The sequence below is a fragment of the Ziziphus jujuba genome, chromosome 7, assembly GCF_031755915.1.
Source record: "Ziziphus jujuba cultivar Dongzao chromosome 7, ASM3175591v1".
Lineage (NCBI taxonomy): Eukaryota > Viridiplantae > Streptophyta > Magnoliopsida > Rosales > Rhamnaceae > Ziziphus > Ziziphus jujuba.
In genome coordinates this window covers 6255347-6327435 of record NC_083385.1, presented here as the reverse complement: position 1 = coordinate 6327435, position 72089 = coordinate 6255347, and the positions used below count along the sequence as shown (strand labels likewise).

Genomic DNA, 72089 nt, shown 5'->3' with positions numbered 1-72089 from the left:
GAAACGGAATTTAGAAATATGAGATGCTAATTATCTCAGTGAGTGACCCTATCTACTGTTCAATTATAAAGCAACGTTAATTATAGTATAGTTGTTTAATTAAGAATAAATAAGTAAGTAAATAACAATTAATTGAAAATAATATTTTCTCTCAAAACCCTTACAATTCACTCAGTTGGAAAAGTTCCCCTTTTAAAACATTTTCGCAAAACCCGTTATTTGTATTCCCCGAAAACTAAGGAAACAATTAGTTAACTAAATATCAAATAAAATACAATAAATCAAGCATCCAAAATTTATAATGAAAATAAAATAGAAATAGAAATAAAAATAATTTCGTAACAATTACTAACTGATTAATAAATGTCATAAACAAATAATATACAAGAATTTAAAAATCCAAAATTTATAATGGAAATATAGAATAATACATCATTGGATACAATAAATAAAATCATAAATAAACTTATATTAAAGAAATTTGGCATAAGAACAAAATAAACCCAATATATAAATTATAAAATTTATTAAGTAAATCAATGAAATAATCAAAGAAACATTTTAAATCAATTTAAACATCGATATAAAACAAATGATAAAAACATAAAAGAATTTATTTTAAAATACCAATCCATTTAAATGATAAAATCAAGGCAAATAACTTTTAAACATTAATGAGAATAGGTAATAAAATCACGATATCAATTTCATAAAATTTATGTAAAGCTTTAAATTTAAAAAAATAATAAAAACAACATTAAATACATTCTAATTTAAATACTGCTTTAAAACTTTAGGATTTGAAATTTATAACAGAAAAATAATACTTGACGCACCACACTATATACCAGTGATGTCCCACGATACCCAGCGTCCCGAGCACCGTGTAACGGGAGGTTAAAGAGAGAAACTTGCGTACGGTCGCTTCGGCATCCCGACAGCGCCACTGCTTAAACCGTCATCCCGGCCACAAAGGGGGGCGGCTTATGGCCAATATCAAACTTGCCTACCCTCGGTCCAATGGCAATTCACGGGAGACATTATAACTTGTGCGCTCATCCACATATACAGTACAGAACACCAGTACTGTATGAGTGCGTCTAAAACAAATAAACAAATTTATTATTAAAATACCAAATTTTCCAAAATTCATCGTGGGAATCATACCACTTTTCAAATTCACATCCCACATTTTTCTTTAACATTTACAGCATAAATCCACCGATAATAATATACAAATAATTCTTCCCAAATCATAAAATCAATCAAATAATATTCCAAGGTATAATTATACAATTTGAAACCACCAAACTTAAACCAATATTTCCTTGAAATATTTAAAATCAAATCATGCCCAAAAATAATATTAAAACCACATGAGTTTCATATATAATTTAATTCCACAAATCCTCAATACCATAAAATAATTTCCACAATGCATAAATTTATATAAATGCATTTTTTCTTTAATCAAAATAAATTCACAAATAAATTCCACAATAAATCAATTAATATCAAAATCACAATGCCTTTAAATATCAAATTTCCATAAAATCCAAATTTCCATAATATGTCAAAAATCAAAATATGATTTAACGAACATATACATTTCAATTTATTCAAATTGTGCCATCAAAATTTCAAATATAAGTTTGCTAAATATTTAACACATATATATTAAATCCAACATTTAATTATCACAAAATAAATATAATTTAACACCCGAAAATAATTTTGAAGGTGGGTCACTCACCTCGAGCACGCAATTAACCCAAGATCCTCCATAAGATCAATTCCACGATGTACACGTGCTCCTAGAACAATAATATTACACATCTCAAATAAATTAATATTTTATTCGGATAATAATACCCGGTACCCGGGGGGTTTAACACAAACGTTAACCAAAATTAACGAGTAATATACCGAATCGAAGCTTGTGGAACGAGGATCGCATTGTAACACCCCGTCCCAAATCACACCGGAATCCGTGCACGTTGACCGAGGTTGACCGTTGACCGAGCGGGTTAAAAGTTGACTTTTTGTCCCAGTTGGAAATTCTAGTTGACCAGGGTACCGTGGCGAAGTGCATGATGCCCCGAGTTCGTAGACTAGTAGCATGTCGAAAACGGAGCTACGGTTTGAAAGTTATGGGCAAAACAAGTTGAGGTGCAAACAGTCCAAAAGGTGCCGGGAGTTGACTTTTTCTTATTGTGTAATTTTGTTTTGACTCTTGTATGGTTGTAAAGTACTCGTCGATACGAGTTCATAGACTAGCGGCACGCTTAAATCGGACATTTGGTTAAAAAGTTATGGACGTTTGAAGTTCGTCGGATACCGTAATATTTTATTATATTTGGCTTAAGTGCACAGTATCACCACATGTCATCACCTGATTGGTCCATGTGGATGAAAAAACAAGTTGAGGTGCAAACAATCCAAAAGGTGCCAGGAGTTGACTTTTTTTATTGTGTAATTTTGTTTTAACTCTTGTATGGTTGTAAAGTACTCGTCGATACGAGTTCATAGACTAGCGGCACGCTTAAATCGGACATTTGGTTAAAACGTTATGGACGTTTAAAGTTCACCGGATACCGTAATATTTTATTATATCTCGCTTAAGTGCACAGTAACACCACGTCATCACCTGATTGGTCCATGTGGATGAACAGTGTCACCATGGTGGCTTTTATTTGTCAAAAATCTCGGGGAAGAGAGAGAAAGAGAGAGAGGAGAGAGAGAGAGAGAGAAACCGACCGGCCGTCGGAATCTTCAAATTTTCCGGCCGATTCTCGTTACATGCCCCGGCCAGATGGAAGCCTCTCCCCATTTCCGGCCAAACCCTGAAATTTCACGGCCGTTGGTGGCCGGACGCGCCCGGATCGAGGCGACGAAGCTCGGCGGTGATTTTTCCCTCCACCACCGGCCACCGCTGTTTGCCCTGTTTCCGGCCATTTTTAGGCCACACGCGCCAGCCACCCCTCACCACCTCCTCAAGTCCGGCCTACTCACCAAATTTCACGGCCACCGGACCTCCGACGCGCCGGGATCGGAGCGTTTTCCGGGGAGGGGCTGAAAATCTTCAAACCTCGATTTCTCCGCCTTCCGGCCTCCGTTTGCCTCACTGCTGGTCCCGTTGGAATCCTCTCCCCTCGATCTACAAAACCGCCAAAAATCTCAACCAACAGCCACCGCACGCTCCGCCGCCGGCGACGGTTGCTGGTGACCTCGGCGGCTCGCCGGAAGTTACTGTTCCAACGAGTACCCAGTTGCACCGCCGGTCCTTGTCCACTGTGTTCGACCTCCTGAATCCAAATTCGGCATCCTTTTTCGCCAATTCACAACGGTTTGGGAGAATTGAGGAGTCGAATCCCGAAAGCTTTTCGGCGAGATTCCGACCCCTTCGGGTCCGATCACCGAAAAGTAAGACCGAATCTGTGATCCTCATTACTCAAGCTTCGATTCGGTATATAACTAGTAACTTTTAGTTGTCGTTGTGTTCGCTCCCCGGGTACCCATTTGGGAATTACCCGATTAAAATATTAATATATTTGGTTGGTGTACTGTGGATGTTTTAGGTACGCGTACGAGTAGTGGAGTTGATCCTGCGGAGGATTTTAGCTGATTTACGCATTTAAGGTGAGTGACCCACCTTTAAAAATATTTTGGGCAATTAATTATGTTTAATTGGTATTTAAATTATGCTCATGTGGTACAATTTAGTTATGGTTTTATTGTGATTTAATTTATTTATTATGCATGAGCAAAGTATATTTCGGTAATAGTCGTACGTGGTTTTAAGTATTATTTTGGGCATAATTGGTTTAAATATTTTATGAAAATATTTGTTAAATTGGTGGTTTAATTTTATCTGTTGAACCTCGTGTTACGAGAAAATTATGGTTTATTTGTTATCGATGTTTTCGTACCGGTTTCTTAAATAAAAATATGTGGGATGGTAAGTGTGAAAATTTAATATATTTCCCACGGTAATTTTGGAAAACGGTACGGTTGGTTTAATAATTATTTTAGACGCACTCATACAGTATTGGTGTTCTGGTGTATGTACACGTGGTTTAGCGCGCAAGTATTATGTGGTTTAGCGCGCAAGTATTATGTCTCCCGTGGTTGCCATTGGACCGTGGGCAGGCAAGTTTGTTATTGGCCACAGCAAGCCCCCCTCCTTGGCCGGGATGACGGTTTCAACAGCGGTACTGTCGAGACGCCGAAGTGCCATTTGCAAGTTTCTCTCTTTAACCCCCCGCCAGTCGGTGCTCGGGATGCTGGGTATCGGAGGGCATCACTGGTATTTGGTGTGGTGCGTCAAGTGTAATTTTCAGATAAAGTTTCAAACCCCAAAGGAGTTCAAAAATTATTTATTATAATTTATTACATTTTAATTATATATATTGGGGTATTTATTTATTTATTGTTTATCAAATGTTTGATCCCTTGGTTTTCGGGAAGTACGAATATCGGGTTTTGTGAAATCGTTTTAAAAAGGGAACATTTCCAACTGAGTGATTAGTAAGAGTTTTGAGGGAAAATTATTATTTCCAACTGTTATTATTATTTATTTACCTATTAATTGTTGGTATTAATTCAATTCCCTATTTGTTACTATTATTATTAAAGTGTTCAGTAGTTAGGGTCACTCATTGAGATGATTAGCATTTCACGTTTTTAAGTTCTGTTCCCTTAGGTGCAAGGGGTGGTAGACGTTCTTCCGGAGCGAACCAATTCTCCGCTGCTATCGTGTTTCGAGAAGTACTTTTGTACTCATTCCTTTCAGTTGTATTATTTCTTTCATCTTTGTTGTATTTCTGTTGAATAGCACTTCATAAAGCTCTGTATACTATTTGGACACTTATGTTTTATTTATGCACTGGTTTACCGTTATTGTTGTGAAGTGCTGTAAATTTGTGGATTCAAATTGTAGTTTTGCGGGAGGAATAAGGGGATGAGTATAGAAGTGTGTTTTCAGTGCAGGTAATTTTTGGTAAGTCCCACCCTTAGGGGAGGTGCTGCCGGATTTTCCGTTGGAAGGTTCGGTGGTATTTCCTTGGGATCAGGGCTTATCTAGGGTTCCGGGAAGGAGTTCTGGACGGGTCCTGACAGCATTACAGGCCTCCATTGACCTCAATTCCGCCGGTGGTGGTCGTAATTTGCCCGGGAAGTATCGGCCGAACTTCACCTCCTCATAACTCACAAACCACTTCGAATTTAAACAATTGGAGACCATATTTGAACTCAGAGGACCCAAAATAGGGGGAAAAGGGTGGAAAACCGGATTGGGTTGGCCGAAAACGGCGAGAATCGCCGGGAAACTCAACCTGCCACCGCCGACTTCACCAGCCCGATCTGGGCGCGTCCGGCGGCATTTGGCCGGGAAATTTGGAGGGTGGTGTCACCGGGGACTGGGCTCCCTCCCTGGCCGGCGCGTGTGGCTGTCCGGTGGCCGGAATTTAAGAAACGGCAAGGACCCAAGAGAAAGAAAAGGAAAGGAAAGGAAGAAGAAGGAGGAAGAAGAAGAAGAAAGAATTCGAGGGGGGGGGCTGGGCTGTTTTTTCCCACGTGGGGGAAGGAAAAAAGAAAAAAAGAAAATAAAAAGAAAATAAAAGAAATAATTAAATAATAATAAAATAATATTATTGTATAAAATAATAATAAAATAATATGGTATTTAATCATGGTTGACATGTGGCATCTCACCATTGTGACACATGGCATACTGTTGTCACACCCCGTCCCAAACCACATCGGAATTCGTGCACGTTGACCGAGATTAACCGTTGACCGAGTGGGTCAAAAGTTGACTTTTTGTTCCAGTTGAAATTTCTAGTTGGCCATGGTACCGTGGCGAAGTGCATGATGCCCCGAGTTCGTAGACTAGTAGCACGTTGAAAACGGAGCTACGGTTTCAAATTTATGGGCAAAACAAGTAGAGGTGCAAACTGTCCAAAAGGTGCCGGGAGTTGACTTTTTATCGTTGTATAATTTTGTTTTGACTTTAGTATGGTTGTAAAGTACTCGTCGATAAGAGTTCATAGACTAGCGGCGCGCTTAAATTGGACATCTAGTTAAAAAGTTATAGACATGTGAAGTTTGCCGGATACTGTAATATTTTATTATATCTGGCTTAAGTGCATAGTGACACCATGTGTCGATACCTGATTGGTCCAAGTGGGTGAACAGTATCACCCACGGTAGCTTTTATTTGGCAAAAACGACGGGGAGGAGAGAGAAAGAGAGAGAGGAGAGAGAGAGGGAGAGAGAGAAACGACCGGCTGCCGGAATTGTCAAATTTTCCGGCTGATCCTTGCTACACGCGCCGCCCAAACGGGAGCGCCTTCCCATTTCTGGCCAAACCCCAAAATTTCATGACCATCGGTCGCCGGACGCCCCCAGTTTGAGCTGGCGAAGCTCGACGGCTATTTTTCCCCTCCACCACCGGCCACCGCTGTTTGACCCATTTCCGGCCATTTTCAGGCCACACGCGCTAGCCACCCCTCACCACCTCCTCATTTCCGGCCAACCCACCAAATTTCACGGCCACGGGACCTCCGACGCGCTAGGATAGGAGTATTTTCCGGCGAGGCACCGAAAACCTTCAAACCCCAATTTCTTTGCCGTCCGGCCTCTATTTTCCTCATCGCCAGTCCCATTGGAACCCTCTCCCCTTGATCTACAAAACCCCAAAAAATATCAGCCATCGGCCACCGCATGGGTCGCCGCCAGCGACGGTTGTCGGTGACAGCGGTGGCTCACCGGAAATCACTGTTCCGGCAAGTACCCAGTTGCACCGCCGGTCCCTCTCCACTGATTCCGACCCCCTGAATCCAAATCCGAGGTCCTTTTCTGCCAATTCGCGATGGATTGAGAGAATCGAAGAGTTGAATCCCGAAAGTTTTCTAGCGAGATTCCGGCCACCACCGGTCCAACCTCCAAGAAGTAAGACCGGATTTGTAATCCTCGTCGCTCAAGCTTCGATTCGGTATATTACTTGTCAACTTTGGTTGTCGTTTGTATTCGCTTCCCGGGTACCCATTTGGGAGTTACCCGATTAAAATATTAATATATTTGGTTTGGTGTATTGTGGATGTTTTAGGTGCACGTGCGGGTAGTGGAGTCGATCCTGCGGAGGATCTTGATTGATATACGTGCTTAAGGTGAGTGACCCACCTTTAAATGATTTTGGGGTGATTAATTATATTTATTTTGTATTAATTTGATATTCAAAATTATGCTCATGTGGTGGGAATTGAATTTAATTGTGGAAAAAAAATATTATTTTATATGTATACATCTGTTTATTGCTGCTAGATGAAAAGTTGGGTTAGAAATGAATTTTTGATTTTATTGTGAATTAATTGTATTTATCACGCATGAGCAATGTGGTTTCAATTAATTAATTATATTTGGATTTTATATTATTTTTGGGCATGATTTGATTTTCAAATATTTCAAGGAAAATATTTGTTTATGTTGGTGACTTCAATTTTTATAAGTATGCCCATGGAATATTATGTGATTTAATTTATTATATTTCAAAAATATTTATGCCATTGGAAAAATTTGAATATTTAAATTGGTGGATTTGGAAGTTGGTAGATTTGGAAATCATGGAATTTATGGCGACGATTATAAAGAAATTGTGGGAATTTTACGGGTTTAATTGGATGGAATAAACCTGGTATGTTTATGAAAAAATTTGAGATTTTGAGATGTATTAATTTATGATTTTTAGATGCACCATACACGTACTGGTGTTCTGATACATAGATGTGATTAGTGTGCACACGGATGTAATTAGCGGGCAGGTAGTGAGTAGCGCGCAGGTGATTTATGGTGTTGTCCTGTGTTTGCCATCGGATGAGGGTAGGCTGCCCCTCCATGGCCGGGACACCTGTTTGCAACGGCGCGGTGGGACGCCACGCTACCATATGCCGGTTTCTCTCTATAACCTCCTGTCTGGCGATACTTTGGGATGCTGGGTACTGTTGGCGCTATTGGTATATAGTGGGTGCATCAAGTGATTTTCAGAACTGGGATTTTAAAACAAATATTTTGAAATTGTATTGGAATTAAGAATATAATTAATACTGTTTTTATTATTTATTTGAATGGGGATTTTAAATTGATTTAATTTTCCCTTTACATAATTATTCAATAAATTAATTTCTTTTAATTATAAATTTTGGATGCTTGACTTATTATATTTTATTTGATATTTAGTTGAATATGTAACACCCCTATCCCGAACCATGTCGGAATTTTTGCACGTTGACCGAGGTTGACTGTTGACCATTGACCGAAGGGGTCAAAAGTTGACTTTTTGACCCAATTGGAATTCTAGGTTGACTGAGGTACCGTTACGAAGTACACGTTGGCACGAGTTCATAAACTAGTAGCACGTTGAAAACGGAGCTACGGTTTTAAAGTTATGAGCAAAACAAGTTGAGGTCCAAACTGTCCAAGGGGTGCCGGAGTTGACTTTTTATTCATGCAAGGTTGAGCTTTGACTCATGCATGGTTGTGAAGTGCTCGTCGATACGAGTCCGTAGATTAGCGGTACGTTCGATTTGGACATGTGGTTTGAAAGTTATGGACCTGTAGAATTTTTCAAATACTGTATTATTTTAATATTATATTTGAACGTGTAACGATGTGCCACGTGTGACTTAATGAAGGTGACCATGTGTCACCATGTTCAGAAGCCACATGTCAACCATGTGTAATATCATATTATTTTATTATTATTTTAAATAATAATACTATTATTAATATTATTTAATTAATTTTAATTTATTTCTTTTTATTTTCCTTTTTCTTTTTTTTCTTTTTCTTTTTCTTTTTTTCTTTTCCCCACGTGGAAAAAAAGGCCACGGGGCCCAATCCTTCTTCTTCTTCTTCTTCTTCTTTCTTTCTTTCTTTCTTCCTTTTCATCGACCGTCTCTCTCTCTCCCTGCTGCACATTTTTTGGCCACCGGAACCGCTCAAGCGCTGGCCGACGTGAAAGCCCGAAGCTGGGCGACACCGGCGGCCAAATCTCCGACCGAATGGCCAGCGGACGCACCGGGATCGGCCTCCAACGCCGGCGGCCGGTGTGTCGCTGGTTTGCCCATTTTCCGGCAGCCACCGGTCGTGCAACCGATCCTTTCCTACTAATTTGGACCCTCTGATTCCGATTCTGAGCTCCAATTAACTCAACTCCCATCGATTTGCAAGATACGAAGGGATCAAAATCGAACGAAGCTTTCCGGCCAAATTCCGGCCACCTCCGGTGGAATTGGGGTCGATGGAGACCGGATTTGTAATCCTCGTCGCTCAAGCTTCGATTCGGTATATTATTCGACTATTTTGGATAACGTTTGTGTTTGACCCCCCGGTACCGGGTATTATTTACCCGATTAAAATATTAATTTATTTGACTGTGTGTGAATTGTGTTCTAGGAGCACGGGTGAGTCGTGGAATTGATCCCATAGTGGATCGTGGTTTAATTGCGTGCTCCAGGTGAGTGACCCACCTTCAAATTAATTTCGGGAATTAAATTGGTGAATATTATATGTGATTTGAATATTTGGAATTTAAATTCTATGTGCCAAATATTTAATTGATTTATTGTGGAATTATTGGTGAATTTATTTTGACTAAAAAAAATATGCATTATATAAATTTATGCAAATGTGAAAATTATTTTATGGTATTGAGGATTTCGAAATTCTTATGGTTTTAACATTAAATCGGGCATGATTTGATTTTCAAATATTTCAAGGAAAATATTCGTTTATGTTGGTGACTCCAATTTTTATAAAATATGCCCATGGAATATTACGAGATTTAATTATTATATTTCGAGAATTATTTATGCTATTGGGAAAATGTGAATATTTGAATTGGTGGATTTGGGAGTTGGTGGATTTGAAAATCATGGAATTTATGGTGTTGATTATAAAGAAATTGTGGAGAATTTCCGGGTTCAATTGGATGGAATAAACCCGCTATGTTTATGCAAAATTTGAGATATAAAATAAATATGTGGATTTTATGATTTTTAGATGCACCGTGCACGTACTGGTGTTCTGTTTATATGTGATATGGTTAGTGTGCACATGGATGTGATTAGCGCGCAGGTGGGTGTGAGTAGCGCGCAGGTGATTTCATGAGGTTGTCCTGTGGTTGCCATCGGATGAGGGTAGGCCGCCCCTCCATGGCCGGGACACCAGTTAGCAGCGGCGCAGTGGGACGCCACGCGACCGTATGCCGGTTTCTTTCTATAACCCCCTGTCTGGCGGTACCTTAGGACGCTGGGTACTGTTGGCGCCACTGGTATATAGTGGGTGCATCAAGTGATTTTCAGAACTGTGATTTTAAAATAAATATTTTGATATTGTATTGGAATTAAAAATATAATTATTACCGATTCTGGTATTTATTTGATGTCTTGGTTTTCGGGGAGTACGAACAAAGGGTTTTGTGAAAAGGTTTTAAAAGGGGAACTTTTCTAACCGAGAGAATTGTAAGGGTTTTGAGAGAAATTATTATTTCCAATTAATTATTATTTATCTACTTATTACCGTGGTATTATATTGTATAGTAGATAGGGTCACTCACTGAGATGATTAGCATCTCATATTTTCAACTTTCGTTCCTCTAGGTACCAGGTTGTCGGTGTTCATCTAGAGCGGACTTGATCTTCATCGCTGTCTTAGTTCATGAAGTACCCTGTTCTTCTTTTATTGCAGTTGTAATATTTCTTTCACTCTTGCTGTATTCTATACTTAGTAGTACTTCATGAAGCTCTGTATACTGTATGGGACACTTATGTATTCATTATGCACTGGATTATTGTTATTTATTTTTGGAGTGCTGAAAATTGTGGAATCAACTTGTAGTATTGTGGGAGGAATAAGGGGACGTTATAGAAGTGTGTTTTCAGTGCAGGAATTTGTGGTAAGTCCATCCCTTAGGGGAGGTTCTGCCTGATTTTCCATAGGAGGGTCCGGTAGGGTTTCCCTAGGATCAGGGCTTGTCTAGGGTTCCGATGAGGAATTTTGGACGGGTCCTGACAGAATAAATTGATGTCTTGGTTTTCAGGGAATACGAATAAAAGGTTTTGTGAAAATGTTTTAAAAGGGGAACTTTTCCAACTGAGAGAATTATAAGGGTTTTGAGAGAAAATATTATTTCCAATTAATTATTATTTATCTACTTAATTATTATGGTATTATAATTGTACAGTAGATAGGGTCACTCACTGAGATGATTAGCATCTCATATTTTTAAATTCCATTCCTCTAAGTACCAGGTTTTGTTGGTATTCATCCGGAGCGGACTTGATCTTCATCGCTGTCTTAGTTCGAGAAGTACCTTTGTCTTCATTTATTGCAGTTGTAATGTTTCTTTCATCCTTGTTGTATTCTATGTTTAATAGTACTTCATGCAGCTTTGTATACTGTCTTGGATATTTATGTATTAATTATACACTGAGTTACTGTTATTCATTTGGAGTGCTATAAATTTGTGGAATCAAATTGTAGTAATATAGAGGAATAAGGGGACGATATAGAGGAATAAGTGGAAGATATAGAAGTGTGTTTTCAGTGTAGGAAATTTGTGGTAAGTCCAACCCTTAGGGGAGGTTTTGCCGGATTTTCCATTGGAGGGTCCGGTAGGGTTTCCCTGGGATCAGGGCTTGTCTAGGGTTCCAGTGAGGAATTTTGGACGGGTCCTGACACTGTTCACATATTTAAAAATAATATTAAAATAATACTGTATTTGAGAAATTTTACAGGTTCATAACTTTCAAACCACATGTCCAAATTGGACGTGCCACTAGTTTATGGACTCGTATCGATGAGTACTTCACAACCATGCAAGAGCTAAAGCTCAATTTTGCATGAACAAAAAGTCAACTCTGGCACCCTTTGGACAGTTTGGACCTCAACTTATTTTGCTCATAACTTTCAAACCGTAGGTCCGTTTTTGACGTGCTACTAGTCTATGAACTCGTGACAACGTGTATTTTTTAACGGTACCTCGGTTAATGTGAAATTCCATCAGGAGTAAAAAGTCAACATTTGATCCCTTCTCGATCAACGACAGTCAAACCCGGTCAACCTTGGTCGAATTTGAGAAATTTCTGGTGTACTTCGAGACGGGGTGTTACAGAATATGCCAAAAATTGTCCCTCCAATATATCAAAAGAAAAAATGACATTACAATATACGAGACATAAGTATCATGTGATGCCAAAATGACATTCAAAATTCGATCAAGGCAGATTCTTAATTTTATTTTTAAAAAAAAAAAAAAGAGATAGACTCCAAGTTTCACAATAAAAAAAAAGGAAAAAAAAAAAGGCCTTTCTATGGGATGGTCTAGATAACAATGTCAATTAATGATAATTCAATCTTAAATCCTGAATTCAACACCTTATGCCAAAAATCCTCTCTCCAATTTATCAAAAGGAAAAATGACATTACAATACGTGGGACATGAATGTCATATGATGATGAAAAGACGAATAAAGAGTGTTGTTGAATATCACTTTTAAATTTTACTATTTATTTTAAAAATTGCTCTTTATGATTGAAATTGCATTTTTGATTTTAAAAAGTCTTTTAAAAATGCTTTTATAATTAATAAATGATGATAATTAATCGAGTAAATTTTTTCTTTATGTTAATCAATAACACTAGAATTACTAAAATGTTTACTAAATTTATTTACCAAATAATATGATAAATAATTTAGTAATACTTAATTTTTTTAATTTACTTATCTATTTCATAATTTATTTTTTATATTTAAATTATACAAATGTACTAGCTAATAATATTTTAACACCTATCATTTCATAAATAAACTTAATAAATATTTTGACACATTTAACATTACCGTTTATTAATACTCATGGCAACTATAATTAAACATTAAGAAACAAAGGCATGTAAAGAAGTAAGGGTAAAAATGGAAAATAACAAGGAAGAAGAAAGAGACAATCGGTCATGCAAGGAAAATGAGCTGGCAGCATTAAATGTTAGAATTAAGTTAGACGGCTAACTTTGGATTAATCTATACATACTACAATGCACAATGTGAGTTATTGGAAAACCGAGTCTGTTTTTATGTTATTTCTACCATCCAATTCGCTTTGTTTGGGGGTTTATTTTCTCACAACATGGGTAATTCAAAGAAATTATAGAATGGATTTATGCCTATATCTAGATTTGGAATAAATGGAAAGTTTATTGATAAAACCTTTTCAATTGTAGTTAATATCTTATTCCGAATAATTCCGACAACTTCGGAAGAGAAAGAGGCATTCACTTGTTATCGAGATGGTGCGATTTGGTTCCTTTTTTTATTTATTATTATTTTCTTTCTTATTTAGTTGATATATTAAAGTGTGAATTGAGTTCTAAAGCCAATTTAGAACCTATGTAGATATTTTCAAAAATTTTACAGAAATTTACAAAAAAAAAATTTATAAAAAATTTGAAAATTTTGATGGAAATTATGAATTTTTTAACCAAATTGTAAAAGATTTTATATGAATATTATAAAGAAAATTTCCATCAAAATTATGGAAAAATATAAAACATTTCAGTAGATATTATAAAAATTATATATATTTTTCTTTAAAAACTGTATTTCTTTTTATATGTATAAAAAATAGAAATTTTACGAAAAATTTTGATATTTTAAAATATAATATGATGAATTTGATAATTATATTATTATTTATATGTATGTATTTCTAAACAAGGGAAAGCTGACATAGACAATAATGACTAGGCATCTTGTATATTTCTCTTTCTTTTTTCTTTTTTCTTTTTTTCTTTTAATTATATACGTTTAGAACTAAATTTCATTTTGATGTGTTTGAAAAATAAAAATTTCACAAAAATTTTTAATATTTTAAAAAATGATTATAATGAATTTGATAATCTATGATTATTTATATGTATGTAGGCAGCTATAGCCTCCTAAACAATGGGAAGCTTATATAGGCAATAATGGCTAGGCATCCTGTATTTTTGTCTTCTTCTTCTTCTTCTTCTTTTTTTTTAATAACTTTTTCCATATATATTTTATATTGAAAAAGAGGGTTTCGAGCTGCGCTTGAGGAAGCAGTTCGATTGTTGCCGCAGGAACCATTTATTCCATGTTCAAAAATGTGTTTATAGCCTATTTATGTAACACAAAGGGAAAAAAAATGTGAAAAAAAGTTGAAAATAGGATGTATATTTATAAATCATTTGAAATTTTAAAGGTATAAGAAATTGGTGGTGGTACAAATCAATGCCATGATTTAACTAATAATAACGTTATCTTATTTCACCCACGTTGATGCATGTGATGTTATATTGTTTGTTCCAAGATGATATAAATAATGCAATGGAAACTTCTTTCAAAGATAAAATTGCTATGCGAGAAATAACTCAATAAGACAATCTGCGTGTTTCATTTCCGATGACACCAGAGAGAGAAAAGAAAAAGGAAAAGACTTTTAAACTTGTAGTCCACGCTCCAAAGAGAGTGGAGCATATACATAGTTCAAAACTTAGGCATGGAATTTTTCTATCACAAAAAAATAAAAAAGAAAGTTAGGCGTGGAATATTTCAGCAAAGTTGGCATCATATGGCACAGGGTTTATGCTTGATCATCGCATGCATGTCTCAATTGTTGTACTGTCATTTTTTTTTTTTTTTCACAATTGTGCAGATGCCTCCTAAATTATATAGTATTTGATATTTTAATCTCTGAATTTTTTATTTTTTTGCCCTTAATTCTTAAACTCAGATTTCTTTTGTAGACATAGTCTTTAAACTTTTTTTTTTGGGGGTCCATTTCCTGACCATTTTGAACGATGCATGTCAAGAAAAAAAAAAAAAGGGGTTACGTAGTCTTTTCACTCTTTTAAATAAAATTTAAAGGTTAAAATGTTAAACTTGATGTGATTTAAAAGGTATTTAAAAAAGTTATATTAAACAGAGACAAAAATTTGGATTCTTTTTTTTTTTTTAAACAGCTTAAAACTTATTAGCTGCAGCTAAACACTTTATATTTTTTGCAAAAAGAGCTTTTGGCTCTAAATAGAGCTTTTTGATTAAAAAAAAAAAAAAAAACTATACCAAACATATATAGTATAGTCCACGTGTATGAAGCACTTAACACATATAAAACCGTTCGTAGGACGAGCCAAGAACTTAATTAATGGACCATTAGATGTTTGGTAATAAATTAATAAATGTGAGAAATGTAATAAATGTTTGGTAATAAATGTAATAAATGTAATCAATGTAATAAATGTGCCTTACTTGTGGATCCCATAACTAGACATGAGTAAAATGCACCTTGTATTGGTCCCATCAAAATTGTTTCTAGATTGTTGGGAAGAAAACCATCGAATTTGATTACCAAGAAAAAGGATCTTAGTTTCAAAATTTTATCTATATTTCCATGTGTTTTCAACTTAACTTATGTTGCAAATTTTATTAATATTCAATTAGGCTAATATATATATATAATATTATATATAATATATTATATACACATACGGTGCATTCCTAAACCCTAAACAAATAATAATATGTAATAAAAAAAAATTGTTCACCCATTAAAACCATTTTGACCTTATTTATTTCTGATTTATTGTCAAAGTTTGGGATCTTCCAAAGTTTTAGAACTCCAACTTTGAACGTGTATTGCATTTTTTTAGCATTTGTCTGGTTGATAAAATTGATCTGCCCAGTGATATTTGAAAATTTATTTAAAAATTTTACTGTTAATATATATATTTAAATCTTCTTTTTTTTTTTTTTGTAGACATAGTCTTTAAACTTTTTTTTTTTGGGGTCCATTTCCTAACCATTTTGAACGATGCATGTCAAGAAAAAGAAATTAGGGGGTTACGTAGTCTTTTCACTCTTTTAAATAAAATTTAAAGGTTAAAATGTTAAACTTGATGTGATTTAAAAGGTAAAAAAGTTATATTAAACAGAGACAAAAATTTGGATTCTTTTTTTTTTTTAAACAGCTTAAAACTTATTAGCTGCAGCTAAACACTTTATATTTTTTGCAAAAAGAGCTTTTGGCTCTAAATAGAGCTTTTTGATTAAAAAAAAAAAAAAAAAACTATACCAAACATATATAGTATAGTCCACGTGTATGAAGCACTTAACACATATAAAACCGTTCGTAGGACGAGCCAAGAACTTAATTAATGGACCATTAGATGTTTGGTAATAAATTAATAAATGTGAGAAATGTAATAAATGTTTGGTAATAAATGTAATCAATGTAATAAATGTGCCTTACTTGTGGATCCCATAACTAGACATGAGTAAAATGCACCTTGTATCGGTCCCATCAAAATTGTTTCTAGATTGTTGGGAAGAAAACCATCGAATTTGATTACCAAGAAAAAGGATCTTAGTTTCAAAATTTTATCTATATTTCCATGTGTTTTCAACTTAACTTATGCTGCAAATTTTATTAATATTCAATTAGGCTAATATATATATATAATATTATATATAATATATTATATACACATACGGTGCATTCCTAAACCCTAAACAAATAATAATATGTAATAAAAAAAAATTGTTCACCCATTAAAACCATTTTGACCTTATTTATTTCTGATTTATCGTCAAAGTTTGGGATCTTCCAAAGTTTTAGAACTCCAACTTTGAACGTGTATTGCATTTTTTTAGCATTTGTCTGGTTGATAAAATTGATCTGCCCAGTGATATTTGAAAATTTATTTAAAAATTTTACTGTTAATAAATATATTTAAATCTTCTTTTTTTTTTTTTTTTGTAGACATAGTCTTTAAACTTTTTTTTTTTTTGGGGTCCATTTCCTAACCATTTTGAACGATGCATGTCAAGAAAAAAAAATTAGGGGGTTACGTAGTCTTTTCACTCTTTTAAATAATGTAAAGGCTAAAATGTTAAATTTGATATAATTTAAAAGGTATTTAAAAAAGTTATATTAAACGGACACTAAAACTTGGATTTTTTTTTTTTTTAAAACAGCTTAAAGCTTATTAGCTGCTAAACACTTTGTATTTTTTACAAAAAGAGCTTTTGGCTCTAAATAAAGCTTTTGATAAAAATGAAATAAAACTATACCAAACATATATAGTATAGTCCACGTGTATGAAGCACTTAACACATATAAAACCGTTCGTAGAACGAGCCAACAACTTAATTAATGGACCATTAAATTCAAGAACCAATAAGGAAGAGAAAGTAATAAAGTTAGATGGCAAAGCGATAAGGTTAGATCTAGACTTTGATGGAATAAATGTGCCTTACTTACTTGTGGATCCCATAACTAGACACGAGTAAAATACACCTTGTATCGGTCCCATCAAAATTGTTTCTAGATTGTTGGGAAGAAAACCATCGAATTTAATTACTAAGAAAAAGGATCTTAGTTTCAAAATTGTATCTATATTTCCATGTGTTTTCAACTTAATTTATGTTGCAAATTTTATCAATATTCAATTAGGCTAATATGTATATATAATATTATATATAATATATTATATATACACATACGGTGCATTCCTAAACCCTAAACAAATAATAATAGTAATAATAATAATAATAATAATAGTAAGAATAATAATATGTAATGAAAAAAAAAATTGTTCACCCATTAAAACTATTTTGACATTATTTATTTCTGATTTATCATCAAAGTTTGGGACCTTCCAAAGTTTTAGGACTTGAACTTTGAACGTGTATTGCATTTTATTAGCATTTGTCTGGTTGATAAAATTGATCTGCCCAGTGATATTTGAGAATTTATCTAAAAATTTTACTGGTAATAAATATATTTAAATCGTTTTTTTTTTTTTCAGTCTATATGAGTTGAAATGATATAATTTTATAAGGTACTAAAGAGTAACAGCCCAGACCAATCTCATGTGATATTGTCCTCTTCGAGCCTAGGAAATTCTCTTATAACCTAGCCCTTAAGGTTAAAAGGCATCTTAAGGGAAAGATATCCACGCCCACTTTTAAGGCATGCTTCATTCCCTGGGGCCCAGCGTCCTCCCTTTTTCAACCAATGTGAGACTTTACAATCCTCTTCCCTTGGGACCCAGCGTCCTCGCTGACACACCGATCCGGGTACTGGCTCTGATACCAACTATAACAGCCTACACCATCCACATGCGATATTGTCCTTTTTGTGCCTTGGGGAATCCTCTTACAACCTAGCTTTCAAAGTTTTAAAAGACTTCGCAAGGGAAAGGTATTCATATCCACTTTTAAGGCATACTTCTTTTTCCTTCCAAACTAATGTGGGACTTCACAAAAGTGTAATTTTTTATATACAAAAGATGTTGATGATTTTGTGTTAACAATGGTGTCATATGTTACCAAATGATATTTAACAATTTGAGCATTTTATAATATCATGTTTGTTGAATTCATTATTTAATGGATGTGGATTGTCTTTTTATCTAAGCTTATTTAAGCTTTTAAGGATTTAATAATACATGATCAATATGCAATTTTATAGTTAAGATTATTTTTCTTCCCTAGTTAAATTAAAAGACTTCTTATAACAACTGCATTAATTATCTTTAAAAAAGCATTAGTTATATCCATTTTAATGCAACATTTATTTATTTCTTTAAAAGATTGATGAATCCTTTTATTTTTTTTCATTTTTTTTATTTTTTGCGAGAAATGATGAATCACGTAATATATTAAATATTACAAAATTATTTAAAGAATTATGGAACATGTAATCTTCTTACCCGTACTGGTTGCATCCTAAAGATTTGTTCGAGATTGTTTTTTATTTGCACATATTTTTCGAAAAAGAAAGTTTATTTCGTAATAATTTTCCCCGAGGTGAATGGTTCCAAAAGAGATGGAAACAGCTATTAGTTTTTCTTTGAAAAATACTTTTTTTCCTGATTTTTAAACTACTGCAACAAGATTTAAAAAAAGAAAAAAAAAATTGCAATTCTTCTGGGGTAAAAAATATTTTTAGTAAATTTTAAAATAATTTTACATCTTCCCACAAAGAACTTTTTTCAAAATTTTCAAGGCTATTCAGCTCCTCACTATTTTCTTTAGCTATTTTTATGTTAAAAAAACTTTTAAAAATTCATTTTGAGGTTGAGAAGTGTCAAAGTTTAAAAGAAAACTAATTCTAAGAATTTAGTTTCTCAGAAATTAATTTAATGGAAATCAAATTTTCCCTTGTTATGTTTGATTATTAATGAAAAAGTTAGAATACATAAGTAACTAAATTAATTTTATATAATAAATTAAAGCTAAATTTGTATTTTTATAAAATTTTAAAATTAGTTTTTTGAAAATTTCAAAGTAGCAACTAAATTAATTTTATATAATAAATTAAAGCTAAATTTGTATTTTTATAAAATTTTAAAATTAGTTTTTTGAAAATTTCAAAATAGCACCTACTTTCTCATATACTTTTCCATGGGAATTTGATTTGCTTGACCTATGTTCAAATAAATATTAAAATAAAAAAAATTATTTCTTTTTCAAAAAAATTAAAAAAATCCCCACTGACTTTATTATTCATTAATGAAAGTCAATTTCATAAAACATAACAAGAGCAATAAATGAACATAACAGTCGAAAGATTAAATCATGAAATTAGATTATTTTAATTAAGAAGTGAAAGAAGTTCCATCCTATCGTAAAGGATCCATAAGCCACCTGGGACCTTCCTCTAACAAACGACCTCAAAATTATGAGACACCATATACTATGCTACGGCATGAACCACTTTCTTAGTGTCTCGTGGAGAAAAAACACATTTAAAAGCAGGATAGGTGGAAATCAAACGCCTTATTCGAACTGTAACAAAGCATTCCTCCACCAAATTAAGGATCAGTTGAGTTATAAATCAGATAAATAGCTTGAGAAGTGTCAATTTCCATTACATCAGAAGAGTCTTTTATTCAATCGTAGGCCTTTCATACCAAATACTCTTCCTTTATAGAAAAACATATAATATGGAAAGATTTGTGACAATAAAATATGAAAGATGTGTGACGATCTTGTGTTGATGATAGTCTCATATCCCACCAAAGGATAATTGACAATTCGACCAACCTTTTAACTTTCCATGAATTGGGAGGTGAGACGCATAATGACATTGAGCTTCTATGAGACAGTCTATATAACTGTGATTCAACACCTAATGCCAAATATGCTATCTCCAATTTAAATGACATTACAATGTGTGAGACATGAGTGTCACGCAATGCCAAAATGCAATTAAAATTTGACAGAGACTATAACACCCCGACCCAAACCACATCGGAATGCGTGCACGTTGACCGAGGTTGACCATTGACCGAGTGGGTCAAAAGTTGACTTTTTGTTCCAGTTGAAATTTCTAGTTGACCATGGTACCGTGGCAAAGTGCATGATGCCCCGAGTTCGTAGACTAGTAGCACGTCGAAAACGGAGCTACGGTTTGAAAGTTATAGGCAAAACAAGTCGAGGTGCAAATTGTCCAAAAGGTGCCGGGAGTTGACTTTTTATCGTTGTATAATTTTGTTTTGACTTTTGTATGGTTGTAAAGTACTCGTCGATACGAGTTCATAGACTAGCGGCACGCTTAAATTGGACATCTGGTTAAAAAGTTATGGATGTATGAAGTTTGCCGGATACCGTAATATTTTATTATATCTGGCTTAAGTGTACAGTAACGCCATGTGTCGTCACCTGATTGGTCCATGTGGGTGAACAGTGTCACCCACGGTGGCTTTTATTTGGCAAAAACGTCGAGGAGGAGAGAGAAAGAGAGAGAGGAGAGAGAGAAACGACCGACCGCCGGACTCGACAAATATTTTCGCCGATCCTTGCTACACGCGCCAGCCAGATGGAAGCGCCTCCCCATTTCCGGCCGAACCCCAAAATTTCACGACCGCCGGTCGCCGGATGAGCCCAGACAGAGCCGGCGAAGCTCGGCGGCGATTTTTCCCCTCCACCGCCGGCCACCACCGTTGACCCATTTCCGGCCACTTTCAAGCCACATGCGGCTGATCGGTCTATCACCCGTGGCAATTCCGGCCTACCCACCAAATTTCACGGCCACCGGACCTCCGACACGCCGGGATCGGAGCATTTTCCAGCGAGGCGCTGAAAACTTTCAAACCCCGATCTCTTCGCCGTCTGGCCTCCGTTTGCCTCACCGCTGGTCCCGTTGGAATCCTCTCCCCTCAATCTACAAAACCCCCAAAAATCTCAGGCATCGGCCACCACACGCGCAGCCGCTGGTGACGGTTGCCGGTGACCGTGGCGGCTCCCTGGAAGTCACTGTTCCGGCAAGTACCCAGTTGCACCACCGGTCCCTGTCCACTAATTTCGTCCTCCTGAATCCAAATCCGGCATCCTTTTCCTCCAATTTGCGAGGTTTGGGAGAATTGAGAAGTTGAATCCCGAAAGCTTTCCGATGAGATTCCGGCCACCTCGGGTCCGATCTCCGGGAAGTAAGACCGAATCCGTGATCCTCATCACTCAAGCTTCGATTTGGTATATTATTCGTAATTTTTAGTTGTCGTTTGTGTTCACTCCCCGGGTACCCATTTGGGAGTTACCCGATTAAAATATTAATATATTTGGTTGGTGTATTGTGGATGTTTTAGGTGCACGTGGGGGTAGTGGAGTTGATCCTGCAGAAGATTTTAGCTGATATACGTGCTTAAGGTGAGTGACCCACCTTTAAAAATATTTTGGGACAATTAATTATATTTAATTGGTGTTTAATTGATATTTGGAATTATGCTCATGTGATGCAATTTAATTATTATTTTATTGTGATTTAATTTTATTTATTACGCATGAGTAAGGTATTTTCAGTAATAAATTGTATGTAGTTTTAATATTGTTTTCGGGCATAATTGGTTTAAATATTTTAAGGAAATTATTGTTTAAATTGGTGGTTTAATTTTTATAATTATGCCCGTGGTATATTATCTGTTGAACCTTGTGTTACGAGAAAAATTATTGTTATCGATGTTTCGTACTGGGTATGTTAAAAGAAAATATGTGGGATGGTAAATGTGAAAATTGGTATATTTCCCACGGTAATTTTGGAAAATCGGTACGGTTATGATTAATTTAGTAATTATTTTAGACGCACTCATACAGTATTGGTGTTCCGGTGTATATGTGGTTAGCGCGCAAGTTATTATGTCTCCCGTGAGTTGCCATTGGACCGTGGGCAGGCAAGTTTGATATTGGCCATAGCCGCCCCCCTCCTTGGCCGAGATGACGGTTTCAGCAGTGGTACTGTCGGGACGCCGAAGTGCCGTTTGCAAGTTTCTCTCTTTACCCCCCCCCCCCCCCCAGTCGGTGCTCAGGACGCTGGGTATCGGAGGGCATCACTGGTATATGGTGTGGTGCGTCAAGTATAAATTTTTGGATGGAATTTCAAAACCCCAAAGTGTTCAAAATTATTTATCATATTTTATTATATTTTATTTATATTTGGGATATTTATTTATTGTCTATTAAATTATTTGATCCCTTGGTTTTCGGGAAATACGAATATCGGGTTTTGTGAAAATGTTTTAAAAATGGAACATTTCCAACGGAGTGATTAGTGAGAGCTTTGAGAGAAATTATTATTTTCAACTGTTATTATTTATTTACTTATTTAATTGCCGGTATTAATTAAATTCCCTTTTCGTTATAGTATTATTATTAAAAGTGTTCAGTAGCTAGGGTCGCTCACTGAGATGATTAGCATCTCACGTTTTTAAATTCCATTCCCTTAGGTGCAAGGGGTGGTAGGCGTTCTTCCGGAGCGAACCAAATCTCCGCCGCTATTGTAGTTCGAGAAGTACCTTTGTATTTGTTTATTTCAATTGTAATATTTCTTTCATCTTTGTTGTATTTTCTATTAAATAGCACTTCATGAATTTCTGTATACTATTCTGGACACTTATGTTTTATTTATGCACTGGATTACTGTTATTCCTGTGAAGTACTGTAAAATTGTGGAATCAATTTGTAGTATTGTGGGAGGAATAAGGGGATGAATATAGAAGTGTGTTTTCAGTGCAGGAAATTTGTGGTAAGTCCAACCCTTAGGGGAGGTTCTACCGGATTTTCCGTTGGAGGGTCCAGTAGGGTTTCCCTGAGATCAGGGCTTGTCTAGGGTTCCGGTGAGAAATTTTGAATGGGTCCTGACAGAGACAGATTCCTAATTTTATTTATAAAAAAAAAAAAAAAGAGATAGACTCGAACTTTCCATAAAATATATATATATATATATATATAAAAGAAGGCTTTTTTATGAGAAGTTCTAGATAACAATGACTAATAATGATAATTCAATTTTTGATCTTGAATATGCCAAAAATCCTCCATCCAATTTATCAAAAGAAAAAATGACATTACAATATACGAGACATAAGTATCATGTGATGCCAAAATGACATTCAAAATTCGATCGAGGTAGATTCTTAATTTTATTTTTTTAAAAAAAGAAAAGAGATAGACTCCAACTTTCACAATAAAAAAAAAAAGGCCTTTCCATGGGATGGTCTAGATAACAATGACAATTAATGATAATTCAATCTTAGATCTTAAATTCAACACCTTATGCCAAAAATCCTCTCTCTAATTTATCAAAAGGAAAAATGACATTACAATACGTGGGACATGATGCTGAAAAGACGAATAAAGAGTGTTGTTGAATATCACTTTTAAATTTTACTATTTATTTTAAAAATTGCTCTTTATGATTGAAATTGCATTTTTGATTTTAAAAAGTCTTTTAAAAATGCTTTTATAATTAATAAATGATGATAATTAATCGAGTAAATTTTTTCTTTATGTTAATCAATAACACTAGAATTACTAAAATGTTTACTAAATTTATTTACCAAATAATATGATAAATAATTTAGTAATACTTAATTTTTTTAATTTACTTATCTATTTCATAATTTATTTTTTATATTTAAATTATACAAATGTACTAGCTAATAATATTTTAACACCTATCATTTCATAAATAAACTTAATAAATATTTTGACACATTTAACATTACCGTTTATTAATACTCATGGCAACTATAATTAAACATTAAGAAACAAAGGCATGTAAAGAAGTAAGGGTAAAAATGGAAAATAACAAGGAAGAAGAAAGAGACAATCGGTCATGCAAGGAAAATGAGCTGGCAGCATTAAATGTTAGAATTAAGTTAGATGGCTAATTTTGGATTAATCTATACATACTAAAATGCACAATGTGAGTTATTGGAAAACCGAGTCTGTTTTTATGTTATTTCTACCATCCAATTCGCTTTGGTTGGGGGTTTATTTTCTCACAACATGGGTAATTCAAAGAAATTATAGAATGGATTTATGCCTATATCTAGATTTGGAATAAATGGAAAGTTTATTGATAAAACCTTTTCAATTGTAGTTAATATCTTATTGCGAATAATTTCGACAACTTTAGAAGAGAAAGAGGCATTCACTTGTTATCGAAATGGTGCGATTTGGTTCCTTTTTTTATTTATTATTGTTTTCTTTCTTATTTAGTTGATATATTAAAGTGTGAATTGAGTTCTAAAGCCAATTTAGAACCTATGTAGATATTTTCAAAATTTTTACAGAAATTTACAAAAAAAAAATTTATAAAAATTTTGAAAATTTTGATGGAAATTATGAATTTTTTAATCAAATTGTAAAAGATTTTATATGAATATTATAAAGAAAATTTTCATAAAAATTATGGAAAAATATAAAACATTTCAGTGGATATTATGAAAATTATATTTATTTTTTTTAAAAAACTATATTTCTTTTGATATGTTTAAAAAATAGAAATTTTACGAAAATTTTTGATATTTTAAAATATAATATGATGAATTTGATAATTATATTATTATTTATATGTATGTATTTCTAACCAAGGGGAAGCTGACATAGACAATAATGACTAGGCATCTTCTATATTTCTCTTTCTTTTTTCTTTTTCATTTTTTTTAATTATATACGTTTAGAACTAAATTTCATTTTGATGTGTTGGAAAAATAAAAATATCACGAAAATTTTAATATTTTAAACAATGATTATAATGAATTTGATAATCTATTATTATTTATATGTATGTAGGCAGCTATCGCCTCCTAAACAATGGGAAGCTTATATAGGCAATAATGGCTAGGCATCCGCAGCTCGAGGAAGCAGTTCGATTGTTGCTGCAGGAACCATTTATTCCATATTCAAAAATGTGTTTATAGCCTATTTATGTAACACAAAGGGGAAAAAAATGTGAAAAAAAGTTGAAAATAGGATGTATATTTATAAATCATTTGAAATTTTAAAGGTATAAGAAATTGGTGGTGGTACAAATCAATGCCATGATTTAACTAATAATAACGTTATCTTATTTCACCCACGTTGATGCATGTGATGTTATATTGTTTGTGCCAAGATGATATAAATAATGCAATGGAAACTTCTTTCAAAGATAAAATTGCTATGCGAGAAATAACTCAATAAGACAATCTGCACGTTTCATTTCCGATGACACCAGAGAGAGAAAAGAAAAAGGAAAAGACCTTTAAACTTGTAGTCCACGCTCCAAAGAGAGTGGAGCATATACACAGTTCAAAACTTAGGCATGGAATTTTTCTATCATAAAAAAATAAAAAAGAAAGTTAGGCATGGAATATTTCGGCAAAGTTGGCATCACATGGCACAGGGTTTATGCTGGATCGTCACATGCATGTCTCAATTGTTGTACTGTCATTATTTTTTTTTTTTTTTGGGGACAATTGTACAGATGCCTCCTAAATTATATAGTATTTGATATTTTAATCTCTGAATTTTTTTATTTTTTTGGCCTTAATTCTTAAACTCAGATTTCTTTTGTAGACATAGTCTTTAAACTTTTTTTTTTTTGGGGGTCCATTTCCTGACCATTCTGAACGATGCATGTCAAGAAAAAAAAAAATTAAGGGTTTACGTAGTCTTTTCACTCTTTTAAATAAAATTTAAAGGCTAAAATGTTAAATTTGATATAATTTAAAAAGTATTTAAAAAAGTTATATTAAACGGACACTAAAACTTGGATTTTTTTTTTTTTTTTAAAAAACAGCTTAAAACTTATTAGCTGCAGCTAAACACTTTGTATTTTTTGCAAAAAAGAGCTTTTGGCTCTAAATAGAGCTTTTTGATAAAAAATAAAAAATAAAAAATAAAAACTATACCAAACATATATAGTATAGTCCACGTGTATGAAGCACTTAAGACATATAAAACCGTTCGTAGGACAAGCCAAGAACTTAATTAATGGACCATTAGATGTTTGGTAATAAATATAATAACTGTAATAAATGTAATAAATGTTTGGTAATAAATGTAATAAATGTGCCTTACTTACTTGTGGATCCCATAACTCGACATGAGTAAAATGCACCTTGTATCGGTCCCATCAAAATTGTTTCTAGATTGTTCCGAAGAAAACCATCGAATTTGATTACCAAGAAAAAGGATCTTAGTTTCAAAAAATTTTATCTATATTTCCATGTGTTTTCAACTTAACTTATGTCGCAAATTTTATCAATATTCAATTAGCCTAATATGTATATATAATATTATATATAATATATTATATACACATACGTGCATTCCTAAACCCTAAACAAATAATAATAACAATAATAAGAAGAATAATAATATGTAATGAAAAAAAAAATTGTTCACCCATTAAAACCATTTTGACATTATTTATTTCTGATTTATCATCAAAGTTTGGGACCTTCCAGAGTTTTAGAACTCTAACTTTGAACGTGTATTGTTTTTTTTTAGCATTTGTCTGGTTGATAAAATTGATCTGCCCAGTGATATTTGAAAATTTATTTAAAAATTTTACTGTTAATAAATATATTTAATTTTTTTTTTTTTTTGTAGACATAGTCTTTAAACTTTTTTTTTTTTGGGCCCATTTCCTGACCATTTTGAACGATGCATGTCAAGAAAAAAAAAAAAGGGGTTACGTAGTCTTTTCACTCTTTTAAATAAAATTTAAAAGCTAAAATGTTAAATTTGATATAATTTATAAGGTTTTTTAAAAAGTTATATTAAACGGACACTAAAATTTGAATTTTTTTTTTTAAAAAAAAAGAAAAACAGCTTAAAACTTATTAGCTGCAGCTAAACACTTTCTATTTTTTGGAAAAAGAGCTTTTGGTTGTAAATAGAGCTTTTTGATTAAAAAAAAAAAAAGAAAACTATACCAAACATATATAGTATAGTCCACGTGTATGAAGCACTTAAGACATACAAAACCGTTTGTAGGATGAGCCAAGAACTTAATTAATGGACCATTAGATGTTTGGTAATAAATGTAATAAATGTGAGAAATGTAATAAATGTTTGGTAATAAATGTAATCAATGTAATAAATGTGCCTTACTTACTTGTGGATCCCATAACTAGACATGAGTAAAATGCACCTTGCATCGGTCCCATCAAAATTGTTTCTAGATTGTTCGGAAGAAAACCATCGAATTTGATTACCAAGAAAAAGGATCTTAGTTTCAAAATTTTATCTATATTTCCATGTGTTTTCAACTTAACTTATGTTGCAAATTTTATCAATATTCAATTAGGCTAATATGTATATATAATATTATATATAATATATTATATACACATACGGTGCATTCCTAAACCCTAAACAAATAATAATAATAAGAATAAGAATAATAATATGTAATGAAAAAAAAAATTGTTCACCCATTAAAACCATTTTGACATGATTTATTTCTGATTTATCATCAAAGTTTGGGACCTTCAAGAGTTTTAGAACTCTAACTTTGAACGTGTATTGCATTTTTTTAGCATTTGTCTGGTTGAGAAAATTGATCTGCCCAGTGATATTTGAAAATTTATTTAAAAATTTTACTGTTAATAAATATATTTAAATCTTTTTTTTTTTTTTTTTGTAGACGTAGTCTTTAAACTTTTTTTTTTTGGGGTCCATTTCCTGACCATTTTGAAAGATACATGTCAAGAAAAAAAAAATTAAGGGGTTACATAGTCTTTTCACTCTTTTAAATAAAATTTAAAGGCTAAAATGTTAAATTTGATATAATTTAAAAGGTATTTAAAAAAGTTATATTAAACGGACACTAAAACTTGGAATTTTTTTTTTTTTTAAAAAACAGCTTAAAACTTATTAGCTGCAGCTAAACACTTTGTATTTTTTGCAAAAAGAGCTTTTGGCTCTAAATAGAGCTTTTTGATAAAAAATAAAAAATAAAAAATAAAAACTATACCAAACATATATAGTATAGTCCACGTGTATGAAGCACTTAAGACATAGAAAACCATTCGTAGGACAAGGCAAGAACTTAATTAATGGACCATTAGATGTTTGGTAATAAATGTAATAACTGTGAGAAATGTAATAAATGTTTGGTAATAAATGTAATAAATGTGCCTTACTTACTTGTGGATCCCATAACTAGACATGAGTAAAATGCACCTTGTATCGGTCCCATCAAAATTGTTTCTAGATTGTTGGGAAGAAAACCATCGAATTTGATTACCAAGAACAGTGAAATGCCACGTGTCAGCTTCTGATTGGTCCACGTGGCATGAACAGTGTCACACAGGGGTTTTTATTTGATAAAATTCTCGGGGAAGAGAGAGAAAGAGAGAGAGAGAGTCCGCCGGCCGCCGGAAATTTTCAACTTTTCCCGCCGATCTACTGTACATGCGCCGGCCAGCAAGGTTGCCCTCCCCATTTCTGGAAAAACCTCCAAGTTTCACGGCGAACGGTCGCCGGACGAGCCCGGATCGGACGTCCGAAGATCGGCGGCGACTTTTTTTCCCTCCACCGCCGGCCATCGCAAATCGACCCACTTCCGGCCACACGCGCCGTACACCCTTGATCCTCTCCTCAAGTCCAGCCGACCCACCAAAAATCACGGCCATCGGACCACCGACGCGCCGGGATCGGAGCATTTTCCGGCGAGGGGCCAGAAATCTTCAAACGGTGATTTCTCCGCCGTCCGGCCTCCGTTTTGCTCACCGCCGATCCCGTTGGATTGCTATCCTCATGATCTACAAGTCTGCAAAATTTCATGACCAACGGCCACCGCACGCGCCGCCGCCGGCGATGGTTGCCGGTGACCGCGGCGACTCGCCGGAAAGTACTGTTCCGGCGAGTACCCAGTTTTCCGGCCGGCTCCAGTCAACTGTGTTCGACCTCCTGAACCTGAATCCGGCTTCCGTTTCTGCCAATTCGCGACGGTTTGGGAGAATTGCGGAGCCGAAACTCGAAAAGCTTTGCGGCGAGATTCCGACCCCGTCGAGTCCAATCACCGAAAAGTAAGACCGAATCCGTGATCCTCATCATGCGAGCTTCGATTCGGTATATAACTCGTAACCCTTTAGATATCGCTTGGTGTTCGCTCCCCGGGTACCTATTTGGGAATTACCCGAATAAAATATTAATATTTTTGGTTGGTGCACTGTGGTTGTTTAGGTGTGCGTACGAGTGGCGGAGTTGATCCCGAGGAGGATCTTAGTTGATTTGCGTGCTCAATGTGAGTGACCCACCTTCAAAAATTATTTTGGGCAATTAATTATATTTAATTGGTATTTAATTTGGTATTTAAATTATGCTCATGTGGTGTGATTTATTTATGAATTATATTGTGGTTTAATTTATTATGCATGAGCAAGGTGTATTTTGGTAGTATTTGTACGTGGTTTTAAATTTGATTTTCCGGGCATAATTGGGTTAAATATTTTACGAAAATATTGGTTTGAATTTTATAAATTATGCCCGCTGTATTTTTATGGTTGCATCTCGTACTTCGAGAAAATTGTGGTTTGTTGATTATCGTTGTTTCGTACCGGGTTGTTGAATAAAAATATGTGGGATGGTGTTTTGTGAAAATTTGGTATACTTCCCACGGTGGTTTTTGGAAAAACGGTACGGTTGGTTATTAATGTTTATTTTTAGACGCACTCATACAGTATTGGTGTTCTGGTGTATGGTGTTTGGACATGTGGTAGTGCGCGGTTATTATGTGGTTTAGCACACGGTTATTACTTCACCCGTGAGTTGCCATTGGACCGTGGGCAGGCAAGTTGTTATTGGCCACAGCCGCCCCCCTCCTTGGCCGGGTTGATGATTTTAGCAGCGGTACTGTCGGGACGCCAAAGTGACCGTTGCAGGTTTCTCTCTTTAACCCCCCCCCCCCCGGCCAGTCGGTGCTCGGGACGCTGGGTATCAGAGGGCATCACCGGTATATGGTATGGTGCGTCGGTGTAAATTGCAAATAATGGTTTAAACCCCAAAGGTGTTCAAAATTATTTACTATAATTTATTATAATTTTTATTATATACTGGGGTATGTTTTTATTTATTTATTGTGTATCAAATGGTTTAATCCCTTGGTTTTTGGGAGGTATGTACATTGGGTTTTGCGAAAAGGTTTTAAAAAGGGAACATTTCAAACGGAGCGATTGGTGAGAGTTTTGAGGGAAATTATTATTTTCCAACCGTTATTATTATTTATTTATTAATTGTTGGTATTTGTTCTATTCCTTAATTGCTATTATTATTACTTTATTTATGATAAAGGTGTTCGGCAGTTAGGGTCACTCACGGAGATGATTAGCATCTCACACTCTTAAATTCCGTTCCCTTAGGTGCAAGTGGTGGTAGACGTTCTTCCGGAGCGAACCAAGTTTTTCCGCTGCTGTTGTGTTTCGAGAAGTACTTCTGTACTCTTTTATTTCAGTGTATTATTTCTTTCAGCCTTGTTGTATTTCTGTTGTTTAGCATTTCTTAAAGCCCTGTATACTATTGGGATACTTCTGTTTTATTTATGCACTGGACTGTTGTTGTTTTTTAGAAGTGTTGAAAATTGTGGAACAATTTGTAGTTCTGTGGGAGGAATAAGGGGGTGATTATAGAAGTGTGTTTTCAGTGCAGGTAGTTTGTGGTAAGTAAATCCCTTAGGAGAGGCTCTGCTGGATTTTCCGTTGGAGGGTTCGGTAGGGTTTCCCTAGGATCAGGGCTTGTCTAGGGTTCCGGGGAAGGAATTCTGGACGGGTCCTGACAACTTATGTTGCAAATTTTATCAATATTCAATTAGGCTAATATGTATATATAATATTATATATAATATATTATATACACATACGGTGCATTCCTAAACCCTAAACAAATAATAATAATAATAAGAAGAATAATAATATGTAATGAAAAAATAAATTGTTCACCCATTAAAACCATTTTGACATTATTTATTTCTGATTTATCATCAAAGTTTGGGACCTTCCAGAGTTTTAGAACTCTAACTTTGAACGTGTATTGTATTTTTTTAGCATTTGTCTGGTTGATAAAATTGATCTGCCCACTGATATTTGAAAATTTATTTAAAAATTTTACTGTTAATAAATATATATATATATATATATATATATATATATATATATTTTTGTAGACATAGTCTTTAAACTTTTTTTTTTGGGGGGGGCCCATTTCCTGACCATTTTGAACGATGCATGTCAAGAAAAAAAAATTAAGGGGTTACGTAGTCTTTTCACTCTTTTAAATAAAATTTAAAAGCTAAAATGTTAAATTTGATATAATTTATAAGGTTTTTTAAAAAGTTATATTAAACGGACACTAAAATTTGAATTTTTTTTTTTTTAAAAAAAGAAAAACAGCTTAAAACTTATTAGCTGCAGCTAAACACTTTCTATTTTTTGGAAAAAGAGCTTTTGGTTGTAAATAGAGCTTTTTGATTAAAAAAAAAGAAAAGAAAACTATACCAAACATATATAGTATAGTCCACGTGTATGAAGCACTTAAGACATACAAAACCGTTTGTAGGATGAGCCAAGAACTTAATTAATGGACCATTAGATGTTTGGTAATAAATGTAATAAATGTGAGAAATGTAATAAATGTTTGGTAATAAATGTAATCAATGTAATAAATGTGCCTTACTTACTTGTGGATCCCATAACTAGACATGAGTAAAATGCACCTTGTATCGGTCCCATCAAAATTGTTTCTAGATTGTTCGGAAGAAAACCATCGAATTTGATTACCAAGAAAAAGGATCTTAGTTTCAAAATTTTATCTATATTTCCATGTGTTTTCAACTTAACTTATGTTGCAAATTTTATCAATATTCAATTAGGCTAATATGTATATATAATATTATATATAATATATTATATACACATACGGTGCATTCCTAAACCCTAAACAAATAATAATAATAAGAATAAGAATAATAATATGTAATGAAAAAAAAATTGTTCACCCATTAAAACCATTTTGACATGATTTATTTCTGATTTATCATCAAAGTTTGGGACCTTCAAGAGTTTTAGAACTCTAACTTTGAACGTGTATTGCATTTTTTTAGCATTTGTCTGGTTGAGAAAATTGATCTGCCCAGTGATATTTGAAAATTTATTTAAAAATTTTACTGTTAATAAATATATTTAAATCTTTTTTTTTTTTTGTAGACGTAGTCTTTAAACCTTTTTTTTGGGGGGTCCATTTCCTGACCATTTTGAAAGATGCATGTCAAGAAAAAAAAAATTAAGGGGTTACATAGTCTTTTCACTCTTTTAAATAAAATTTAAAGGCTAAAATGTTAAATTTGATATAATTTAAAAGGTATTTAAAAAATTTATATTAAAAGGACACTAAAATTTGGATTTTGTTTTTTGGTAAAAATAGCTTAAAACTTATTAGCAGCAGCTAAACACTTTGTATTTTTTGCAAAAAGAGCTTTTGGCTCTAAATAAAGCTTTTGATAAAAATGAAATAAAACTATACCAAACATATATAGTATAGTCCACGTGTATGAAGCACTTAACACATATAAAACTGTTCGTAGAACGAGCCAACAATTTAATTAATGGACCATTAAATTCAAGAACCAATAAGGAAGAGAAAGTAATAAAGTTAGATGACGAAGCGATAAGGTTAGATCTAGACTTCAATGAAATAAATGTGCCTTACTTACTTGTGGATCCCATAACTAGACATGAGTAAAATGCACCTTGTATCGATCCCATCAAAATTGTTTCTAGATTGTTGGAGGAAAACCGTCGAATTTGATTACCAAGAAAAAGAATCTTAGTTTCAAAATTTTATCTATATTTCCATGTGTTTTCAACTTAATTTGTGTTGCAAATTTTATCAATATTCAATTAGGCTTGGGGTCACGACCCTAATAATTTGTCTTTTACTAAATTATTTTTCATTTTACAAAAAAAAAAAATGTAATATTTTTTAAAATTGATAAATTTAGAAAAAAATTTTGCTGTGAAATTGATTTTTAGGAATTAATTATTGAAACTAATTTTGAAAATTCAGGTTCCTTGGTATGTGGCAATTCCCAGACAAGATTCTTTTTTGGTAACAAAAGTTATGAGCTCTGAAAAAGAAAAAAAAAATGTCGCATTCACATGAGTCTGACTCGAAATAATCGGAGACTGAGACATGCACCTATGTTAGGAGAAATGAACTGATGGACAATCACTCGTTGACACAGTGTCATGTATTGCTAAAAAGAGGTTTAATGGTCGAACCTGATTCATCTTACGCATGTCGTCCATGTGAACGTGGAGGGGGGACAAATAATTGACGTGTAATAAAGGACATGTCATTTGCATTCTTGCGTCGTATTGCTTTTTTTCTTTGTATTTTCTTTTGTAATTATTATAATGAAAATACTCCAACTTAAAATAATTGTACGAAAGAAAAAAAGAAAAAGTAATTTTGCGGCCTATAGCTTTTTTTTTTGCCTCCATATTACTGAAAATATAATTAACGCAATGAAAGATAAATTAATTAACATTTGGGTCTTTTATTAATTCCATCTAAACGCATGCATTCCAAATCTATCAAAATGTTTATAAAATTTATTTATTAAATAATAATATGATAAATGTCAGGATCCGTTCAAGATCTGTTATTGAACCCTATACAAGCCCTGATCTTTGGGAAATCCTACCGGACCTTCCAATGGAAAATCCGACAGAACCTCCCCTAAAGGTTGGACTTATCACAAATTTCCTTCACTGAAAACACACTTCTATATATAGACCGCCTTATTATTCCACTTTATTACAATTTAATTCCACAATAATCAGCACTTCCATAAATTAAACAGGAAACTAATGCGGTATTTAATAAAATGTATTCAATACAGTATACAGAACATCATAGGATACAATTAAGTATGAAAGTTATACAACAAAGGATGGAACGAAATATTACAATAGAAATAAATGAAAAGAAAGAGAACTCCTCGAAATATGATAGGAACGAAGATCAAGCTCGCTCCGGACGAACGTCTACCAATCTTTGTACCTAGGGGAATGGATTTAAAAACATGAGATGCTAATCATCTCAGTGAGTGACCCTATCTACTATACAATTATAATAGTAACGGTAATCATAGTACATTTGATTAATTAAGAATAAATAAGTAAATAAATAATAATTAATTGAAAATAATATTTTCTCTCAAAACCCTCACCATTTATTCCGTTGGAAAAGTTCTCCTTTTAAAACATTTTCGCAAAATCCAATATTTTATGCCCCAAAAATAAAGGTATAATTAATTTAATAAATAATTAAATAATCCAAATACGAATGAAATACAATAAAATAATTTAAAATACTTGCACTAAAGAAATGTAATATAAAAGTGAAATTTAATATATAATTCATAAAATTTAATTTAATAATTCAATATAAACAGAGTCAATAACAGAATTTAAATAATTACAAACAAACCATGTAAAATAAATGATAAAAATATTATAAAATTCATTTTGAAATATTCAATCAATCTATATAATAAGAATATGGCAAAATGCATTTTAAAAACATTATTTTAAAATAAGTGACATAAAATATGAATAATTATATTTTAGAAAATACTAATTGGAAATAGGTGATAAAACAAATTAAATACATTAAATTTAAAGGCTGCTTTAAAACTTTAGGATTTGAAATTTATATCAGAAAAATAATACTTGACGCATCATAATATATACCAGTGATGCCCTACGATACCCACCGTCCCTAATACCGTCCGGTTGGAGGTTAAAAAGAGAAACTTGCATACCGTCACTTCGGTGTCCCGAGAGCGCCGCTGCTTAAACCGTCATCCTAGCCATGGAGGGGGGCGGCTTATGGCCAATATCAAACTTGCCTACCCTCTATCCAATGGCAACTCATGGGAGACATTATAACTTGCGCGCTCATCCACGTACACAGTACAAAACACCAGTACTGTATGAGTGCGTCTAAAATAAATAACCATATTATTTTAAAAAATAACAATTTTTTTCAAAACTCACCGTGGAAATCATACAATTTTTCAAATTTACAATCTCACATTTTTTCTTTAATATCTCCAGCATAAATCCACTAATAATAATATACAAATAACTTTTCCCAAATCATAAAATCAATCAAATAATATTTCAAGGGCATAATTATAAAATTTAAAAGCACCAAACTTAAATCAATATTTTTCTTGAAATATTTAAAATCGAATCATGCCCAAAAATAATATTAAAATCCAAATACAATTAATTAAATGAAAACACATTGCTCATGCGTAATAAATTCAATTAAATCACAATAATAATAATCAAGAATTTTTAAATAAACCAAACTTTCATTTAGCATCAATAAACACATATATATATATATATATGTATAAAATACAATTTACCACAGTTATAAATAAATTCCACCACATGAGCATATTTTCTAAATATTAAATTAACACAAAATAAATAATATTAATCACTGCAAAATAGTTTTAAAGGTGGGTCACTCATCTCAAGCACGTGTATCAATCGAGATCCTCTGTAGGGTCAACTCCACTACCCACACGTGCACCTAAAATATCCACAATACACAAAACTAATTATTTTAATATTTTAATCGGGTATCTCCCAAATGGGAACCCGAAGAGCGAACACAAACGACAACCAAAATTTACGAGTAATATACCAAATCAAAGCTTGTGAAACGAGGAATACAAATTTGGTCTTACTTTCCGGAGATCAGACCCGAGGTGGCCGGAATCTCATCGGAAAAGTGTTGGGTTTTGGATCCTTGGATCTCACAAACCGCTGCAAGTTGGAGGAAACCGACCTCAGATCTGGATTCAAGGGGTCGAAACTAGTGGGAAAGGATGGACGGTGCAACTGGGAACTCACCGAAAAGTCGATTTCCCAACGAGCCGCCGTGGTCACCGGAACCGGTCACCGCCGGCGGCCCGTCCGGCGGCCATTGGTCGTGATTTTTGGAGGAAATGCAGATCGGAGGATGGGCGAACGGATGGGACCGGGTTGGGGAGAAATCTGGGTTTGAAGCAATCGGCACCGCCGCCTGAAAAAGTCTCGATCAGGGCACGTCGATGGTTAGTTGGCCGTGTACGGAAAGGGTGGGCGTCAAGATGGGGTGGCGCGTGTACAGAAAGGGTGGGCGTCAAGATGGGATGGCGCGTGTACGGAAAGGGTGGCCGGTGGTAGTCCCTCCTCTCTCTCTCTTTCTCTCTCTCTCTCCGGTCGCACGGCTCACACATGGGTTTGAGCCAATAAGAAGCCATCCCATTGGTGCCACTGTGCACTCAAGGGAAAGGCTGAGGGCTTCACACGTGGCGCATATTTTTCACAATAACACTATTTAATTAAAAATAGTATAAAATAATACTGTATCAGAAAAACTTTACGAGTCCATAACTTTTTAACCTGGTATCCAAATTAGGCATGCCGCTAGTCTATAGACTTGTATCGATGAGTACTTTACAACCATACAAGAGTCAAATCGAAATTCTACATAAATAAAAAGTCAAACTTAGCACCATTGGACAGCTTGGACCGCAACTTGCCTTGCTCATAACTTTCAAACGGTAGCTCCGATTTCGACGTGCTACTAGTCTACGAACTTGGGATGATACATACTTTAAAATGGTGCCTCGATCAACGTAAAATTCCATCCAGAACAAAAAATCAAAATTTTAATCCTCTCGATCAACATGCAAAAATTCCGATTTACTTTGAGATGGGGTATTACAATAAATAATATATTAATATTTAATTAATTTATTTTTTATATTAAATTATATAAAAATATAAATCAATAATATTATAATGGATATCATTTTATAAATATGTTTAGCAAGGAAGCATAAATGTTAGAATTAAGTTAGATGGCTTTTTTGGGTTGTTTTCAAATTTTTTCAATTAATTTTTAGAATTTAAGACCATATAAAAGTTAAAAATTAATATATTATATTTGAATAATATTATAAAAATAAAATTATAATTTTTAATTATGAAAATTAACTATTAAAAATTAATAAATGAGATTTAAATAATTTTTTAAAATATAGAATTTAAAAAATTTAAACAAAATTTTTCTTTTCTTTAGTTTTCCAACAAAATAAATAAAAAAGAAAAAAAATCAAATTTACAACTTCTGTCTGATTTTGAGAAAACCTTATCGACCTCTCTCTCTCTCTCTCTTTCTCTCTCTACGTATATGTATATATATATCTTTCTCTCTCTAAATTCAAGAACTGGTATGTTTTCGCATATTTCTTTTCTATAAAAGAAAAGTGTCCTGGAAATTTAGCATAACCAGAAGATTATTATTATTATTACTATTATTTCGACAAGAATTGAATCAAAGAGAGTGGAAGAAGTAAAATAGGAAAGTGGAAGAACGAGTAGCTTGGAAATTTTCTGAATCAAGTTGAAAAACTTCCATTAACCAGGTCAAGATTTTAGGGAGACAAAAAGAGGGATGGAGGGGTAGGGTTCCTGCTTTTGAATTTGATTTTGAAGAAATTTTTTTATTTTTAAGACTTTTTGTTGATGAAGATAATGGATGCGATACTGCAAATATAGGACGTGATTATCCATATACCCTTGCATGAAAAAGCTTTTCCCCGTATCGGAGCGGTGTTACATGTTTTATGTGTGTTTTTTTTTTTTTTAAGCAATGATATATATATTAAATTTGTTATTAAAATTTTGATAAATAATAATGTGACAATATATGTGAAGTCCCACATCAGTTGGAAAGGAAAACGAAACACTCCTTATAAGTGGGTGTGGATATCTTTCTCTTGCGAGACCTTTTAAAACATTGAGAGCTGGGTTGTAAGAGGATTCTCCAGGCCCAAAGAGGACAATATCACATGCGGATGGTCTGGGCTGTCATAGATGGTATTAGAGCCGGACCTGGATCGATGTGCCAGCGAGGACGTTGGACCCCAAGGGGAGGATTGTGAAGTCTCACATCGGTTGGAAAGGGGAACGAAACACTCCTTATAAGTGGGTGTGGATACCTTGGAAACGAAACACTCCTTATAAGTGTTGGAAAGGGGAACGAAACACTCCTTATAAGTGGGTGTGGATACCTTGGAAACGAAACACTCCTTATAAGTGGGTGTGAATACCTTTCTCACACTCCTTATAAGTGGGTGTGGATATTTTTCCCTTGCGAGGCATTTTAAAACCTTTAGAAAAAAGGTTGTGCTGTAAAAGGATTTTCCAGGCCTAAAGAGGATAATATCGTATGCAAGTGATCTGGGCTGTCACAATATATGAGTAGTTGATAAATTATTTGTGTCCTATAATCATTGGATGAAAATCGATAGTATATTTATGATGAATTATATGTTGACTTGTCATTGTTTATGAAAATTTTGGTAAACAAATTTAACAAATGTAGAATTTCTGTTTTTTTCTTTTAAGTAATATTACATGTATGGAAATGTTTACTAAATTTATTACCAAACGGAATGTGTTGAAATATCATTGATTGGCATATACATATTATTTAACTATGGAAAAATGAATCCTTGAATGGACAAATGAGCTAAAAAAATAAACCAACTAAATATTACCATATCATTTTATAAATAAATTTGATAAATATTTTAGTAATTCTAGAATTATTGTTTTTTTTAATGAATTTATATGCTTTTAGTTTTGAATAGATTACACAAACATATTATTGCCAAAAATATAAAATAAAATAAATAAAATAAAAAAATACCATAGTTAAATTTTTCTTCACTTAGTAAGATGTCATGCATTATGGTAAGGATACTCTATGTAACAAGTCATTTCACTTATATATATTGTCATATAAGAAAAATAAATATCAATTAAATTTTAAAAATGTCTTATTAACCTTTTATAATAATAAATATCAATGAGTTCAAACAAATCTAATAGGTTGTTAATTTCTTATTTAGATTTTATATAAAAAAGTAAAACATATTTAAATAATGTATAATTACTGTATCATAACTGTATGCATATAAATTTAACATAAACATGTAATTTGTTGCAATAATTGTATGACCCTTTGCAACTAAGGAAAGAGTGAAAAAAAAAAAAAAAGGATCACAATTTTTTAATGACAATAATACACTTGTTATAGAACTCTATTATTTTCTATAACCAACTCATTTAAGCTTTATTTAGCATAATTTATAACTTTTTGAAGAAGGCTTCTTGTTTTAAGGCTCAAAAATGGCTTATGAAAATATATAGACATTTTTGTGAAAGTGTTTCATGATATATGCTACTCATAAACCAAATAATGGAGGTTTACTTTAGTTAGTGTTTAAGGGCTATAATAAATTTTCTAACAGGCTAACAGCTCCACCAATCCAGTTCATCAGCAGGAGATGCATTAGTGATGATAATTAATTTTCATAAACCAAAATTTTGGTTTATATAAAAAATATTCAGCAAGTTATTGATTTTTTTTTTTCAAAATTAAGATATAGATTTTTATCCATACGAGTATGACCACATGATATTATTAATTTCTGCATATACAAAACAAGTTTACTATTCTTCCTTTGCTTTTCTTTGCCTTTATAAATTGAATAATTTTAAGAAATAAATAAAGTAAAGGGCATGATATGATTCCTATAAGCAAGTTGAATATGTTAATAAATTGATCTTATAGAAATTGATTAGCAATGAAAATATATTGTTTGAAAATTGATTAAATAGATTTAAAAAATGGTTAAATATATTTTGTACCGCTGAATTATTACATATTTTGTATTTTATTCTTAAAGTTTAGAAAGTATCACATTGCTTTTTGAAATATTGTTTTTATGTCATTTTAGTCGTATTCTTCAATTTTTCCAATAAATTTAACAAAATTAGCTTATAAACATTAGTTAAAGATGAAACTAAAATTATTTCCAATAGAATATTATTAATTGTATATGATTAATTTCATAAAATTAATTTAATAAAAATGCATAATTAAGGTAGAAAAGCAAAAATCAATAGATTATGGGACAATGTAATACTTTTTGTAACTCGAGGTAAAATGTAAAAGGTAAAATAAGAGAAGCGCTTTTTGTAAATTGCTGACTGCGGCGGTGGTCCTCTACTGGTGTCGGTTCTAGGGGTTTCCCCTTCTTTCTTTTTATTTTATTTTATTTTATTTTTTTTATTTTATATAGGAAAAAAAAACTTAAAACATTTATTACTGGTTTTAAAACATAACTTCCATTTGCAGCATGCGTATGCTGAAGATGCTGTTATACCATTTTTGAGATGGGTTATGGTGGTTCTTTAAACAAAACTGCGAACCAAAAACACAAAATTAAAAAAAAGAACAAAAGAACAAAAGAACAAAACAAATTGGATATTACCAGTGGCAATGGCTAGAGGCCTGCCACAACTCCATTGCATGTGCTTGGATGTGGCCATCTATGGTGGAGAAGAGAGAAAAACATTCAGAAGTATTTATTTTAAAATTACAATAGCCGTTTAAATCGTGCACAAATATCTCAAATTTATATTTATGGTATAAAAATACAAGCAATTTGAATATATAAAACAATAAGGATATATTACATAAACACATCTCTAGTTTAACTTGTTTTTTATATGCATCTTCTATTTTCTAGTAAATGCAGATATTTTATTTGTAGGTTTTAAGTATTTTTCAGAACGTTGAATATTTGCTTAGAAAGTTGTGGCTTTGCCGCATGGCATTAGTATAAGACTTACCACCTTATCAATGGTTATCACATATGCTATTATATAACAAGTAAATCACTTTTTTGCATTATCACCTATAGATGTTAATGAAATAACATATGTTTTTTTTCTGTTTTTTTTATTTTGATGGTTTATATTTGGCAATGAACAACATTTTTTAGTGCTGAGAAAAGACAAAATGAAAGGATGCTTTTTTTTTGGGGGGGGGATATGATGACGATGGTACGCCTGGCCTAGAAGCAGGAGGACTGTGCCAGGAAAGGTGCTGTGCCTCTGTCTTTTACCATTTAATTTCTATAAATAACTTCCCAATTCCCACTATCACTACCACTTCACTCATCACATCGACTTGCGGGGGGAAAAGCAAGTCAGTGAAACGGTAGCAAGCCAGTTCCCTCCTTGCGGCATCAAGGACTCCCCACTTTTTATCCAACGTCGGTCAGTCATCTAATCTACCATGAATTCCTCTTAGTTTTTATTTACTTATTTATTTTTCTCTTGTCCAATTTCATGGACTATTTGGTGTTTATGGCTTCGATCAACATATCTTTCTTTCTTTCTTTTTTTCTTTTTTTTTTCCCTTTGCCACGTATGCTTTGTTTTTGTTCCTTTTATTGTTAGTTGTATCATCTTAATGTGCTGTTTTAAACTACAAAACATAAAAACAAAAAAAAAAAAAACAAAAAATGAAAAATCTAAATGCAGTGACAAAAATTAACATTAAAATTTTTGGTTTCTATGAATTTTATTTACTGGGTGAAGACTTTTAATCGGGCCATGAGTTCGATCTCATGAGGCTACAACTTTAGAACAGAGATGAATCAAAGCCATCGGGGCTGGCCGTAAGGAGAAAAACCAGTAAAACCGTTGTACCTGTCCATATGGTACGATGGTCAACTTACATCGCAGCACATGACACGTCCCTCTTAATTAAGAAGAAGAAAAAAAAAAAAAAAAAAGGTTAAAAAAAGTATATGGAGTGAAAAGGGAATAGAAAAGAAGGTAGTGTTGCTTTTTATTTTTTTAATTAAAAAAATTACGAGAGACCACATGTTGGACTTCGTACCATGTGGCCTACTAAAGTTTTTCGCCTTTCTGACGGCGTTTCCGATTTGTGAATGGCCACAAATTTTTTAGGACATAATGATAGATGGTTATTTAAAAATATTTTTCAATGAAATTGTCCAAAATTTGTGTGAAGCTGATATGATTGGGGAAAAAAAAAAGCTGATATAAAAATTTCAATAAAAAAGTATAGCTGCTGGAGACTTGTTTTACTTTTTTTTTTCTTTTTTTTCTTTTTTTTTCTTTCTGTCTAAGTTCTTAAAATTTTATATCAATGGATATCAATATTATGGTAAAAAATTCAACAAATATTTAACGTAACAACTCTAAAAAAATTATTTTATCAATTAATTAGTTGTTCTTAGATTTTTTTAATACCCATGGTGCCTTTTTTTTTTATGTGAAACCAAAATGAAGAAGAAGGTAGCAACCAAAAAAAAAAAAAAAAAAAAAAGCTTACAGTTGACTCAAGGAAAAACAAAAAGAGAAAGAAAGATAAAAAAGCAAAAAACTAGTTTAATGTATTAATTGTTTTGCTTGAATGAAAAAAAAAATAAAATTGAAATCTTAAATATATATTAATTACAGTCATTTAGTGCAAAAAATTTTTATCTAGAAGTTACGAAAACAAAAATAGGAAGAGTTCAATCTTAACCACATAATTGTTGATTTGAAATATGTCATCATATCCTCAAAAATTTATGTAAAGTTTAGATGAGGAGAGAATTCTTATCTTAATTTGTAATGAACTTAATGCGATACAAAATCATATTTATTAAGAGCATTTTCAATGAGAATGTAGATTATTAAAATAAATATGCCAAACAGGCAATATAAATTATGTTTTTAAAAAATTATTCTCTTATGGTAATATCTAAAATTAATGTTAAGTTGATGTAATATAAGCATTCTTAAATGAATGTCTGTTCCTGAACTCTATTAAACATTCTAAAATTTTCTAACAAAATTTTTTTCCTTTCAAAGTTAATTCTTTCAAAAAATAAAAAAAAAATAATAATAAAATATGTAATTAATTAATAGTTATAAATGGTTTTTGTGCATATTAACAATGAGAACAATTTTATATTTGACTACGTATTTGTGTTGTATATATTTAGACAATATTAATTTTTATACCGTATAATAAATAAATTATTTTTATTGTTGGAGATGCTCTAAGTTTATCTAATTTATTTAATCTAATGTAATATAAATTTAGATTAAAAACGGATTTTGATTTTCTACTTATCTAAACTTGATCTAACCTTTTAATATGTTACATGATGATTTATTAATTGAATTCATAAAGGTTTGGTAAAAAAATCTAGTCTGATCAGTCTTTTACAATTAAACGATCACAATGGCTGGCTCATATATATAGCTGGACAAAGGAATAAAAAGTGTAGAACATATACACAGATATGGTTATATTTATTCTCATACTTACATTGTTGGACGAAGGAATATAACAAAAATTATTTAAAAATTATAAAAGAAAAGAGAGAAGCTTAAGCAACAATCCTTTACGCGTGTGAAGACAGAGACCACACCGTTCAGGTCATGACTCTTTGCTATTTGTAGGTGCAAATTCTCATCTTTATTTATTTTTCTTAATCTGCACATAAATAAATTCATAAGAAAAAAAAAAATGGGAACAAGCTCATGCTTTCAATTTAATTTATACAATTTTTTTTTAAAAAAAAAATTGTATAAAAATGTGGAAAAAGAAATGAAAGAAGATTTCTGGTTAAAAAAGCATAAATTACTATCATGTTAGAGGTATTTTTATCTAAAAAAATATATTTCTATCAATGATTTATATATATATATATATATATTTGACCAAATATCAATGATTCATATGTTGATTCCAATGTTTAACGAAATATTTGAATCATTCCACCATCTTTTTTATTCTACTCTCTTTTCCTTTCCATTCCATTAATTAATCTTGCAACTAAATAACACTTTATATTTTTCCAATTTTCAGAAATCATGAACAATAGATTATTTAAATATATGTATTTTTTTGTTGGTCCATAAAATAAAGTTCTAGCTTCATATATCTAACATATGGTATCCCATGTTGTTTGTTTTCTCATTTATGGACTTATTAAAGCTGGGGAAAGGGAAGTATGGAAGAAGAGAATGTTTCAAAGGACTTCACTAATAAGCATATCACAATCGACATTCCAGAGAAATCGGAGCGTCCTATAACGAAGCGTACACGGGCGCCCCCTGATAGGCTTCCCATCGTGACAAGTAAAGAGGAATTGGAATCGGAATATTCCTTTGAAATAACTGGGAGTGCAGACCTGTCAGTTGATATGCCACGTAAGAAAGGGTATGCGCCGGTGCCACGTATGGAAGGGGGTGCAGAGCTGTCAGGTGATATGCCACGTAAGAAAGGGTATGCGCCGATGCCACGTATGGAAGGCGGTGCAGAGCTGTCAGCTGATATGCCTGTGGGGTTTGCACCGGTGCCACGTATGAAATGGTGTGCAGAGCTGTCAGATTATATGATGTCAGCGCATGTGATGGTAGGGTGTGCACCGGTGCCACGTATGAAAGGGAGTGCAGAGCCGTCAGATTATATGATTGCAGGGCCTGCACCGGTGCCACCTGTACCACATAGCAATAGTGATCGGATCATCTACAAGGTTCCCAATAAGCTCCGGAAGATACGTCCAGCAGCTTACACTCCCCAACTAGTTTCAATTGGGCCTTTTCACCATGGCGTATCAAACTTAAAGGCCATGGAACATTATAAAGCCAAGTACATGGAAAAATTCCTAAGACGGCCCATCTGTAATCATATTAACGAGGAGGATTTAATCCAGGGTTTTTTCGATAAATAGCCACCTTACAACTCCATTTTAGAAAAATAGCAAAAAAAAAAAAAACTAGCCACCTTGGGACAAAAATACCTTTGATAAAATTGAAAATTATGCAAAAGGTTTTTTTTTTACCCTTTCCTTTCTTCCTCTACACAGCCGTTCGTGAGGTTTCTACACAGCCGTTCGTGAGGTTTCTACACAGCCGTTCGTGGGGTTTCTCTAAGGTCACTCTTTGCATCTCATCGTATCTCACTCTCATTTTTTTGTATTTTCTCATATCTCAAACTAAAATCAGGTAAAATTTTTATCTTTTTTCTTATTAGATGAAAGTAAGGAAATATGTGTTTTTTTTTGTTTTTTCTCTTTCTCTTTTTTCTTGTAATTTTTATTAGTTTAGGGTTTTTTAAGCTTTTTATTTGATATGGGTATGCAAGAAATTAATTTATGAGCTATTATATGTGATTTTAAAGATATTTAGGTGGCATATGGTTTGAAAATGGGAGAAATTTTGTTTAAAACTGAAAAATCGCGAAAAACAGTAGAAACGGAGGAAATTTGGCAAAAAAGATGAACTTCCGCCAATTTCCTCCAGTTTGTCAGTTTTCGCAAAATTTCCGCCAGTTTTCCGCCAATTTTCCGCCAGTTTTCCGCCATTTTTCCGCCATTTTTCTGCCAGTTTTCCGTCAATTTTCCGCCAGTAGGAAAAAGCTATATTTGGCCCAAAAAAAAAAAACAGAATCAACTTTTTTAATACAGTTAATATGTTTGTTTAGTATTATTCAAAATTTTATATATTTATTGATTTAGTTTAATGTTATTCATTTAATTTTGTAGTAAAATGGAAGATGATGACATTGTAATTGCGGTTTTATACAATGGAACATTGGTACAAAATGATAGTGGTAATTGGGAATATCGAAATAGTAAAAATATAATGGTTTTCGTCGGCAAGAGATGCACAAAATCAGATTTAGAGGATGAGATTTTCAATTCTATTGAGATAGATCGAAATGAATATTTGCTAAAGCTAAAATGGATATATGGACGATGTGCAGAAAAGTTGGATCCTACAGAAATACGATGTGATAGGGATGTGAAATGCTTTCTTCAAGAAGTGAGGAATGGAGGGATGACAATGATGCGGCCTCCATTGTATGTTGAGGTGATTTCGAAAGTTGAACATGTATGTAGAAATGTTCATCAAACAGCATTTGCTTCGGATAGTGGGAGTAATCTTCATTCTTTTTCTTGTCCTCCAATTGGCGCTCGTCTACCACAAGCTTCCGGTACTAAACCTATTCAGGCTACATCTCAGGAAATTATGGTTCAAGAAACTCAGTTTAGAGATCAAGTTGATGTTCGTGGGGCCTGGACATCATTTAACATCCATGAAGGAGTTGATGTTGGAGGTGACTAAGCTGAACGGTTTCCTAACGACGAGGAGTATGAGCAGTTGCATCATATTGATCATGATGAGAATTACAATGCAGCAGGGGATGATGTTGATCATAATGATGTAGATTTTGATCATGAGTTGCCGGACAATGATAATGATATGCATCCTGAAATGAACAATGAAGGAGTTGATGATGTTAGGGTTCATCGTGCTACAAGTGACCACATATCATCGAGCAACAGAAGTGGTTCTATGGCCATATTTTTGTTAAAGTTCACTGGTTGTGAGAGCATAGTAGTTGGACAATTATTTCGCAACAAACGTGACCTACAGAATAAACTGAGTATCTATTGCATGCGAGAAAATAAGGAGTTCAAGGTGACACGGTCAACTACACAACGGTATGAGGTTGTATGCTTGGAAAATACTTGTAGATGGCGACTACGTGCAACCACATTTAAAAATGGAGAAATATTTGTTGTGAGAATTTTTGATAATGTACACAGTTGCTCGTTAGATATTGTGCATCGAGAACACAAGCAAGCCAGTAGCCGGGTTATCGGGCAATGTATCAAATCTAAATATAAAGGTATTGCACGTGTTTACAAACCCAAAGAAATTCAACATGATTTTTTGCATAAATATGGGGTGAATATAAGCTACAACAAAGCATGGAGAGGTAAAGAGTATGCACTTAACAGTGTTAGGGGATCTCCAGAGGAGAATTTTGCTAAGTTACCTGCCTACTGTTATGAGTTAGTGTCGAAGAACCCTGAGACTGTTACACATATCAAAACAGACGATAATAACAATTTTGTATATTTCTTTATGGCGATTGGAGCAAGCATTAGGGGATTTAAATCCCACATAAGACCCGTGTTGGCTGTTGATGCAACTACATTGAAAGGGAAATACAAAGGGTACATGTATATTGCATCGGGCATGGATGGCAATAAGCAAATATGGACGCATACCATCCGAAGGTGAAGATGTTATTGGACGTAGATGTAGCCGATGTGGTGGTGTTGGACATTATAGGCAGAGATGTACGAATCCATTGTCTTATGCTTCGAATTAGAAAGTTTTAATTTAGTGTTATGGTTTAATATGTTTTGATAATTATTTCATATATTGGATATAATATTTTGTACTTCACGGTGGAAGATTTATTAGTAATCTTTTTTTTTTTTTAATTTAATCCCAAATGAAAAGAGGCTTTCTGGAGTTGATTTTAAATCTTTAGTTTACATATCATTTTATGAAATGTCCAAATGATTTTGAAAAGAAAAACAAACATATATCATTTTTTTTATTTAAAATGGTTATTGATTTTAAACGTTAATACATTTTTTGTTAATTCCATGTTCATCTTATATAATATTTTTCTTCACTCTGAATTTTTTTACCCCACTATCAACTTAAATAATCTATTAGAAATTGATTTTCCAAGTAAAAAAAATTAATTTCCGATAGGAGTAAATATTATTCAACAATTTTCGCTTGGAGGAAATTTTTTTCAACCGGAGGAAAACGATTTGCGCTTGGAGGAAAAAATTTTCGCCTGGCGGAAAATTATCCAGAAACTTCAATTGGTCTCCATATGGGATTTTCGACTGGAGGAAAATATTTCCTCCAGGAGGAAAAGTTTTCCTCCTGGAGGAAATATTTTCCGACAAGCGGAAAATTTTTCAGAATCTGCAATTGAGCTCGTAAGATGCTTGTGCATAATGAAATTCTAATAAATAAATATGGCACATTTTCTATAAGGTCAATTAGTTATCCTTATATCAATAACACATCGTTATCTTCGTTAAATGAGCATCATAAGCCACCATTATCTTTACAATTAAAAGTGTAATATAATAAAGAATATGCATCTATAAACATGATAAAAGAAAAGAAAAATGCATCACCACCTAACTTATATGCTTAGTTCTTTGTTGTACGCCTCATATGCATATTTCCTCCTGAAAAACTCTATTTCATCTTATGTGAATGTCACTGGTAATCTGCACTTTGTGAGCAATGGCTTTTGGAATTTTGTTCTCTGTTTTCTTTTGAATGAAAAAAATGTCATTGATGGTTATCATTATGCCTTAGTAGAAACCTGGCCATTCATATTGAACGTAAAATAAAATAGGACTTATGGATTCTTAATCAGGAGTGCTAAGGAGAATGGGCAAGTTTAAATTTTTCAAAACTTAACCTCCAAACAATATTCGTAATAATAATAAATCGAATTAGAAGTTGGCATCTCTTTCGAGTTCTTGGAAATGAACTAGTATTTCATTATTAGATTAAATTGAGAGATTTGATGAGTACCTATGTAAAATTTCAGCCTAAAGTTTGAAATTTGTGGTTAAATTGAGAGATTCACATACAACCTAATAAGTTATCAACTCCCCAATACCTTTTTGATAGAAAGATATTCAAACTAACTTTAAATTCATCTCTAAATTCTGACACATTGTTTTATTTTATATAACAGTAAGAATGATGTCTTTTTATGTTTGCTCAAATATCGGCAATTAGCATTCATAAAAACCTTTAAAATGCACCAATCAAATGCCTTAAAATCAAGGTGAAGAAAATAGACACAAGTCAGAATTGCAGAAAATGTAATTGGTGCTTTTATTTGGATTAAATTTTGCCCTGTCATTTTCTTTAGAATGCTCATGGCCCTCATTTAATATTTTCGAAAGAATCTAAAAAATCAACAATTGAAAAATGCTACACTTTTCCTGAAGGTCCAATATTAAAAAAGTCTACGAGCATAAAGAACTATGTACCAATTTAACTCCAAGCATCTTATTAACAAATTCCTTATATAAACATGGGCTTACATAAACATGGTTCTTTTTGTTTACCAAATCAATCATTTAAAGGGTATCTTAGTGATTAACAAGCTTAGGTTACAAGGAGAGAAGAAATAATAGGACTTGCTCTCTGAATACATTTTAGTCAATAAGAGATTGGAACAAAATAACATTGAAAGGTAAAAAAGAAAATGAAAAGAACGAATGAATCTTGCTGCTTATAAGAAAAGTAACATAATAATGATTTCCTTCTATGTTGACCACATACAAGAACGGAAGGACAGCAAGCATCTACAATCATACAATTGTCCTCCTTCCCTGTTGAACTGACCAGGCTTAAGCAGGATAATATAGCAAGGATTACCTTGGTCATTCATTTCTTTCCTCTTTTTATATTCTCTGTCACCTCAAACAATCTGTCTTCTGTCAAACAAAACTTGGTTGTTTCATGTAATTGAATGCGAGGTCCAGACAAAAACAGAAACCAGAAACATGGGAATGGAAGTTGCGTTAGTTATAGAACAAAGAAACTCATATGCATAAGTATATATGATAATGAGAGCCATGAGCTTTCTAGACTGAAAATACATTTTTAACCAGAAGCTTTTTAGCCATTTCCAATTAGAATTCAATTAGATCATGTATTTAAAAAAAGAAAATTCAAGAAGGGAAAGATTTAGAGTACCTGAAGAAGCATGGATGGAACAGCAAAGGGTCTAGAAATGACATGGCTTCTAGTTTTCCTTCCATTTAATGAAGCAATTGAAGGACTGTTAGCCGTTGTTATGTCCCAAAAGCTTCGTTTCTTAGCTGTTGGGACTGGTGACCGAAAACGGTGACTTGGGCTCTTCAACTCCCCTGTGCTTGGCTCCTTTGACCTCAAACTGGCCTTTGTGACTACCCTCTTTGCCCCCTCGCCTTGTAGTCCTTCCACTAGTTTTTCATTCTTCCTCAAAAGCTTGCGAATGAGGTCATCCTTTTTCTTTAATTGTGAAGTGTGATCTTTTTTTGATTTTCTCAATTTCTGCTTCTAATGCCTTCACTGTCCGGAAAAGCTCTTTAATTGCTTCATCAGCCCCTTTTTTCTTAGACTCTGGAGTGAAACAATTTCCACCTAAGAAAGAGGATCTGGATTTGTGTTTCTCATTTGGTTGGGCAGAAGATGGAGGAGTCAATAGAGAGGTAACTGAAGAAAGGGTTGGGGAGGCATGTACTGTAAAGGACTGTGCTTGAAGAGTCAATAGGTTCTGTTGTTGATGTGCCAGTTGTACACGCAAGTCACGATTCAGGTTACAGTGATCTGATCGAGCTTTTAGAAAGGGCAAGGGGAAAGAAACCCTAGCTGTTGAAAGGGAAAGCTTCGAAAGGGAAAGTAAGAAGCAACCAAAAACCACAAAACAAAACAAAAGAAAAACATGCTTTTTGATAGAGAAGAAAAACAAAAATAAACAAAATCTTCATTAAGGGTATCTTCGTCCAAATAAGTAAAAAGTTGGCTATATTTAAAAAAAAAATTTTTTTTTGCTACTTTTCAAGTGTGCTTTTATACGGTGGTTATTTTTGACAAAAACCCTTTAATCCACGAGATCGCGAACAAGAAAGAAGATGGGACACTTGTGGAAAAAGCCCAGCGTAGCTATCAAGAAAAGACCTTTGAGCCTGAGAATAAGAAAAGTACAGGACGGACTAGAAAAAGTACTGGGAGGACCCGAAAAACATTTTACGAGATGCCTGCTTCATCCTTGAGCTCTTCCTTAGAAACCACGAGCAAGAAGAAGATGAGAAAAAGAAGCAGCTGCCTGATAAAGAAATCAAAGATAATGCCTGCTTCATCTTTGAGCGCTGCTTTAGAAACCGCGAAACTCAGAGTCAAACTCCCGATGAAGAAGAAGATGAGAATTATTCAGGGGACTACATATTAAAACCATGGGTTAAGGCAGCTATAAAACAGGACTTGATATTGCTGGAAAATCAGCTTCCATTTTCTGTTCTCATTACGCTGCTCAACTTCATCTTCAAACATTCCTCGATAAATATTAATGATTATCCACAAGAGCCAAAGAATAATGAAGGTGAATTCTTTCACGATTTCTTAATAATAATTACCTGTGAATTCTTCATTGATTATTACAAGTATGGAAAACCTTGCACCAAGGAGAATTCCAAAAATAAAAGTCGTCCCTTCGACTACTCCGATGAGGATAAAAAATATTGGTTGCGCCAAATGAAGGGAATCAGACATTTCACTGATTTGCTTAGAAAGTTTATGTGTGACAAAGAAGAAAACTTCTCCGAGAGTTCTGACTATTTGACTCTCTGTCTCCACTCTGCAAAGCAACTGTATAATGCGGGGGTGACGTTTAGGCGTCCTAAAGATGCTACATATTTAGCTTGCATAAAGACTTGGCCTCCTGTTGAGGACGATGGTAAGTGCTGCTGCAGGAATGGCTGGGGTCGCTGTTGGTGGAATGGCCGCGGTTGCTGTTGGATAAATGGCTGCCGTTGGATTAATTGTTTGGAATTGAAAATCCCTCAATTGAGGATAGATGACAACACGGAGTGCATTTTCAGAAACGTCATGGCGTTCGAGCAGTTTGTTTATCCAGATGAGCCTCGTATCTGCAATTATATTTTTCTACTGGATCAACTCATCGACACCGTTGAAGATGTGGATTTGCTGGTTGACAAGAGAATCGTTGAGAACTGGCTTGGCAGTAACAAGGCCGTGGTTGACTTGGTTAACAAACTCAACGACCAAATTGTGATACCGCGTTTCTTATATGCTAAAATCTGTGAAAAGCTTAATGACCATCACGACAAAAGGTTGAACGTTGCCAGGTCAACCCTCAAGAGGGTTTACTTCAAGGATATTTGGACTGGCAGTTCCACTGTTGTTGGGCTTGTTTTCCTTGTGTTCTCCCTCTTCTCTACCTATTATACCATCAAGAATCTCTTCTCTGTATGAGGGAAAATATGTCAATTAGCTAGCTAGATAAAATATCAAGTGTTTTTCCTTACTAGGTCGACCGTTTTTATTTGTTTTTGATTTTATCCAGATGTACGTGTCTAGTTTGGTTGATCTTGTAATTATCACTATTTATGGGCTTGAACCCAAAATAACTATAAAAATAAATAAAACAACAGAGCATGAGCATATTTTTGCTAACAGTTGTTTTTGATTTTTCAATTTGCATCAAATAAATATGTTAAAAATTAAAATATTACCACTTTTCCCTAAAAACTTATAGAAAGTGGCTGAAAATAATTTTATATGATTTAAGGAAAAAACAAATTTCCATCCTGATATCTTACCACTCTAGAATCTGGAGTCCAGAGGCAATCAAACGTGATTACGGGATTGTTACCTTTACTCTTGTTTGGTAATTTATGGCAACTGCAATGAGTTTTAAAAATTGCCATTATTCATTCTTGTCGGCATAATAAAAAGCTACCATTTTTTTTTTCAGGATAATAATTTGAATTGAAATCCCCTTACCCTCAATATCCCACCCAAAAAAAAAAAAAAAAATCCCATTATAAGTGTATTCTATTACAGATAGTATTGTGGCATTTCTTTTTTTCCTTTTTTTTTTTTTGGTACCATTGTTCTCAGTTGTTTCAGTCATCGTAAGCCACAAGGATATGTCTTCTAATTAACTAACATTTGCCAATTTAATATCTTGTAATTATCCAACTCCATTTTTTTTTTCTCGCCAACCGAACAGAGTAGGATAAATGATGAAGAACATTTTCCCCTCTCTTTTGGGTCCTAACAATAAAGAATAGCATCGACACACTTAAAAAAAAAAATTCTACAACTCTCTTGAGTATCGATTAAGTGTTTTATAGTGCCAAAATGCTAATAAAAATTCTGGATCATTATTCATTTGCTTTTTAATTCCTGGTTGGTGGAAGAGCTGGCAATATTATGAATGATTGGTTTGGCCCTTGGGCCTTGTACTTTGGAGTTAGATACACATGAGCATATATATATATATATATGTGGCACCTTGGGCCTTATCGGTAGACCAATCGCAAATTCAGTCACGATGGTTCCTTCGAAAATTTGGTCAAATTTCCTGAAATTATGTGCATATATATGGCTTGCAATGTACTTTGATTTTGACGTCATGTCTAACGTTCTTTGTTCTTGTAACTGCATCTTTTGAGTTTTTGATAATCTTTCATACGCTGGTGACTGGTGAGCTATGATTCAATATAGTTTCAATAAAAAAATGCTACTGATTATCCTGCCTTATATGATTTAGGTTATCATCGACAATCTCTTTAGAGTCCATACAGCATGAACCCCATGTACATGATTTTGTTATAGTATAAATGAAGAAAGTACATATTTTGGAGGCTGAATTCTCCTCCAACTTGTACCATGCTCTACATAAACTCAAGAACATTATAATTAAGCTTTATTTTTATTTGTTATACATTTCTGTGTGCATGTCTCCGTGTTATTTGTAGTTTAAGTATGCATTTTCGTTACAAACAGTTCATCACTGCTTAGATCAGACTTGTTCGAAATCCGGTTTAAGCTGGAGCTGAACTCATGGTTGTATTGAATTGGCTCAAATTCTGATCATTTTATAGCGACCTGCTTTTCTGTTCATAGGTTGAAAGTTGTTTAAATGCTTGATTCTTGTACTGTGGCCACTGATTTATGTTAAAAAGTAAAATAATAATAATAATGTAATTTGTAATTTGGCAATGTCGGTAGAGGTGGTGTTCTCTTAAGATTGAAGAAATGATGCCGACACCTATATTGCAATTAATGAAATGAAGTTAAGTTGTTTACTTAAAAGCATAGAAAATTGACATATATAAAAGATTATGTAAAATATGGGCTTGGGCTTGTTTTTTCATTTGGGTAAGCATGACGGTTGTAATCATTTTTCACCGCCTCTTTAACCCTTATGTACAAGTTTATATCCAACCTGTTTTGTATGCATTTGGAAAGAGCAATTATAACGTGCATCCTTCTTTATTTTCTTTAGCTCTTCTCTTCCTTCAAATTACAATTAGTCTCGGTCACTCACCTTTCTTTTACCATAACAGTTTTTCTTAGCCTTCTCCGTTATATTTAAGTCTCCATTTTAAATACTTTTTCATATAAATTGTTGGAGATAATTTACTGAAGATAATAGATTAATTAGAGCACTTGATTGCAAGTAACTCATGGCAGTCTTTCAGTCGTATATTTTTCTCTCTTTCAAATTTCAACTTGTACTGGCGCCAAGTTCAAAGTTAAGTTTTGACGAGAAAAATCTGAACTTGGATAAATGATTTTTTTACACAAAGTCAAGGAAGGTGGAAAAGAGTGTAACTAGGTTCCCCAGTGGGTATTGCACGAAAGGTGCTGCTCTCGTTCATTTCGCTCTGTGGCGTCTTTAACTCTCTTGTTGAACTTACTGATTGAGCATGCTGCTTTGCTAATGCGTTTGCATATGACTGGGCTTGCAGTCAATCAAGAAATGAGTTTGGCCTACCCAAAGCTGAACTCCATAGCCTGCGGTCAGAAGCCTAGGTTTTTTTTTTTTTTTTTTTTGTGGGAAACTTGGTTGGGATTGAAATATGTCTGGATTGTGATGATTCTTGCTGTAAAGAGTGTATCAGTAAAGAGAGATGAAATTGTAATTATATATGCAAGAATGTGTGTACAAGGGATTCTTTTTTTTAATGCAGCCGAATTATTTGACTAAATATAGGCGTCATGATAAGAAGAATTTCTATTTAGCTTGTCAATGCACATCATTCAAACAATGATACATTATTTAAATATTTTTTGATTATTTTAAAAATAAAAACCTAATAAAAAATATGTTATGAAATATAAAATTAATTGCATTTTAATATCTTTTAATTTCAGAATTTTATAATTTAGACTCTCTATTTTAAATCCACCATATTGAATCCTCAATTTTTAAAATCCACTAGATGGTAATGAGATCGGAAAAATCCCGTTATTGGATAAATGAAGCTTCTTATTTTTCATATAGATACGATCTTATTTAAAGACAATTAAAGTTGTCATGTTTAAAGAGCCTAATTTCAAGCAACATTGTTTTAGACTAATCACAAATATTGTCAATATTCCTCATGTGGGTGGAATATTCTTTGGTAATCATGGGTGTAATTACCCTGTTTGCAAACTGATCAAGCAGAATTCTTTGGTGAATAATGAGCAGTCCCTATATGAGAAAATGCAACACTTCAAGAGAATCAAACATTTCATCAATTTGGTTATAGACAGTTTATGTGTCCAAACATACGGTATCCCATTGATGCTGGCAATATTAGCTGTCTCTACGCTGCAAAACAACTAGACATAGCAGGGGTGAACTTCGTGCCGCATAAGGATCAACGCGTAGCCGACATAAAGATAGAACAGAGTACGAATAAGTGTACACCTCGGAAATCTTTGAAACAGGAAGTCCCTGAATTCAAGGAAGAAGACAACACCGAATGCATTATGAGAAACGTCATGGCATTTGAACACTGTATTTCTCCATTTGAAACTGGAAGTCTGTGAATTCAATGCATTTTATTTTCTCACGTGAACCAACAGAGTAGGATAAATGAAGAACATTTCAATTTTGGGTTCCTATCAATAAAGAATAACATTGACAATCCGAGTATGGATTAAGTGTCATATAGTGTCAAAATGGTATTTATTAATTCTGGATCATTATTCATGTGCTTTTAATACATGGGTGGTGGAATAGCTGGTAATAGTATGAGTGATGGGTTTGGTCCTTAGGCCTTATCCTTGGGAGTTAGATATAGATGAAGGAAGTTGTAGCACCTGAAAGGCTCTATCCACAACTTCCCTCATCTCATGATTTATTGTGGCAAGGAATCGCGTGTTGGGGTGAGAAGGTTATGACCAAGAGCAAGCTAGCTTGAAGTGTTAGCAACAAGCGAGCTTTTGGTGATGCTCTTGGGAATGGTTGTGTGTGAGTTGTGTTTTTAGGTTTTGGTTATGGTGTTTTCTGGTTTTTAGGGTTCCTAGAGTGTTCTAAGGTGTTGAAGAAGAGATGAGAAGAAGGGGACCACGTTGGGTTTTGAAAATGAGGCTTAGATCTAAAGCCATTTCATTCATTTTGCAATATAAGCTTGAAATTACAACTAGTTCACACATGCCAAGCATGTGAGCTTACAAAATGAGTAAAGTATTTGAAATTTAAAAAGTAAAATGGTCAACACCTAACTTTTCATACACAAAAGAGTCAAAAACCAGCTGCAACATGTCTATTCCAAATATAGTAAAAAGTGGCACATGGTTTGAACTAAGTTCCTATTGTTTAACTAGTTTGGGTAAACAACCAAACTAGCTTCACCTACTTAGTTTCCCTTTGTATCTGCTTATGAAACTTGGTTTGAAGCATCCTTGGTCATCAATAAATATTGTTCCAAGAGCTAGAAAAGTTCTGGAACCGGATCATGGGCCAAACAGCTACAAAGCTGACCCATACTCTGCATACTGGGCCCATCAGATATAGCAATCTGTTTGGAATAGAAAATGGACTTTCCCATGTCATTGTGACCTGAAATTTAAACCATAGTCTTCTATATATGTCTGTAGACATCCCTCAAAATTTCAGCCCAAAACTCCATTTGCAACCTGAGATATAAGATAAATAGTGGAACTATGTTGCTGGAAATTATGAATCCAGCACCATAGGCATTTCAAGCATAACATTCCTACTCTTTTGTGCATAATCTTGCCTATAATTTTGCATACATAACTTAGGCACAAAACATTATCAAAATATACCTTGCATCAATTAAAAACATACAAAGAAATATAAACTCATAAAAGGAAAGGATTTGATACCAATGTGTGCATGCTAGCGTGACATGCACCATCAAGTGGCAAAATTGCCACACTTCAACACTCCTCCTTGGCAATTTTGTATGAGACATTAAGAAGTCCTCTCAATATCTCAAATCTCTTCTTTCCCAATGGCTTGGTGAAGATATCCGCCAAGTTCTCCTCGGAAGTCACATACTCCAACTTCACTTCACCACTTACTTCAAGTTCCCTTAAGGAATGATACTTGACTGGTATATGCTTGGTCCTCCCATGTTGGACTGGATTTTGTGCAATTGCTATTGCTGAAGTATTGTCACACAATATTACCGTGGCTTCCTCTTGCTTCAAGCTCAAGTCCTCCAATAATTTCCTAAGCCAAACACCTTGATTAGCACAACTTGAGCAAGCAATATACTCGGCTTCCGCGGTGCTTTGTGCAACGGTTTGTTGCTTCTTGGAATTCCATGAGAAATGACTATTTCCAAGAGTGTAAATGTAGCCCGATGTGCTCTTGCTATCATCCAAAAAACCAGCCCAATCACTATCACTATAACCAAGCAAAGCTTCATTCATGCCATCCTTGTACCATATACCAAAATCACTAGTACCTTTCAAATACCTTAGGATTCTTTTTGCACAACTAAGATGATTTTGTGATGGACTATGCATAAATCTTGACAAAACAGCCACACTAAACATGATATCTGGTCTACTAGAGCATACATATAAAAGGCTACCAATTAAACTTCTATAGATGGAAGGATTTACCTTTGGAGAATCATCATCCTTCACCAACTTGGTGCTTTCATTCATAGGTGTGGCAACGCTATTACAATCTTCCATGTCAAACTTCTTGAGCAACTCCTTCACATAGCTTTCTTGAGATATGAAGATGCCCTTGGATGATTGGACAACTTCAATTCCAAGAAAGTATTTCATCTCTCCAAGGCTAGACATCTCAAAGTTCAATTCTAGCTCACTTTTGAAATTGCTCACTTCTTTCTCATTACCACCGGTCACTAGAAGGTCATCAACATAAAGAGACACCAACACCATGCAACCATGAGTCCTAATATACAATGTAGGCTCATTAGGGCTCCTCCTAAATCCATGCTTTGTCAAAAAACCATCTATCTTGGCATACCATGCCCTAGGAGCTTGTTTAAGGCCATACAAGGCCTTGTGTAGCTTGTATACCTTCTCTTCACTTCCTTTCTTCACAAAACCTTCGGGTTGCACAACATAGACCTCCTTCTTCAATATTCCATTCAAGAAGGCTGACTTCACATCAAGGTGATATACTTTCCAAGACTTTTGTGCCGAAATTGCAAGAAGAAGTCTTATGGTTTCCATCCTTGCAACCGGTGCAAAAGTCTCTCCATAATCCACACCGGCTTGTTGTGCATATCCTTTGACAACAAGCCTTGCCTTGTGCTTATTTATGGACCCATCCGGATTGTACTTGGTCCTAAAGATCCACTTCACCCCAATAGCATTCTTTCCCTTCGGTTTTGTTACCAAGCTCCAAGTGTCATTCTTGTTTATCACATCGATTTCATCTTGCATGGCTTGTCTCCACTCTTTTCTTGCCATAGCCTTATGGACATTGATTGGATCACTCAATGCCACATTACACCTTTCATAAATCTCATTAAGAGGTCTTGTGCCTCTCACACCATCACCAATCTCCAAATCAGCCCCTATGGAGATTTCTAGCTCATTCTCATCCTATTCATCATCATGGGCAGCACCTTCATCATTTCCTTGTTCCTCATCATTATCATGAGCTTCAAGCCGATTGTCTTCATCCATACTAGCCAACTCCTCCTTACTACAAACCCATTTAGCTTCCTCATCAACTTTCACATCTCTACTTATCACAAGTTTCTTGGTTTCCAAGTTATACACTCTATATCCCTTGGTCACATCACTATAGCCAACCAAAACACCAACTTGTGACCTTTCATCAAGCTTTCCTCTCTTCTCTTGTGGTACTAGGATGTAACAAATGCTTCCAAATACCCTTAGATGATCAAGAGAAGGCTTATATCCAAACCAAAGCTCAAATGGGGTTTTACTCCTCAAAGACTTGGAGTAAAGCCTATTTTGGATGTAGATGGATGTATTAACTCCTTCGGCCCAAAACTTCTTTGGCAAACCACTTTCAAACAACAAACATCTAGCCATCTCCATGATGGTACGGTTTTTCCTTTCACATACACCATTTTGTTGTGGTGTGTATGGTGTAGTGAATTGATGAACTATACCATGATCCTTACAAAGTTGTTTGAAAGCCTCACTTGTGTATTCCCCACCATTGTCCGTCCTTAACACCTTTATAGTGCAACCGGATTGATTTTGCACTAACTTCATAAATTCTACAAACTTCTCCAAAGCTTGTGATTTTCTTTCAAAGAAATACACCCAACACATTCTTGAGTAATCATCAATGAAAGTTATGAAATACTTGCTGCCATTTAAGGATGGAACACTCATAGGACCACAAATATCCGAATGTATAAGTCCTAACTTCTCCTTTGATCTCCAAGAACAAGATTGAAATGCTAGCCTAGTATGCTTTCCTTTTTGACACACTTCACACACATGTTCTTGCTTCTCCACCAATGGCATGTCTCTAAAAAGTTCATGTGTGCCTACCAATGACTTAAAGCTAGCATGGCCTAGTCTTTTATGCCAAAGTTGAGAGGTGTTCTCAACTTTGGTGTTCAATGCAACCGATGCACCATTTTCATCCATATTCAACCTAAAATTCTTGTTCTTCATTTCAACACACATTAATTCATTTCCATGTGGATCAACTATAGTGCATGTCATGTTTGAGAAGTGTAATGCATATTTGTTCTCAAGCATTTGACCTACACTAAGTAAGTTCTCACATAAAGAAGGTACATAGAGAACATCATGGATACTTTTGATACCTTTGGTGGTGTGTATCACCACATCTCCTTTGCCTTTCACTTCCATCAAGGCTCCATTTCCAATTTTGACTTTGTTGTGGCTGCTCCTATCCAAGTTTGTGAACCACTCATGCTTGTGAGACATATGGTGTGTTGCTCCACTATCAATGATCCATCCTTCATCATTCTTGATGCTACTAAAACAAGTAGCAACAAACAACTCTTCGGATTCACTATCACTTGCATTATCTTTAGCAACATTTGCTTGTTGCTTATCTTTCTTGTTTGCCTTGCATACTCTCTCCACATGACCCTTTTGTTGGCATTTATGGCAAAATGCATCCGGCCTCCACCAACACCTTCTTGGATGATGACCTTTCTTCTTGCAATGGTGACAAGGTTCATAGGACTTCCTCTCGGGTTTGCTAGTTTCACCTTTCTCCTTTATGACCTTAAGCTTGTTCTTCTTTTGATTTTGTGTCTTTTGGTGTTGTTTAGACACAAATGCAGCCTCCATTGATTCTTCATGTCTAATCCTCCTCCTTTGCTCCGTAGCTTGCAAGGCATTCACCAACTCGGTCAAGGAAATTTCATTTAGGTTCCTTGACTCCTCCAATGAAGATATCTTAGCTTCAAACCTCTCTGGCAAGGAGACCAACACCTTCTCCACAATCCTTTAGTCACTTAATCTTTCACCTAGCACCCTAATTTGATTCACCACATTAAGAAGCCTTGTGGTGAACTCCTTAACCGTTTCTTTGTCTTTCATCTTGATAGTCTCAAACTCCCTCCTTAGGTTAAGGATTTGCATTTGCCTTGTCCTTGCACTCCCTTGGAACTCATCTTGAAGTTTGTCCCAAGCTTCTTTGGCACTCTCACATGCCATTATCCTTGTGAAAATGGTATCACTAATACAAGAATGAATGGCGGTGAGAGCCTTGAAACCTTTTGCCAATTCCTCCTCATGGTGCTTGATTTGGTTGACCGTTGCCCCTTGTCTCAAAGGCTCGGGTTCTTGGGGATTTATGGTGACCTCCCAAAGACCATAAGCCTTTAAGTAGGCTTGCATCTTGATACTCCAAATGTTGTAGTTCTCCCCATTGAAGATAGGAGGAGAAGGAGTTGAAAAACTTGAAGAAGCCATGTGAATGTTGCTTTCTAGTATGAAGGAATATGAAAATATATTTGTGCTTTCAAGTATCTCTTCACTCTCAAGGAACGAACCAGCCCAAAAACCTCACAAATCTCACAAAAATGTGTCTTTCTCTGATACCACTTTGTTGGGGTGAGAAGGTTATGACCAAGAGCAAGCTAGCTTGAAGTGTTAGCAACAAGCGAGCTTTTGGTGATGCTCTTGGGAATGGTTGTGTGTGAGTTGTGTTTTTAGGTTTTGGTTATGGTGTTTTCTGGTTTTTAGGGTTCCTAGAGTGTTCTAAGGTGTTGAAGAAGAGATGAGAAGAAGGGGACCACGTTGGGTTTTGAAAATGAGGCTTAGATCTAAAGCCATTTCATTCATTTTGCAATATAAGCTTGAAATTACAACTAGTTCACACATGCCAAGCATGTGAGCTTACAAAATGAGTAAAGTATTTGAAATTTAAAAAGTAAAATGGTCAACACCTAAATTTTCATACACAAAAGAGTCAAAAACCAGCTGCAACATGTCTATTCCAAATATAGTAAAAAGTGGCACATGGATTGAACTAAGTTCCTATTGTTTAACTAGTTTTTGTAAACAACCAAACTAGCTTCACCTACTTAGTTTCCCTTTGTATCTGCTTATGAAACTTGGTTTGAAGCATCCTTGGTCATCAATAAATATTGTTCCAAGAGCTAGGAAAGTTCTGGAATCAGATCATGGGCCAAACAGCTCCAAAGCTGACCCATACTCTGCATACTGGGCCCATCAGATACAGCAATCTGTTTGGAATAGAAAATGGACTTTCCCATGTCCTTTTGACCTGAAATTTAAACCATAGTCTTCTATATATGTCTGTAGACATCCCTCAAAATGTCAGCCCAAAACGCCATTTGCAACCTGAGATATAAGATAAATAGTGGAACTATGTTGCTGGAAATTATGAATCCAGCACCATAGGCATTTCAAGCATAACATTCCTACTCTTTTGTGCATAATCTTGCCTATAATTTTGCATACATAACTTAGGCACAAAACATTATCAAAATATACCTTGCATCAATTAAAAACATACAAAGAAATATAAACTCATAAAAGGAAAGGATTTGATACCAAGGTGTGCATGCTAGCCGGTGACATGCACCATCAAGTGGCAAAATTGCCACACTTCAACATCGCGCAAGCTTTTATCCAACAATATTATTGGTCAGTTGAATAAATTTTTTTGTCATCATTTTGCTTCCTTTGTATTTTTGGTCAAATTTCATGAAATTGTGTGCATATATGGCTTGCAATATACTTTGAGTTTTAATATTATATCTGATGCTTTCTGTGCTTGTTAGTGCATCTTTTTGAGTTTTTGATAATCTTTTATATGCTGGGGGGCTATCATTAATTATATTTCAATTGAAAAAATGATATTGTCCTGCCTTATATAATTTAGGCTATAATGGATCATCTCTTTAGAATCTATACAACAAGAACACACAAGATGTTTAGTAGTAGTACAAATGAAGAAAGTACGTACTTTGAGAAGGCTGAATTCTCCTCCAAGTACGATGCTAAATATCAGCTCAAGACATTATAATGAAGCTTTATTTTATTTGTTATACATTTCGGTGTGTATGTCTCAGCATTTGTAGTTTAAATATTTAAATTCGTTACAAACAGTTCATCACTGCTTACATTAGACTCGTCCGAAATCTGGTTTAAGCTAGACCAGAATTCATGGTCATACCGAATTGGCTCTTTTTTTTTTTTTTTTTTTTTTTTAACGAGTCATAGAGACTTACTTTTGTTCATAGGTTCAAAGATGCTAAATGCTTAATTCTTGTACTGTGGTTACTATTCTATTCTTAGAGATAGTGCATAGATTGATTATTGAGTATAGAACATGGAAGTCATGGGAATAGATAGAGAAAAAAGGGGAGAGGGGGTGTTGAAGTTGAATGAATTTGAAATTTGAAATATATATATTTTTTGTTGGTGAATCTAAGTACAAGCAATATATATTTATATATAAAGTGTATATATATATATTGATATGATGCTGGAGGTGAAAGTGGAGGCAATGTAGATTCAATGGCGACCAATCTCTTCTTTGGTGTTTTTCTGTTTGTTATGGGAGCTTACTTCTCAACCATTTGAAGTATATCAAAAGTAATTGTAGGATTTTTAGACAAAAAACATAGCAAAAGGAAAGGAAAGAAAACAAGAAGCATAAATTGGTGTGAAAACTTGCCTCATTCATTTCTGGACAAAAATATATAAACATGAGCTTACAATAGTAAATCACCTACTTTTCTTCTACTATTGCACTACTCATACCATCAAAAGACAAAGTCATAATTTGGCTACCTAATACAACAGTGTTTCACCAAAAAGCTGAAAATACAGTAGCTAATCATCACAAAGCAACTTATGATAGCAACAAAAGTGACATTATACTAACACTCCTCCTTAACACTTTTGTTGGAAACACTAAGATCATTTCTCAATGTTTCAAACCTGTTTCTTGGCAATGCTTTTGTCAAAATATCAACAAGCTGGACCTCAGATCTGTAATGAACCAGCTTCAATTCACCATTTTTTTCAGCTTATAAACTCCGTCTTCCTTTCCTTGAACAACAAAGCCTTTAGGTTGTTCAACATACACCTCGTCTTGCAAGTAACCATTTAGAAATGCAGGTTTCACATCTAAATGGTAAACTTTCCAAACTTTTTGAGCAGCAAAAGATAGTAGGAATCTGATTGTCTCATGTCTTGCAACTGGTGCAAATGTATCTCCATAATCAATATTTGGTTGCTACACATAACCCTTAACTACCAATCTTGCTTTATGCTTGTTTATTGTACCATCTTCAATGAGCTTGGTGCCCATTTCACTCCAATTGCCTTTTTGCCTTGAGGTTTGTTTACCAATTTTCAAGTTTTTCTTTTGTTTATCATACTGATTTCAGTTTTCATAGCATCTCTCCATATCTCAAACTGATTTACGGCATAGAAAATAATTGGATCACACAATGCTAGGTTGCTTCTCTCATATACATCAGTTAAGGATCTTGTATCTCGGACATCGGACAGGGATCTTATATCTCAGACATCAGACATGATTCTTGTATGTTGGACATCAAACAGGGGTCTTATATCTCGAATGCCAACAACATCTTCATCATCTGAATCAGCCTCTTGAATTTCACCATGTTCTTAGATAAAATTCTCTTCTAAGGCTAGAACTTCACTCCTTTCCCACTTCCATTCTACTACAAAGCTTTTATCTTTCATTCCAACATTTAGAATTTCACTTCCATGTTGATCATATTTTGTGCAAGACTTATTTTGAAAATTCAAGGAATATCCATTTTCAAGCATTTGTCCCACACTCAACAAGCTTTCATTAATTTCAGGTACATATAACATATTTGAAATGAGTTTAGTACCTGTTGAAGTTTCCACAGCCACATCTCCTTTGCCTTGAACTTGAATAAAATCTCCATTTCCTATTTGGACTTTGGAAACAAAGCTTCTATCCAAGGTCTTGAAGAGATCAGCATCATGAGTCATATGTTGAGTGCAGCTATTATCCACCAACCAAGCTTCTTTGCTACTATTTTCTGCATAACATGTAGCAACAAATAGCTTTTCCTCACTTGGCCGTGCTTCATCAGCAACTTGTACTTGGTGTGCTTGTTGCACTTGTCTTCTTTTGTTTTCGCAAACACTTTTTTAATATGTCCAAGTTGTTTACAAGCTCTACATTGAACATTAGGCCTAAACTAGCAATATTTTTTAGGATGGTTGTCCTTTTTGCAATGAGAGCACTTCATAAACTTCTTTCTTTCACCCTCTCTGCTTGTACCAGCATCATGTTTTCCTTTGACATTACTTCCTCCATCTCGCTGCTTCCTTTGATTATTGATTGCTGGAGCCTTACCATTTTATAGTGCTAAAAAAGCACTTTCTGAGGTTTCTTCTTATCTTATAGATCTTCTTTGTTCAGTTGCTTGTAAAGCATTAACAAGATCTGATAAAGAAATCTGACTCAAATCTCTTAACTCCTCCAAGGATGAGATCTTTGCTTTAAACTTCTCCAGTAAGCTTACCAGCACTTTTTCCATAACTCTTTTATCTCCTAACTCCTCTCCAAGAATTCTGATTTGGTTTACTATCTTCGTTATTCTGTCAATGAAGTTTTTTACCAACTCAGAATCCTTCATTCTAAAAGTTTCGAACTCCTCCTTAAGTTTAATACCTACATTTGTCTTGTTCTTCCACTTCCCTAGAACTATTCTTTCAGCTTGTCCCCGACCTCTTTAGCTGTAGTGCAAGCCATAATTCTGGTGAACATCACTTCTGAAACACCAGCATGTAAAACAAATAAAGCCTTAAACTTTTTTGTAACCTCCTCACTATGTTGCTTTATTTGAGCGATAGTGGGATTTGCTGTCAAAGGGGGAGGATTTCTATCGGTCTCTACAACTTCCCACAAGTCAAAAGCTTGAAGGTAAGCTTTCATTTTTATAGACCACGTGGCATAATTTTCTCCAAAAAATATAAGAGGTGATGGAGCAGAAAAATGAGTTGAAACCATTTAAAAAAAAAAAAAAAAGAAGGAAATGTAGAAGGAAGGTTTCTGTATTTTTTTTGCTATTTCACTCATAGCCCCATGAAGATCATTAGAGCTCTCATACCATTTGTAGGATTTTTAGACAAAAAACATAGCAAAAGGAAAGGAAAGAAAACAAGGAGCATAATTGGTGTGAAAACTTGCCTCATTCATTTTTGGACAAAAATATATAAACACCAGCTTAGAACAATAAATCATCTACTTTTCACCTACTATTGCAGTAATCATACCACCAAAAGAAAAGCCATACTTTGGCTACCTAATACAACAGTGTTTCACCAAAAAGTTGAAAATACAGTAACTAATAATCACAAAGCAACTATGATAGTAAAAAAAGTGACATTACACTAACAGTAATATTATTTCGAGTGCACGGTTATAAGTATTCTTATAGAGAGGAATGAAAGAGGTGGACATGGAGCCTCAATGTTGGCCAATCTCTTTTCTCTGTTGTATCTCTCTCTCTCTCTCTCTCTCTTAATGGAAAAAAAAGTAACATTAATTGCGTATTTGTGGGCTTTAGTAGTGATGTGAAAGTCATGTAACATTGGTTTTAGTGGTCATGTCAAAAAAATCAAATGTTACTTTCCATACCACATAGATAACAATTTTTCTTTATAAAAAAAAAGAAAAAAAGAAAAAAAAAGAAAAAAGATACATTCTCAAAGGCATGGAAGTGAATTAAACCAGCGTAACTTATTGCAAGTTGACTTGTCGAGTTAAATTTACATTTATGACAAGTACGAGCTTTGCTCTCTACCAGTATAAAAGCATTCATTTTGCCATGCCACTGGATTGAGTACTGCTTACTTTTCATTTTGTTTATGTTTTTAAGAAACAAATATATTTGCTCCACTATCTGTTCCTAATAATTAAGATGATCTTTATTGGTGTAAACATAGAGTAAACCAAAGTGGTTTAAGAATTGGTGAGAAAGCTTGATTGAAAAAATAAAATAAAATGAGGAAGGTAAGACATTTTTGAAACCATATTTGATCCATCAACACTAATTAGTTTTTTCATTGAAGAGAAATGAATGAAAATATATTGCCTTTCAAATTAATAATTGTTAAATAGTTCAGCGCTGGCTAAGTACATGTACCTATACCCAAATTGATTTACTATGTTTGTTTTCTCATTTGATCTAGACGTCATAAGGGAAAGAGAATGGCATCACCATCACACCATCCTGTTTCAAAGGAGGAGTTGCCTAATCAGCTGGTCATCATCAACGTGCCAAAGGACTTGGAACCTGACCTAAACAATACATGTTGGATTTACAAGGTTCCAAAGAAGCTCTGCAAGGTAAACAAAGCAGCTTAGACTCCCCATCTAGTTTCCATTAGCCCTCCTCACCATGGCAATCCAAAGTTGAATGCAATGGAGCATAAAAAATTCAAGTATGAGCAACAATTCTGGAATCAGGACTCATGGAAACATATAGAAGAGGGAAAAAGGATCAAATTCATGGACAATCTACTACCACGCATCCAGAGTAGCTATGCAGTGACCTTTGACTTTGATCCTGCTGTTGCGAATAATGGTGATGGAATTTATTGAAAGATATTATAGGATACTCTTGGTGGAGAAAGGAAAGGAGAAAGGAAAATATAGAAACTTTTTTTTTTTTTATGTAATTGTTACATATGTTGTGGAAGCAATAGCTTCCTATTTATACAAGTACAAGGTGCGTTCCTTAGCCAACTAAACAATTCATGAATGTTCTAGGTTCTAAGAAGCAAAGTTTAACTTGAACACTTATACACGTGAGGAAGTCAAATTAAACTTTAACTCTTACATACATAAATATCCTAGGAAGCCAAGTTCAACTTGAACACTTACACACATGAGGAAGTTAAGTCAAAATTAAACTCTTACTTGCCACCTAAGTATTTCTAGAATTCTCTTTAGAAATGTGCAGCATTAATTGCAACACTCCTCCTTGATGCACATTTCTGTTATTCCAATCTTGCTTCTTAGTAATTCGAATGTGTTTCGAGGTAGTGCCTTGATGAAGATGTCCGCTAATTGCTCTTCAGTCTTGCAGTATTTGATTGCAATTTCTTTATTTGCTTCAGCTTCATGGACGAAGTGATATTTTCTTTTTATGTGTTTGGTCTTGTTATGGAACATTGGGTTCTTCACCATTGCTATTGTTGACTTGCTATCGCAGTATATTATTGTTGGTTCATTTTATGGTTCTCCAAAATCTTTAAATATATACTTGAGCCATAATGCTTGACTTGTGGCATATGCAGCTGCAATATATTCTGTCTCTACAGATGATTGTGCAACTGTTGCTTGCTTCTTTGATGCCCAAGAGAAAATGCCTGAGCCAAGAGTGAACGCATAGCCAGAAGTGCTTCTAATGTCATCTGCTGATCCTGACCAGTCACTATTTGTGAATCCAAGCAGTTGTGAATTAGAAATGGGTCTATACCATATACCATAATCTTTAGTTCCGTGTAGATATCTTAGTATTATTTTTATAGCTCCATAATGCACTTGAGTTGGATTCTGCATGAACCTTGATAGCAAACTTGTTGCATACATGATATCTGGTCTAGTAATTGTTAAATATAGGAGACTTCCAATGAGACTTCGGAATGTCAAGCTATTAGCTTGTGGTGATCCATCTTCTTTCTTCATTGTTTGACAATTGTCAAGTGGTGTTGCTACAGTTTTGCAACCACTCATCTAGAACTTTTTAATAATACCTTCAGTATATTTCTTTTGAGAAATAAATATTCCTTCATCACAATTGGTATGTCTCAATTCCAAAAAAGTAATGCATCAAGCCCAAGTCAGTCATTTCAAATGTCTTCAACATCTCTTTTTTAAATTCCTCAATCATTTTCTCATTGTTTACTGTATATATAAGATCATCAACATATAAAGACACAATAAGAGTGTTGTCCATACCTTGGATCTTGATGTATAGTGTAGGCTCACTATAGCTCCTCCCGAATCCTTGCTTGATGAAATAGGTGTCAATTCGGCTGTACCAGGCTCACAGGGCTTGTTTTAGTCCATATAAAGCCTTCTTTAATCTTAGCATTTTATTTTCTTGTCCTTGCACCATGAACCCATGCGGCTGCTCAATGTAAATTTCTTTTTCCAAATAACCATTAAGGAATGTAGACTTCACATCTAATTTATATATTTTCCACCTCTTTTGAGTAGCTAATGCTAGGAGTGCCCTTATAGTGTCTAGACGAGCAATAGGAGCAAATGTTTCATTGTGGTCAATTCTAAATTGCTGCGAATATCCTTTTGCTACTAGTCGAGCGTTATGTTTTTGTATTGATCCATCAGAGTTAAGCTTTGTCTTATATATCCACTTAACTCCAATGACATCTTTGTTCGAAGGAAGATCCACCAACTCCCATGTTTTGTTCTTTTTGATCATTCTTATCTCTTCTTCCATTGCTTTGACCCAGACTTCATGTTTTGACCTTCTTCAAAACTCCCAGGCTCTACTATGGCCAAGTTGCATGATTCATAAATCTCTGTTAATAGTCGAGTCCTTTGAGGAGTTAATTTTGGCGATGAATCCTTCGGCTCGAGTTGTTGTTGCATTTGATGAGTTAGAGATTCTTGATTTATCTCCTGAGGTCCTTGACTTTCATCTGGCTCCTCCTCTTTTTGTTGTTCTATTGTGGTACATAAATTATCTTCCTTTCAACTTCTTTAGTCTCCCAATTGTAAGATGCATCTTTATCAAACTCAACGTCTCGACTGATGATTAACTTGTTTGTTTCTAGGCTATAAATTCGATAACCTTTTAATTTCAAGCAATAGCCAAGAAAGATACATTTTTCTGTCTTGTCATCTAATTTGCTTCTCTTTTCCTTTGGTATGTGGGCATACGAAATGCATCCGAAAACCTTAGGATGCTTTGCGGATGGTTTTCTCCCACTCCAAGCTTCAATTGGTGTCATGTTTTGAACTACTTTGGTTGGGCATCTGTTTAGTAGATAGACCACAATAGAGACAGGTTCTGCCCAATAACTATTTGGGAGACCTTTATCCTTTAGCATTGTTCTAGCCATCTCCATGATTGTTCTGTTTTTCCTTTCAGATACACCATTTTGCTCTGGAGCATATCTAACTGTAAGTTGGTGCTCCATACCTTCATTTTCATAGAAATTGTTGAACTTCTTGGAGATGTATTCCTTTCCTCGATCACTATTTTGGTTTACTGATGGAGTTCGCATTGGTCCGCAAATATTGATATGAATTAGCTCTAGCGGCTTCCTTGCTCTCCATGCTGTGCCTGCCAGGAAAGGTTGCCGATGTTGCTTGCCTTGTAAACACACGTCACCAATACCATTGATATCTTCAATAGTTGGTAAATCATGCATCATGTTCTTTTGTTGAAGAATCTTGCGGCCATTGAAATTAAAGTGACCAAATCTCTTGTGCCAAATCCATGAGATATCTATTTGTGCTTTGATGGCAGCTTCACTAGCATATTTCCATTCTATTGGAAAGGATCTGTTCCCTTTCATCTTGATTTTCGCAATCTCCGTAGTTTTATTTGTCTTGTCATATATTGTACATGAATCTCCTTCAAAGCGCAGAGAGTATCCTTTCTCTATCATTTGTCCAACGTTGAGGAGATTTTGATTTATTGAAGGGACTAATAGTACATCATTAATGCACCGTTTACCCTTTTTGGTTTCTACAGCAATGGTTCCTTTTCCTATAGCCTCTATAAATTCCTCATTTCCAATTTTGACTTTTGTTTGTAATTTATTAAGGCTACAGAAAATACTTTCATCTTTTGTCATATGGTTACTGCAACCACTATCTAAATACTGAGTGTCCTTTTTATCTTCACCTTGCGAGACATAGAATATATGATTTTCTATGTCCTTCTTTTCAATAAAATTAGCTTGATGTGTGTTTTTAAAGCGACAATCTTTTTCTACGTGCCCAAATTTTCTACAGACTCTACACTATGGTTTTCCTTTAAACCAATAGTCTTTTTCCAAATGACTTTTTCTTTTGCAAATATCACAAGTAGGATATTTGCTATTCTTATTTTGATTATTTCTAGAATTTTCTTGTGGTTTTTTCCATCCATCTTTAATATTTTGGGACCACATTTTTATTTTAGACTAAAAAGCGTTTTCCAAATAATTTTCACTCTGCCTATTCAATCTTTTCTCATATGCTTCTAGAGAGCCCATTAATTCTGTTGCTATTAAATTTTCAATATCCTTTGATTCTTCTATAGCTGTAATAATAGCATCATATTTTTCTATGCAACTAATTAAAAAATTTTCTACTACTTTCTTTTTAGAAATATTCTCTTCATAGACTCTCATTTGATTAACTATTTCTTTTATTCTTAAGCAGTAATCTTTAGCGGTCTCATTATCGTTCATTTTTTAAATTTTCAAAATCTCTTCTCAGAGTCTGTAATTTTATGGCACGTACCTTAACATTACCTTGAAACTCCTCCTGTATCGTATCCCATGCCTCTTTAGCTGTTATAGCTCCCATAATCCTTGGAAATATTTCATCCGCCATGGCTTGTTGCAGAACAAACAAAGCTTGGGAATCTTTTTGTTGATTCTCATCAAGCTCCTTCTTTTGATTGTCGTCAAGAATGTTAATATCAATAAGAACAGTATAGCCCTCACTAACAATGCCCCATAATTTTTGGGGTCTAAAATAACTGGTCATTTTTATAGACAAAAAATCATAGTTTTCACCACTAAAGATTGAAACTGGAATTGTGCAGAAGGTGTTCTCAGCCATGGTGAATGAAATTACCTACGCCCAGTCAATGAACCAACCTGGCTCTGATACCACTAATGGAATTTATTGAAAGATATTGTGGGATACTCTTGGTGGAGAAAGGAAAGGAGAAAGGAAAATATACAAACTTTTTTTTTTTTTAATGTAATCGTTACATATGTTGTGGAAGCTATAGCTTCCTATTTATACAAGTATAAAGTGGGTTCCTTAGCCAACTAAACAATTCATGAATGTTCTGGGTTCTAGGAAGCAAAGTTTAACTTGAACATTTATACACATGAGGAAGTCAAATTAAACTTAAACTCTTACACACATAAATATCCTAGGAAGCCAAGTTCAACTTGAACACTTACACACATGAGGAAGTCAAGTCAAACTTAAACTCTTACTTGCCACCTAAGTATTTCTAGAATTTCCTTTAGAAATGTGCAGCATTAATTGCAACAAATGCGCTTGACTTCATCTGCATGATTTTACGAGATGCCTGCTTCATCTTTGAGCTCTTCTTGAAAAACTATGAAAACTGTTCAGGCAATTACATACTGAGAACACCATGGCTGAAGACAGGTATAAAACTGGA

The 72089-nt window shown here is 34.0% G+C and overlaps 3 protein-coding genes and 1 long non-coding RNA gene across 5 annotated transcripts; 2 read left to right on the top strand and 2 right to left on the bottom strand.

Moving 5' to 3' along the window:
- Positions 1-41359: 41359 nt before the first annotated feature.
- Positions 41360-47568, top strand: LOC132804440 (uncharacterized). Of its 2 annotated transcripts, none has more exons than XM_060818819.1 (2): positions 41360-41556; positions 44303-47568. In XM_060818819.1, the coding sequence occupies exon 2, from the start codon at positions 46576-46578 to the stop codon at positions 47401-47403; it is 828 nt and encodes a 275-aa protein (XP_060674802.1). In that variant the 5' UTR covers positions 41360-41556; positions 44303-46575; the 3' UTR covers positions 47404-47568. The 2 variants fall into 2 exon arrangements, with proteins under 2 accessions (XP_060674802.1, XP_060674803.1); XM_060818820.1 differs by having other exon boundaries at positions 41365-41556.
- A 1861-nt stretch (positions 47569-49429) lies between these two features.
- LOC132804532 (uncharacterized) lies at positions 49430-50644 on the bottom strand. Its single transcript, XR_009639723.1, has 2 exons — positions 49918-50644; positions 49430-49655 (listed from the first exon to the last, which is right to left on the bottom strand). It is a non-coding gene; the product is annotated as an uncharacterized LOC132804532 (long non-coding RNA).
- An 812-nt stretch (positions 50645-51456) lies between these two features.
- LOC125423959 (UPF0481 protein At3g47200-like) lies at positions 51457-52197 on the top strand. The gene has a single exon (XM_048479971.2). The coding sequence runs from the start codon at positions 51457-51459 to the stop codon at positions 52195-52197; it is 741 nt and encodes a 246-aa protein (XP_048335928.2).
- A 15736-nt stretch (positions 52198-67933) lies between these two features.
- On the bottom strand, positions 67934-68437 carry LOC132804445 (secreted RxLR effector protein 161-like). Its single transcript, XM_060818846.1, has one exon. The coding sequence runs from the start codon at positions 68435-68437 to the stop codon at positions 67934-67936; it is 504 nt and encodes a 167-aa protein (XP_060674829.1).
- Between the last annotated feature and the right edge of the window lie 3652 nt (positions 68438-72089).

What these genes read in the sequence shown, in the direction of transcription:
- LOC132804440 (XM_060818819.1), top strand. Translation starts at nt 46,576, where the DNA reads ATGCATCCTGAAATGAACAATGAAGGAGTTGATGATGTTAGGGTTCAT.
- LOC125423959 (XM_048479971.2), top strand. Translation starts at nt 51,457, where the DNA reads ATGAAGGGAATCAGACATTTCACTGATTTGCTTAGAAAGTTTATGTGT.
- LOC132804445 (XM_060818846.1), bottom strand. Translation starts at nt 68,437, where the DNA reads ATGAGTGGTTGCAAAACTGTAGCAACACCACTTGACAATTGTCAAACA.